This window comes from Typha angustifolia, chromosome 4, assembly GCF_048772165.1.
Source record: "Typha angustifolia cultivar Huaian chromosome 4, ASM4877216v1, whole genome shotgun sequence".
Lineage (NCBI taxonomy): Eukaryota > Viridiplantae > Streptophyta > Magnoliopsida > Poales > Typhaceae > Typha > Typha angustifolia.
In genome coordinates this window covers 8,292,105-8,364,193 of record NC_133242.1, presented here as the reverse complement: position 1 = coordinate 8,364,193, position 72,089 = coordinate 8,292,105, and the positions used below count along the sequence as shown (strand labels likewise).

Below are 72,089 nucleotides of genomic sequence, written 5' to 3'. Positions count from 1 at the left end.
CGGGAGTGAAGAAGACGAAGGAGGCAAGGCAAAACTCAATCTCAATATTCAATAATCAATCCTCACTTTGGTTGCCATCCACATCCTTTTAAAGGCTAACCAACAACTCAAAATTAACCCTAAAACTACAATTTTAGTCGACCGCGTTTGAACTCGCCCGACCGCGATCGAACGCACCGAGTTCTCTCCTCTGGATTTGTGAACGCGATGCAGGCGTTCGCACGCGCGATCGAACGCCCCTCTCGGTATTTGCAAACGCGATGCAGGCGTTCACAGTGCGTTCAAACACACCGCGTTCGAACGCATAGTGCACTCTCTTCACCCACGTTCACAACCCCGTTCACAAACCGCGTTCGAACTCACTCCACCCGCGTTCGAACACGACTTACATAAAACTTACTTTAATGGAAATTAAACACTAAAACATGAAATAAAAACACTCCTAAAGTGAATCCATGCTCAAGACGACGTCGGTGAAGTCCAAATCGTATCAATCGCGTTCGAACGCGCCTAATTGCGTTCGAACGCACCCAAAAAGCTCCATCTTTGTCTGTGCGAACGCGGTGCAGGCATTCGAATGCGGGCGTTCGAACTCGCTCGACCGCGTTCGAACGCATAATCTACGTTCTCTGTATTTGCGAACCTGATGCAAGCGTTACCCCTCCTACGTTCGAACACGACCTCCAGGAATTAATGAAAATAAATACCTAATGCAATAAGAAAAGATCCTAACTAAGTGTATCAACCCACCACGCCTTTCCCACCTTGCCCTCAAGGTGAAAAGTCGGGGAAACGCTCTAAGATATCAGTCTCCAACTCCCATGTCGCCTCATCAGATAGCTTGCCAAGCCACTCAACAAGGATCTCTATCTCCAATCTGGTACCATGTCATCGTTGGCGTTTAACAAGTACTCGAACTAGCTCTATGATCTCTATCTCCTCTAATGGCTCAAGTAAAACCGATCCAATAATCTCATGATCTTCAATGCGCCCTCTCAACAATGAAATATGAAAGATAGGATGCACTCTAGACCCATCCGACACCTCCAAACGATATGCAACCAGACCAATACGCTCCAACACTCGAAACGGACCAAAGTAGCGATGTACTAACTTTTGGTTTCGCATCGGACATAAGGTCACATGTCGATACAGTTGCACCCTCACAAACACCCAACTACCTATGTCAAACTCCTGCTCCCTATGGCTACGATCATAAACTTGCTTCATGTAGTTTTGAGCAAGTTTAAGATGAGCACGCAACCTCCTCAATATGGCATCTCTATCCATCAACGCTAAGTCCACCTCCGTCTGGTCTACAGATACCATTAGAACATAAGCGTGTAATGTCGGAGTCGTGCGTCCATATACCACCTCAAATGGAGTTATGCCAATGCTTCTATGGTAGGCGGTGTTATAAGACCACTCCGCCCACGATAAGAACTCCAACCATCATCTCGGTATCTCTCCAACAAAGTGTCTCAAATACTCCTCAATGCCTCGATTGACCACCTCGATTTGGCCGTCTATCTATGGATAGTAGATCAAACTGAAGTTCAATCGAGAACCCTGCAATATGAGAAACTCAGTTCGAAAGGTCATAAATACAAAATCATGATCTAAGACAATCGTGTGTGGAATGCCATGTAACCGAGCAACATCTCTAACAAAAATTTCAGCCACCGACTTAGCTGAAAACGGATGTGATAATGCCGAAAAGTGCGCATACTTGTTTAATCTGTCAACTACCACAAAGATAATGGAATAATCACGTACCAACGAAAGACCCTCTATGAAATTTATAGAAATATCTTTCTAAACACGGTTCGATATAGGTAAAGGTTGTAGTTACCTGGTCAGTTTCAATGTGGTTGCTTTAGCCCTTTGACAGACTTCGCAAGTACAGACAAAACTCCTCACGTCCCGCCTTATTCCTGGCCATGTACAACTCTGAGATATCCTCCTATAAGTCCTCAAGACACTCTCATGACCAGCCTCTAGAGTTTGGTGGAAGTGCTCCAATAATTTCTGCCACAATCCATCATTTGCGGCACTCAAATGCATCCACGGTCTAGTAGCAAACCGCCTCGATTCTCCAACTTTGGATGGTGCTCCAGATCATCCATCACCTCCTACAACAATCTCAAAATATCTGGGTCAGATGTACGTACATACCTCAGCTCGTCAAGGAAGGAAAAGATAGGAGAAGAATTGGTTGCAAGCTCGGCGGTATCGGGTTGACGTGATAGTACATCTGTCGCTCTATTTTCAATTTCCTTCTTGTATTGGATTTCATAATCATACCCTAGTAATTTTGTGACCTATCTTTACTGTGTCGGAGTGTGTATACGCTATCCCATAAAGTATGGAAGGCTCCTTTGATATGTTCGGGTAATAAATCATCTACCGATCAAATAAGGCCTCCACTTTGTTACCGCATGCAGAATTGCCAACATTTCACTCTCATAAGTCGATAATTGCTGAGATTTTTTTGACAAAGCCCTACTAAGAAAAGCTATGGGACGTCCTCCTTGCATTAGTACAGTTCCTATGCCAACAACCGATGCATCATATTCCACAATGAAATCTTTGGTGAAGTCCGATAGCGCTAAAACGAGCGCCGTCGTCATTGCTGTTTTTAGTTTTTCAAAGGTTGTAGTGGCTTCATCCGTCCATCTAAAAGAGTCCTTTTTCAATAAAGAGTGATAGAGGAGCAGCAATCTTGCCATATCCAATGATGAATCAACGATAATATCCGGTTAACCCCAAAAATCCTCTCAATCCGGTGGTAGTAGGAATAGGCCAAGCGGTCATGCATACAACCTTTTGTGGATCTGCCGCTATACCATTCGCTGAAATGATGTGGCCTAAGTAGTCCACTTGTGGTACTCCCCATAAGCACTTGGATTTCTTGATCTTCAATTGATTTTGAGTCAACAAATTCAGCACGTCCTCCAAATACCGCCAACCCAATTCAGTCCTGCTATACATCAAAATGTCGTAAAAAAATATCAAGACATACCTTCACAAGAGAAGCCGAAATATATTATTCATGAGGCTTTAAAAGGTAGCTAGAGCATTGGTGAGACCAAAAGGCATCACTCGGAACTCGTAATGCATGTCCGAAGTCTGAAATGCAGTTTTGTGCACATCCGCCGAGTGAACTCTAATTTGATGATACCCGGCCCTCAAGTCAAGCTTACTAAATATAGTCGCCCCGGCAAGCTCGTCTCGCAACTCCTTAATAACCGGAATGGGTTACCGGTCCTTGATGGTAATAGCATTTAGTACTCGATAGTCGACACAAAAACATTATGTCCCATTCTTTTTTTGCACCAAAAGCTTGTATGAGGCCTTACTCTAACATCTCGGCTACCATCTTTAAGATAACTTCTTTTTGCACATGTGGATACCGATATGGCCTCACGTTCGTCGGTGCAGCTCTGAGTACAATTTCTATGCGATGGTATGTCGCTCTCCTCAGCGGCAACTCCTGCGGCTCCTCAAATAGTCCAGAAAAGTTATCTAATAAATTAGACAATACAATGGTAGTACCTGAACTCGTTTGAGGCTCATCTCTTGCTGGTCCTAATTGAAGAAGATAGGCTAAATCGCACGCATAAAGCAGCCCCATCGTAGGCTGCATCACAGGAATCGGTGAAAACCGAACACCATCAAGCCGCACATCTTTATTTTCTTGTTTAAATTTCATCCACATGCTCCAGAAATCAAATGTGACGGGTCCCAAACTCTGTAACCACTGATCACCAAGGACAATATCTGGTCCTCGTAGAGCCAACGGATACAAGTCTACAATGATGTCGTGTCCTTGCACCCGTATATTGACCCGACGACACAAGCTCTCCACCTTAAGCTTCGTGCCGTCTCCAATAGCAACATTAAATCCCATGGTCAATTTGGCATCCAAACCCAATCTCCTCAGTAACCTCTTGTCTAGAAAGTTGTGTATACTTTCCGAATCGATGAGGATGTGCACACAATGCTTTCTAACGAGTCCGTCTACCCGTAACATCCTCAGCGCAAAAGTACCCGAATACTCATACATCGATATTTCAGCTTGGATATCTTCCTCTACGCCCTCCTCAACGATCTCCTCATGGACCTCCTCTAGACACTCTCCACCATCAACAACCTCATCATCCCCCTCAAGACCGTCGATAAGCATCACACTCTTGATCGGTTTAGAACACCGATGACCGGAGGTGAAACGCTCATCACATCGAAAGCAAAGGCCCTTCGCTCTTTGCTCCTCCACCTAGGCAGGTGTGAGAGTTCGAACGGGGGGTCTTGTGTCTCCTTTAACATCGGAACAAGGTCTCAAAGGTGGTTGTGGTCTAGTACTCACAGCCGCTGTTTTCGAAACTATAAAATTTTCAGCCGACGTTCTAGGTGCAAATCGCCCATCTCGGTTGCCCCAATTGGTTTTCGCTGCCATCTTTAAAGCACTATACTTTTGTTCCATCCTCATGGCCTTCTCAAAGACCTCCTCAAGAGTAGTAGCACATAGAGCATGAACATCCGCTTGTATCTCCTCTCGTAGCCCCGAAATAAATGTGCTCATCAATGTCTGTTCGGGCCGACGTGGCTCACATCGACTACTAACTCTTTCAAATTCAGCTTGGTACTCCAATACAGTCGTCCTCTGAACCATCTTGCTTAATGTGGTAGCAAAATCTTCATATACTGCTGTCTCAAATCTGCGTGTAATCCTCTTACAAAAATCAGCCTATCCGATAAATCCACCACCATGAATAATCGATCTATACCAATGCAATGCTCTTCCTTGGAGGTGAAACTTGCCATTTAGACCTCTGCATCTTCCGCTATACCTTGACAATCAAAATATTATTCAATTTGAAACACCTAATCTGTTGGATCACCGCCTTAGAATTTTGAAAAGTCCAAGCATGCGGTTCTCCCCCGAATAGCATTGTCAGGTTCATGAAAGATTCTTAGTTCAGGTCTAAACCTTTGTGCTTGTTGATCACCTTCTCTAAATCCTCGAGCACGTCTATCACCATCTCCATAGGGATCAACCTCATCCTCATAGTGCCAATCCTCCTCATCGACGAAGCACACCGGTACCGCACGCCTCTCGGGTTCCCCCACCGTCAGTCTTAGGTTTTGTAACGGAGGTGGGGGATGATGTGAAGGCATAGGTAAGAGGGGATCATTGACACTCATATGGCGCACCTGGACCTATGGGGTATCGGCTCGATGAGGTCCTATTGCTGGTCCTTTTTGAAACTCCGTTCGTCATCAAGGAAATGATGAACCTAATCGTTTCACGACATATTCCTTGAATTCATTATGCTCCTTTTGTATACCGTCAACTCTATGCAACAATGTTTGGAAGATGCTCCTAAGTTCTTCCATATTCGAACCCATGGACGTTGGTTGACTCGGTCCTACCGTGGTCGCTCCAAAATTGACCTCACAATTAGGGTCATCGTGGATTGAGTCTTCCCTTATCGGTGTGCTCTCCAGGGGTCTCCTTGTTGATGTCATCTTCCTTGTTTCAACTATTAATGGAAGTCTGACATTCGCCTACTGTGATACCAATTTGATATGCTTTGAAACCAATTGTTAAGCTCTGATACCAAATTGATAAGATCTGGAACCAAAGATAGGCTACGCTACAATTCCTTCAAGATCTGAATATATTATAGGAATCAGTCCGCGCAATCGTGAAAAAATATTTGTCAGATATTCTTTGGTAGTCATAAAATTATAAAACTAATTAGGTTAGGTCTGTAACTTCCTGATCTACAATTTTTATATTTACTCCCTTCGCAGATTCGAATTATAGCAGGGACGAAAACATGGAATAACATGGATGATAGTGGTGGTGACGGGTGAAGTAGATGTTAGGGTTATAGATGGGTATGGAGATGAGGGTGGATTATGGATGTGATTAAGGGAAGTAGACAAAGGGAACGAAGGGAATGAAGTGGTCGAGATCCCAAAGAAGAGGGGTGGCTCAATAATTGAGAAAGATTAGAACTTAGGAGAAACCTTACCAACTATAGAGATGGAAGGATGGTGAAGAGGGAGGAGGGAGAAGTCAAAAGAAAAGATAGGAGGCAAGAAATTAGTAATCTAATAGCATAATAAAATTGGCTGCCATCCACATATTTATAGAGGCAAGCCAATAAGTCTTAAAATAATATGAAACCCTAATTCTAGAGGATTCTTGTCGATCGCGTTCGAACGCACTCAAAAAGATCCTGATGCAGACGTTCACAAGGGCGTTCGAATGCGACCCCTCCTGCGTTCGAACACAACCTATAGAAATTTATTTTAATGAAAATAAACACCTAATGCAATAAGAAAATATCCTAACTAAGTGTATCATTGTGCCAATATGTGTAATAGGAACAATTTCACCTATAGGCAGTCGAATAAGATATGATCTATTGACAGAATAGAGCGGTCAAAATATGAGAACTGAGAAGACATGTGGTCCGAAGCACTACTATCAATAACCCAGTCCAAAGAGGTAGAATTACAAAAGGAAGAAGATACGCTACCGGCGAAGTTAGCTATCAGTGGAGAAAGTAGTTCCATTAGTTGGTAGTATTGCTTCGTCAATAAACCTAGAAATACACTATCAGATTGAGAAGAATTAGGACTATTAGATACTTGATGTGTTGCAGATTGAGAGCTTAAATGATTGTTTATTTGTCGCGAACTAGAACGTCGATTCTTTATTAGCTGCATAACCATGAAGCTTGTAATAGTTGTCTTTCCAATGACCATCTCTGCCACAACGATCACACTTTGGATTACCACAACCTCGACCTCTTCTATCAAAAGGTTGATCGGAACTATTGCGATTTGCAACCATGGCAACCACATCAGTTTGAGTCGACGAAAGTCAAAGAAGTCTTTATGTTTCTTCTTGATGAATAATAGAGAACACCTTGATAATAGTTGGAAGAGAAAACATGGCGAGGATTCGGCTACAGATGGAGGAATAAGAATCATTAAGGCCCATTAAAAATTGAAAAACATGTTCAATATCCTACATGATAGATAGCTCCTTCAATGCACCACAAGTACAGCTTGGCAAGGAACACAAAACAGTCAACTCATTATATTATTATACTATCTTTTTCTCTCAAAGTCACATCAAGTGTATCCTCATCCATCTCAAAAATCATAGTATTATATTTTGTTTTTCTCAAATATTGCATTAAGTGTACTCTCAATATATCCGCATTGTCTATATAATTCTGCATTATTTTTAAATATGTAAAAAAATTTATCCCCCATGCAAAATAATGTTTGCATTGTATAGTGGAAAATCCAATTTTAAATATGTAAAAATAATGTTTTCTCAAGATTTTAATGTGGAAAACCCAAACGGAAAAAAAACCACGGATCCAAACTCGGATTAAAACCAATCACTATGATAGTAGCAGTTACGAGACTGACTCACAAAACAACCCGTCGATCCAAACGACTTTGTTCCTCTCAGTCTTGATCGCTAGAACCCACGATTCACTGCTTCTTGTGATTGAAGTCCAATCTCAGTAGCCCTCGAGATTGATCTTTCGTCTAGATAGCCCTTAAGACGAAAGATTAAGATTTGTAGATGCGATGTAGCCTCCAAAAAGTCTCCTTGAATAATCTTCTTCAACTCCCCTAGGTTAGGGCAACACTATCCTTATATATGATCTCCAAGATAGAGCCAAATCCAAGTCATATTCGTACTCACGAAAATCCAATAAATTGCAAACTTCATAGGTGCGTTCGAACGCGGCCCGAGTGCGTTCGAACGGCCTAACTTAATCTCAGGTGCGTTCGAACGGGCCCAAGTGCGTTCGAACGCGACAGCTTGAATTCTTCAGGTTGCGTTCGAACGCGTTTGTGAACGCTGCTCTCGGTCTGTGTGAACGCAGTACCCGCGTTCGAACGCGTTTGTGAACGCGGCTCTCTGTTTGTGTGAACGCAGTGCCCGCGTTCGAACGCGCTTGTGAACGCGGCTCTCTATCTGTGTGAACGCAGTGCCCGCGTTCGAACGCGCTTGTGAACGCGGTGAGAACGCGACGGCTTTTCTCCAATGATCTTGAAATTCTTCACACCAGTGATATTCTAGACTTGTGTAAAGCTCAAATACATGAAAAAATACACTTAGAATATTTTATATAAAATTGCTAACAAATAAAAAAACTAACCCCTTTGGCAATTTGTGACAAAACACCTAGGTTACAAGATATTACAATGACTTCAAACTGAGCAATCAACAAGTCTAGAATATTTTGCACATCAATCCCTGCAAGGAAACATATACCAATCCAAGATCAAGTGAAAATAACTTGAAATAAAAAAATCAAAACACAAGTTATCACAAGAACAAAAATTTAAACAGACAAAGATTAAACACACGTTATCACAATTACTTCAAGTTAAGTTTCAAATGCCAATGACACTAAGACAAAGCAAAGTTCAACTATCAAGTAAACTCCACTAAACTCCCCCTATGCCCATACTCCCCCTACACACCTAGACACTTAAACACTGAGACACTCTCCCCCTTTTTGGCACAAATGCCAAAGACTAGGAACTCGGAGGAAACTGACGATGAAGAATCGTCAACAGGGAATCAAGTACAGTTCCCTGACGGACTTGCCCAGTACGTAGATCATTCACCGCGGAATGGAGATCCTGCACTTGAGTACTAAGTTGATCGAACCGGTCCGAGTACTATGGTAACTCCCCCTCAGTGGGAGATGAGTCATCGGCAGAGCTATCATCAGAACTGTCGAGATGCGATGACCGACCAGCGGCGGAAGAGGATGGTTTGAGAGGAGACGTCTAGTCGTGAGCTTGACTCCGCTTCAGAGTAATCCGATCCAATGGTTTCTGCGAAGTAAGAAAAGGTTCCGAAGCATCTACTCGCACCCCACTCTGAGTGCACAAATTGGTAAGAAAAATGCCAAAAGGTAATCCCTCACGAGGTGCTTCTTTCTGTGCAGTTGAGAGAATGGAATCATAGATCACTGCAGCTAAGTCAATAGAGACTCCCGATAACATGGCATGAAGAAGGAACGCACGATCCAGACTAATGCTGGAATGTCGAGTCTTGGGGGTGACATTGTACAGACAAAAGAGGTGAAGCATGCGAGCCACAGATGTCAGCCGTGCATGCGGCATCATGTTACCTTTCCAACGTTCCCCTTTGATCAGGACTGTATCGGCATAGTCATTTATATCAGGGAGTGGAGCAAACGTCGGATACTGAAACTCACCATCAGGTAGACTCAGTTCAGCACGAATAACATCGGAATCCAGGTATATAGATACACCATGAACAGTAGAACGTATACAGTGATCGAAAATCGTGGCATTACTAAAGAATTCACGAACAACTTCCACATAAGCTGTCCCGCTCATCCGACACACTGATAACCATCCTCGTTCAGTAAAGATCTGTTCAATCCCCAACTCAGAAAAATCAGATATAACCACGGGTCTTTCACAGATAACAGACTGAGTGCCAAAATTATGCTTGTAACGACCTGCAGCCGTTGTTGAAGAAAACTTGGGAGCCGAGGATGGCGAGGAAGGCGGCCTTGGTTTCTTGGTCACCGTCGTTTTCTTAGGCATTCTTGAAAAGAAAACACGTTTCAATATTCAATACATGCCGAAAGCAACCAAAAAATAGCAAGAAATCCAAAAAAAATGGTAGAAACCATGAAGCCCCAAAAGGAAAAATATCTTGCACTTGAAAAACGCTAAGATATCACGTTCAATCTCACAAGAACCATCAAGAGTTGAACATTAACGTGATCAAAAGTTGAGAACGCACAAATCACTCAAGATCAAGCATGTTTATTGAAAAAAAAAACTAAGAAAATAATGGATGATCATACCTTGCAAATGAGGGGAGAAACTCAAAATTTTGGTTGAAAGACACTAGATCCGGAGGAGATCTACCCCCAAAAAAGATTTGAAGTGAAAAATTCGATGAAAAAACACCAAGAGCTTGAAGATTTGAGAAGGGAAAAATGAAGGGTTTTTAGGGTTTGAAGAATGGAAGATAAAACCCTTGGGTTCGGACGTAATATTTAAAGAACCCACGCGTGCGTTCGAACGCACCAGTCCGCGCGTTCGAACGCGCCGCGTTCGAACTCAAGAATCCTCGTTCGAACGCCCATTTTTTATTATTTTTTTTTAACTAAAAACAAGGTAAAAATCTTTTTGGAGATGCACTTCTAGAATTCCAAAATATAATCAAGACATAGAATATGACAATCAAATGAAATAAGTCATACAAGATCAATCAAATCATCAAAAGCATATTATAATCAATTCGAATGCATCACTCAAAATTACATTAATCTTGATTGATCATAACGATATGCATAAGCAAGATGAGCATAGATAACATGAACCAATCTTCTTAAACAAACTTTACTATATAAACAATGATGCAATACAGTAGTCAAACCGACTTAGTATAGAAATTTTGCACTTTTCGACTTATTCTCCATAATACAGCAGGAATTTTTCCTGTATTTTTTTTTATTGAAACATATATGTGCAATGATGACTTTCACACATGAGTAGGTAGCCCTTTTCTTGTAGTACAAATCAAACGATGTGCAAGAAGAAATTCACATATATCATTTTTTTTTTAAATTTGCAAATAATGTACTGAGTCAAACTGGACTCGAGACAAGACGACTTTCACACTAACTCATTGTAGCTCTTTTCATTGATCTTTTATAAAAATATATTTTATAACTAAGCATGAGGTCAAACTGTGCAAATCAAAGTTAATAGAGAGCTATTTAAAAAAAAAATTCATGATATCATGCTCACTCAAGAATACACATACGTTATGAGGCATTAAAAATTTATTATTATAGAAGTCGAGGGAGTGACAAAATCAAAATTGAAACAATATACTACAAGATGACAAAATTGACTATAATAACTCATAATCAAGAGAAAAATCATATTTTTATGTCAAGAGTATATTATTGAATCTAGGAGTGCATCAATTTTTTTTTTATGACAAAAACTCTCGATAAATCTGAAACTAAAACCAAAGAAAATTTCAGAGTAAATGATAACCTAAAAAAAAACGAAACAAAAGAAACTCGCAAACTAAAAAGAACACAAATCCCAATAAAATCAGTCCAAAGCACAAATCCCTAAAGAAGTACGAAGATACTCAAATCTCTGTAAATCCAAAGGTTTTGTAAACAAGTCACCCAACTGTTTCTCCGTCTCAACATGTTCTAGTGCTATTGTTTTGTCTTCAACTAACTCGCGTATAAAATGATGTCGGATATCAATATGTTTTGTACGCGAGTGTTGAACAGGATTTTTCGATATATTAATAGCACTCATGTTGTCACAATAAAGCACCATAGTATCTTGTTCAATGCCATAATCCTTGATCATCTGTTTCATCCATAGTAACTAAGAACAACAACTTCCTGCTGCAATGTACTCGGCCTCCGTAGTAGATAAAGATATCGAGTTTTGTTTCTTACTGTGCCAAGCAACCAGATTGTTTCCAACATAAAAACATCCACCTGAAGTACTTTTTCTATCATCACATGAACCTGCCCAATCAGAATCCGTGTATGCCGATATGATAGCACCCGAGTCATAAGTAAACCAGATACCTAAATCAACTGTGCCACTGACATATTTTATGATACGTTTCACAACAAACAAATGTGACTCCTTAGGTTCAGACTGAAACCTAGCACACACACCGACACTAAATGCAATGTCAGGTCTACTAGCCGTTAAGTACAAAAGGCTACCGATCATGCTCCTATATACTGTCTGATCAACACTTTTTCCTGACATGTCCTTACCTAGTTTGGTAGTTGTACTCATAGGAGTTCTAACATGTTTTGCATTTTCTAAACCAAATTTAGTCACAAGATCCTTAGCATACTTGGTTTGAGCGATAAAAATCCCTCTCTCCAATTGAGTAATTTGAAGCCCTAAAAAGAACTTCAACTCACCCATCATACTCATCTCAAAATGACTGTGCATGAGATCAGCAAACTCCTTAGCTAATAATTGACTCGTCGCCCCGAAGACAATGTCATCCACATATATTTGTGCCACAACTAAACTCTTATTTTCTCGTCTAATAAATAATGTCTTGTCCACTCCCCCTCGAGTGAACCCCGCATCCACTAAAAAGGTGGTCAACTTCTCATACCAAGCTCTTGGAGCTTGTTTTAGCCCGTAAAGAGCCTTTTTCAATTTAAAAACATGAGAAGGAAATTTTTGATCTTCGAAACCCTTAGGTTGTTCCACATAAACATCTTCATTCAGGATACCATTTAAGAAAGCACTTTTAACATCCATTTGAAATAATTTAAATTTTAAATGACAAGCAATGGCAAGCAGTATACGAATAGACTCTAATCTAGCAACAGGAGCAAATGTCTCATCAAAATCTATACCCTCAACCTGAGTGTATCCCTGTGCTACTAGTCTGGCTTTATTTCGAACTATATTGCCATGTTCATCACTTTTATTTTTGTAAATCCATTTTGTTCCAATAACGTTCACATTCTTAGGTCTAGGAACTAAATACCAAACATCATTCCTAGAAAATTGCTCTAATTCCTCATGCATAGCATTTACCCAAGAATCGTCTAACAATGCTTCCTTCACATTTTTAGGTTCAAAAGAAGATGTATAACAAGTAAATGATACCTCACTTTGGATTTGTCGTCTTGTCTTAATTGGTCCATTCACGTCTCCGATCACTTGTGACAGTGGATGATTTGATTTCACTCTAGCAGATGGTTCCGGTACGTTGCAGTCATTTTTGTTCATTTCAACTTTGTCCTCGTCCTAATTCTCAATTTCCAGATCAAGCTCCTTTCCTATTTCTTCGTAATATGTATCTGCAGAAACAGAAATAGAAGTAGCTTTAGTTAAGTCAGTCGAGGATTCATCTATCATAACATTAGCAGATTCCATAACAGTAGAAGTTTCAAGGTTAAATACTCTGTAGGCTCTACTATTATTCGAGTACCCCAAGAAGATGCCTTCGCTACTTCTAGTGTCAAATTTAGTCAAATATTTTTGATCACGCAAGATATAACATTTACTACCAAAAACTCGAAAATATTTAACTCTAGGTTTCTTACCTTTCTAGATTTCATAAGCAGTCATATTTGTACCTGGTCTTAGATAAACACGATTTATTACATGTACCGCTGTATTGACCGCCTCTACCCAAAACCTTTGAGTAACCTTTTTAGCATGAAGCATAACCCTAGCCATTTCCTGCACAACTCGATTTTTTCTTTCAACAATCCCGTTCTGTTGTGGAGTTATAGGAGCTGAAAACTCATGTTGAATACCAAGTGAATCGCAAAATATAGAAAAATTTTCATTTTCAAATTCTCTACCATGATCAGAACGAATCCTAACTAGGATTGTAGATTTTTCATTCTGCAATTTTAAGCATAGTGATTTAAAAACTTCAAAGGTTTCAGACTTCTCATGTAGAAAGGCAACCCAGGTATATCTGGAGTAATCATCGACCATTAAGAATATATAGCGTTTACCTCCAAGACTTTCAGTTTTTGTTGGACCCATCAAGTCCATTTGAACTAATTGTAGCACACGGTCAGTGGTAGCTGTATTTACCTTCTTGTGTGAGATACGAATTTGTTTTCCAATTTGACACGAACCGCACACTCTTTTTGACATTTCTTTTATCTTAGGTATTCCTCTTACCACTTCATGTTTGGACAGAGTAAATAATTCCTTGTGATTCACATGTCCAAGACGTTGATGCCAAAGATCTGCAATGTCGAAAGACGCACTGTTACATTTCAGTTTATGTGAAGTTCCAACGACATAGCAATTATCAAATGTTCTAGATCCATAACATATAACATTACCATCATGATCTAGAACAGTACAATCATTTTTGGAGAATTTTACCTCATAATCTTCATCACAAAATTGACTGATGCTTAATAGATTTGCTTTCAAGCCCTTAACATAAAGAACATTTTCGAGACTAGGAATCCCTAGAGTACTTACCTTTCCTTTACCTATTACCTTTGATGAATTATCATCTCCGAATGTCACAACTCCCCCTTCATGTTTTTCAAGATTAGAAAATAACGACTTGTCACCCGACATATGTCTTGAACAGCCACTGTCTAAATACCATAAATTAGAATTTAAAGCTTTCAAGGCTGTATGCACAACATAACATTTCAAATCACTTTTCTTGACCCATATGGTTTTTGTTTTCATCCCATAAATGAAAGCAGTTCTAGGTTTTTGCAAAAATTTACAATGAGGTCGAATATGCCCTAGAATGCTGCAATGATAGCATGTCGGAACAAACCCTTTTCTACTCACCTTTTGTCGAGGAGTGTGACTAAAGTTTACCTTTGGTGCCGTCAAAGATCCACCAGTTTGTAGATTCAACTTCAATTTTGAAGGATTCATCCAGGATTGCTTTGAAAATACGATTGATGGCTTCAGGTATTCTTCCTTTTGTATACCTGCAGAAACAAAAACAGTTTTATTATTATTTGAATTACCAGTATATCCAACACTATACCTGTCTTTTCCAGAGATCTGAGCTTTTAGAATCTCATCCAGTTTGTTCTTCCCTTTTAGAAATGTAACTTCCTTATGCAATCGCTCTAGTTCAATTTCATCAGCCTTCATTTTATTTTTCGCATTGTCAAGTTGTTCAGAAAGGTCTTTGACACGTTCAAGCTCCAATTTGTACTTCTCCTCAAATTGAATTCTTTCTGGTTCAATTTCCTTGAGTCGTTGAAGTAGTCTAAGATTGCTTTTTTTGAGTTTAAACGACTTCAGGTACAAGTCATTATATGCCTTTTGAATTTCAGATTCATCTTCCTCAGCCGGTAGCATATCAAGATCATCTGTACTATCAGTATCATCAACAGAGTCAGTATTAAGCAGAGAAGAGGCAAAGGCTACAAAGTTTTCTTCGTCTTTATCAGAATCATCATTAGATTCATCTGAATCATCCCAAGTAACTTTCATAACTTTGCCCTTTCTCTTAAGACGATTAGGGCATTCTTGTGCGATGTGTCCAAAACCAGAACATTCAAAACATTGAACTTTATTTTCAGAATTCTTATTTTTCTGTTTGACATTGTTGTTGCTACCACCTGTATTCGAAGTCACAGTATTCTTCTTTTTCACAAAAGTTTTGTTTTTTTCAAACTTTTCAATATTCAACTTGTTTGGCTTCCGAAAGAATTTATTGAACTTTTTGACAAACATAGCCAACATCTCAACATCTAAATCACCTTCATCTTCAGACTCCTCTAAATTTTGTTCAACAGTGGATAGAGCTATCCCTTTGGACTTCCTCGGTTTTGAAAGACTGGACTCAAATGTTTGTAGATTTCCTACCAATTGTTCAACTTTCATAGAGTCAATGTCCTTATTTTCCTCAATAGCTGTAACTTTCGCCTGAAACCTTTCTGAAAGAGACCTAAGGATCTTACGGACAATTCTATTTTCAGGAATTTTCTCTCTTAGGTTGAAACTGGAGTTGACTATATCACTTAACTTTGCATAGAACTCATCAAATGTTTCATTCTCCTCCATACGTAGGGTTTCAAAATTAGTAGTCAACCTCTGAAGTTTTGAAAGTTTTACAGCCATGGTACCTTCATGAGTTGTTTCTAAGATCATCCAGGCTTGTTTTGCTATTTCACAAGTAGATATTCTTCTAAATTCTTCCGAGAAAACACAACTAAAAATTGCATTTATTGCTTTGCTATTCCAGCCAACTTTTTCATAATCTGTTTTATCCCATGACTCAATCGGTTTTTCAACTAACTCATCATTCACCATGTACATTGGTGGACTCCAACCGTTCATAATGGCCATCCAAACTTTCTCATCCATAGACTTCAAATAAGCTCTCATCCTAGCTTTCCAATATCCATAATTTGATCCATCTAGAATAGGAGGTCTAATAGATGAGGGTCCATCTCTATGAAAATCCATGCCTATTTGATCTCTCTCAAAGGGTGAGAGAACCTGCTCTGATACCAATTGAAAAATCCCTAGACACACGTATGTATCTAACCTCTAGGCAATGATATTTCTCGTTCGCTTAAGTAAAAGTCGGAAGAAATATTAAAAACGAAAGTAGAGATGAACGCCAAGATTTTAACGTGGAAAACCCAAACGGGAAAAAAACCACGGATCCAAACTCGGATCAAAACCAATCACTATGATAGTAACAGTTACAAGACTGACTCACAAAACAACCCGTCGATCCAAACGACTTTGTTCCTCTCAGTCTTGATCGCTAGAACCCACGATTCACTGCTTCTTGTGATTGAAGTCCAATCTCAGTAGCCTTCGAGATTGATCTTTCATCTAGATAGCCCTTAAGACGAAAGATTAAGATTTGTAGATGCGAAGGGCCTTGTTTGTTGAAGAACCGATGTAGCTTCCAAAAAGTCTCCTTGAATAATCTTCTTCAACTCCCCTAGGTTAGGGCAACACTATCCTTATATATGATCTCCAAGATAGAGCCAAATCCAAGTCATATTCGTACTCACGAAAATCCAATAAATTGCAAACTTCATAGGTGCGTTCGAACGGCCTAACTTAATCTCAGGTGCGTTTGAACGGGCCCAAGTGCGTTCGAACGCGACAGCTTGAATTCTTCAGGTTGCGTTCGAACGCGTTTGTGAACGCTGCTCTCGGTCTGTGTGAACGCAGTACCCGCGTTCGAACGCGTTTGTGAACGCGGCTCTCTGTCTGTGTGAACGCAGTGCCCGCGTTCGAACGCGTTTATGAACGCGGCTCTCTGTCTGTGTGAACGCAGTGCCCGCGTTCGAACGCGCTTGTGAACGCGGTGAGAACGCGACGGCTTTTCTCCAATGATCTTGAAATTCTTCACACCAGTGATATTCTAGACTTGTATAAAGCTCAAATACATGAAAAAATACACTTATAAAATTTTGTACAACATTGCTAACAAATAAAAAAACTAACATAGTAAACAACAAAAGTTATAAAATCTTGATGCAAATTAGAGATATCACACTTTAACTTAAAAATACGTGGATTGGTATTGTGGGAACATCTCCCTTCAAGATTTAGCCATACTTTCGTGGTATGCTGCAATAAATAAGACCGTTGGTGAGAGATTTGTCTATTGAATTCAACAACCATGAGAGAACCATGTCATTGCATCTCTTTCATAATTGAACAACAGCTATATCATTAGTCAGTTTTGGGAGAGAGCCATCAATAAACCCAAGTTTATTTTTGGCATTTAATGCCATCTTCATGGCACATTTCCATGTGGAATAATTTTCTCCATTAAGTGGGGCGGAGTCAAGTATGCCCCCCGGGATGATCTGTAGAATGAAGAAAATACGACGATGAGACATGACTTATTGATCATGATGTTGGATTCGTCATTGGATTGATAACTGAAGACTGATCACCAGAATTTTGAGAGTCTACAAGGGAAGACATCCTTGCTTTGATACTATGTTAAAAATTAAAGTACACGAGTTAAAAGAAGACTAAAAGGGATTACTCTCTTTAATATATTATCATAGCTATGGTTATATGTTATATATAACTACATGGAAAACCAAAATAAGAAAACAAAATCTGTGGTATCAAAAAGAGAATATTGTCTAATTAGTAAATCATAATCTTGACCAAATGATAACTTTCATATGGTAAGCTATCAATCTTCAAGGTATTATAATAAATCGTAATAAATGTCAACACTAGTACAACATTGGGGCTAATTGCAACCAGGCCTTCACCAAATTTGTGGGTCTTTGATCTTGATATTTCCCTTTTAGTTTTCTTTTATTATTTTCCATCTGTCTCCTGGATTCGTGGAAAAGAAGATTTCTTGAAATTGATATTATAGATCGAAGGATTCCTGAAGTCTAATGTTTTGTGTATATGGTTTTGCTTTTCCCCTACAACTTGAACCCCTTAAGAAGTCCAATCTACTATAACAACACCCACTCCCATAGAAAACATTATCACCACCACTAAGATCATGGCAATCTAGGGGATGATGTACCGGGGTCTATGTTTAGAGTTAGATTTTGGGAGAAAGAGGAGGCTAAGGGATTGAAGAAGAGGTAAAACAAGAGGGGTTTAGAGTCCCATGGTGGTGAGATTTATTTTGGTGTTTAGGATTTGGATAAAAGAGTGGGAGTACAAGGGGTCGAAGAAGAGGGCATTTTAATATATAATTTAGTCATATGCTAGGCACGTGACAATTTTCTTTTAGAAACCTTAATGACAAACTAAAAGCACTTATTTGATAATTTTGTAGCTGCAGAGTGGGAGAAGAAAAAATTATTATACTAGTATTGATATGAGTTATTATTTACTTGCTATTCTAGTATCATAGATTAAGCATTCTTTCACTTGTGGAATAAGAATTAGCTTCTTTTAGAATAAGCCTCTTCATACTGATATAATAACTAAACAAATACTTAGACTTATACTGATATAGTAATTTCCTATTTCTCTTTCCTCTCACTTTAAAACTACCGAATTATTCTTTAAAAAATTTATATTTTTGTCCTGTCATTATATTATTATACTATCTTTTTCTCTCAAAGTCACATCAAGTGTATCCTCATCCATCTCAAAAATCATAGTATTATATTTTGTTTTTCTCAAATATTGCATTAAGTGTACTCTCAATATATCCGCATTGTCTATATAATTCTGCATTATTTTTAAATATGTAAAAAAATTTATCCCCCATGCAAAATAATGTTTGCATTGTATAGTAAAAAGCTTGCACAACCTATATAAATATAATGCATATTTATATATGTAAAAATATTTGTCCACAATGCAAGTAAATATATCTGCACTATATGGTAAAAAGCCTGAATTATCTACATAATTCTACATTATATTTAAATATGCAAAAAAAAATTTCACAGTGCAAGAAAATTAGTAACACTGCATGGTAAAAATTTCGCTCTGTCTAAGCTTGCATTACAAATAAATATGCAAAAAGAAAAAAAAAATTGTCCCCTGTGCAATAAAAAACATATCCATGCTGTTCCGCACTATCTATATAAATCTACATTACATTTAAATATACAAAAGATTATCCACAGTACAAAATAATGTCTACATTATATAGTAAAATTGCATGGTAAATAACCCGCACTTTTTTCATAATAACTTACACAAGTAAACATTAATTAAATTATTATTTATGTATTAGTACTTCTTTCTATCCACTGAGTATAATGGTCAGTATAAAACATCACCAATTTGTAGTACAATTTCACTATTCTTTTTTACTGTAATTTTAATTATATATCACATCAAATATAATTATTACTCTTTATACTAATATACAACTAAATATTAGAATATTTCTACCTATATTAGCTCTCTATCTTCTAGTATAAAAAATTAAAATAGTTCTTCTAGAATTGGCGTTAAGTGAAAGCAGCCTAAGGACAGGATGCATTATTCAGGATTAATTTGACAGAAGCTTCTTCACAAGAAAATGTCAAAACCATGTTAAAGACAGTAAAATAAAAGCTTATCATCTAGCACAAATTTTTAAACAAAGAAATATTCTGTACAGATATTTCTGCTGATTTTACAGTTACATAAAGTAAATGCCTTTTATGCTGCTTAAATTTCTAAGTTTGATACAAAATTTACAACTACTGAAATACATAACAAGGAGGAACAATAAATCTCCTGCCATAAATGTCAACTCCTTGGCCGATGCCTAAACTTTTAAAACCCACTGATCTTGCAACGGTGCATTAGGAATGCAGCATATAGCGGTCCTTGAATGAGACAGAAAATGCATTTTGATGCGTGATCAGCAGCCACATGCTTCAAAGTACTATATATCCATCCTTGAAAGATGCATTCTTTAATGCATTATTATGAAGTCAGTGATTGCACAACTGTTATCATATAGGTAAACATAAAGCTAATCGAGTTTACATGTAGACAGGAAACCTTGCATCAGTGTGATCCTTCCTTGGGTTTCAGTTCTCAAGACATCTCAAATGGTCACGTTCACCATTGCCTTTTGGCTATAGTAATATTAGGCTCACCGTTATCTATTTAACAAGGAATGCCAGCCTCTATGACTTTTTCATTGGTGAGAAATAGTGAATGATACTAGAACCTCGTCTATTTGTGCTTGTCTGCTTGGATGCATGAAACCAACCATGTACTTCTTTTTGAATCTCCAATGGCAGCTCATCAATTACGGATGCATCAATATCCGCAATACTGAAAGTCCATTGATCACATTGTTCTGAAGCTCGATGCTGAGCGTTACCGTCTGAAGGAGTCCCTTCTTGCTCCATTGAATTCACTTTTGAAACTTCGTCACATCCTGAATTAGTGTTTCTCATAAGTCGTATCAGAAGTAATAAAAACACTAGATCAACAGAGATGGTAGAGAACCATTCTAACCTGAATGAACTTGACCAAGACTATCAAATGATCTTTTTCTGGTCGAGAAAGAGGAGTCCCTAGAAGGAAAGAACTTCAAAATGGAATAAGGTTCCTACAAAACAAATTATAACAGTTAGATGAAGCAACATAGAGATCGAACAATATATGTCTTAGAGAGGCAAATGCTAGCAAGTAAAAATTAAAAACTAAATGTGTCTCACGAGTACTGTGAATTCCAAGTAGAGATGTTTACAAACCACAGAGCTAGACAATACCTGTAAACACAATTCTACACTGCTTGCTTAGTTCTACTTAATCCTTTTATATGTTTGATGGTAAGGTGTCGAGTTTCCTTCTGTTAAAATCCCATTAAGAGAATGGAAAACCAAAAGACAGAAAGGCTGAGAACAAATTACATATGCATGTCAAATAGGCCATCAATCGACCAAACAAAAGCTTTTAATTATGACAAACAGATACCTGTTAATGGCACCCAAATTATGGGTATATTATGGCCTAAAAGGTGGATAATTGAGTGAAGATTAACGGTTATTATATACAAGAAAATAATATATCTTATTGATCGCTGCATCTACTCTTTTAGCCAGCAAACTGAAAAGGAGCAGTCAAGCTCCTTCTGTCTTTATGACACTTTGGCAGAAGATAAACCACTATTAATGACAGGCATACAGGAGATATGCACCACCGAAACATGTTAGGAGAACACACATAGAAGTCCAACTATTTTCATACAACAATGTAGTCCACTAGGTCTTTTGAACCTATATTATTTTGCCACTACATGGAATTTTCCATTTAAAAAGAAGTGGCAATTTTGCTTACTGTATTGGGCTATGCTTTGATATGAGTCTACTTTGGCTAGAAAGGGGACCCGGCCTTCACTCTCCAACAGAATAGGGTCCAAACAGATGCATCTGATAGAAAATGGTGCAAACATGATAAATTAATTGCAATTGGTCACTGGGTGAGTTCTATATAAGCTAAAGCATATCAGAACCTACTGTTTGAAGTGGACAGTAGAAATATTTCAAAGGGCTTAAAAGTGATGTTATTCTCCAGGATTGACTAAAGCTGCATTATAGCAAAGACAGATAAACTACTATTGTGAAAATAGATAGCAATCAGAAAACCTTTAGAAGAGGCCAGTCATAAGATCTATGAGTACATCTGAAAGCAGGGTGCAAAAGTGATGAAAGAAAAGAAAGAATATAAACGGAAAGTTGCAACCAGCCCAGAAGATGCCCATACTGGCTTAAGCAGACAGTGGGAAAGAAGAGAGGAAACATGCTAACGAACAATATTATTCCAGCTTACTGAATAACCAGGCTGCTAGGTGTATTGCAGCTCAGTCTTCAAAAGTATCAACAAATATGTGGCGACAAACCAGAAAGTGCAAGTCACCTGTCCTCTTCCTTCAAGTGCACAAGTCGCATCACCCATATCAACATTTTCAGTATTTTCTAAATCAAATCCATTTTCAACTCTCCATTCAGATATAAACATCCATACATAAGAAACTGATGAAAGTAAGCAGGAAAATGGTGACTTAAAGTCCTGAGTGTATGAGAAAGAAATAAAAGCTAGGAAAAGCATCATGGAATACGACACTTGTCGATAAAATGCATGTTGATGAAGGAAAACCTTATTTCTCATTTTTCCTTGTGATGCTCCACTTATGTTAATGTCAGTGGATATTCCTTGATCAGCAATGGTTTTGTGATCTTCGACCACTTTCTCTTCAGACGCAATTGGACAGCCTTTCCCGTTTTGAGTTGATGTCATGTAGCCATCATTTTCTAAATGAGCATCTGACATGAAATCAGTCAGAAAATGTAGTAGCATAAGGTACGGAAAAGTAAGATAAGAGTACCATTTCCTGTAGTTAGAGGAATGTCGTTTAGTACGAGTGAGTCGTACTTGTAACCTTCTGATGAAGTGGATGGCGAATCGTTACAACGAAGAAATCTTAAAATAGAGCTTCTTCCCTACAATACATAATGTAAACCATATAAAAGATGTCATGAAGTTCAATCACGACCTTACAAGTATAAAAATGTCTATTCCAAAGTTTAAGAATACACAATGGGAGAAATTAAATGAAGAATGATTGACACACAGAAAATAATACTTTAAAAGAAGCATATTAGAGAACTACATAGTGTAAGGAAGGATCTGGCACCATATTTAAACAAAATAATTAGCACTTTATCCAGAAGTGCTCAGAAATTAGAGAAGACATGAAAATACAGCTGCATGCAATTTGCCAAGTGATAAAAAATTTCTAAGATAATGATTTTAAGTGAAGTGCAGCACTACATGTGCCATGTGTCGCATACCATCTTGACAGCTTGATATCATTGCCATTGGGATAGATGAGCGAATAATTTGTAATTCAATGTGCCTCTGAATACATGAGAATGGATGGCATTTCATTGATTTACAGAGCCACACAAGATATGTTGCCCAAAGCAGCACATGGGGCAGATTGTTCTAAACTTCTCATGTGTCTTTTAGTCTTATAAGGTCACCAGACATGTGTTCCTGAAAGATAGGAAACCTGTCACCTGATCTGCACTGCATGTCCCTTGTAGTGTTCCTTATATGGAAATCAGAGACCATGTAGTTATTACATATGAATGGCCATTCTTATATGCATATGGCAATTATGTCTGTTCGCGTTGAGTCCTGCACATTTCTTGAAACTGTGAGACAAGTAGAGCACTCAGGAAAGATGTCAATTGACTGTTAAATAGAAATGTCCTCAGATCTTCAGTGATACTCAAAGCAGGCTTTCAAACCATTCCACCAATTTCCTGATATGAAACAACCATGAGGGCGAACCCAATTCTAACTAAGTTCGGCACATAGAGGTGGTTCGGCACATAGAGGTGGTCAGGGGCATTTGCGACTTTTTGTTGGCTGGTTATCTAGTTATATTTTACTTTCCTTTGCTTATTAGTTTGCTTTGGCAGATTAGTTATTACGTTTGCGGGTGATGTGGACTGTATTTGCTTATGTGGATTAGTCTGATTGAGCTTGTTCGATCTGGCTAATCAAGTCAGGTTCAGGTTTAATTATTTATTAGAGTTGTAATCAATTAGGCCTTAGAGTTTAATCTTTGATTGATGTATTAGGGCTGGTTTGAATCAGTTGAATCTAAGTCGAAGTTGACTAGGACGACCAAGTCGATTGGGGAGCCACTATATGAGAATTATTGAATGAATTGAGTCCTTGCCCTAATTTTCTCCCTCTCTCTCTCTCTCTCTCTCTCATACATTCTCTTTCCTATTGTCGAGCTCAACCCCGGCCATCGCCACCGCCGCCCTACCCCATCGTCCGACCGCCCTCTCTCAACCCTAAGAGTTAGTCTCCACCCCCTTCGTCTAGCTCACACACTATCTCACATCCATCTCAGTCACTCAGTCATCTTACCATCTTCCTAGCCCTAACCCTAGTCATATATCCTTTTTCCATCAACCACGTCTATTTTGGTCATTGTATCAGCCATAACTTTTAATATAGCCATCCAAACGACAAGATCTTGGGTGTGTTAGATTCCTTACTTCCAGAGGAATAACATATTCAAATTTTAAGTCATTTCAATGGGTAGATCGACCAACATTACCTTCACAAACTTTGTCTTCAGTTTTGTCTAGAACTACCTTTCAGATCGGTTCAATCATCTCTGAGAGTAATCATAACATCTTTGGTATCTAAACAGGCCGAACCTTGGACCACACATAGAAATGAAAACCACCTGATCCATGGCTTCAAGGCGTGTGATAAAGGAGAAAGATGTACTGGGGACATCATGATACATTTAGTTAGAGTCTTTTCTTATTCCATTAGTTGTTTATTTTTATTAAAATAAAATTCCTTTAAGTTGCGTTCGAACGCGGAAAGGGTCGCGTTCGAACGCGGAAGGGGTCGCGTTCGAACACCCTTTCAAACAACTGCATCAAGTTCACAAAAACAGAGAACGCAAAATGTGTGTTCGAAAGCGATCGAGTGCGTTCGAACGCCTGCATCGCGTTCGCACATACAGAGAACCCCTTTCATGCGTTTGAACGCGATTGGACGTATTCAAATACGATGGGTAGGATTCCACTAGGATTAGGGTTAATTATTGTTATTAGGGCTTATTGGCTAGCCTCTATAAAGGTATGGATGGCAGCTAAATTTATTATGCTATTAGATTATTAATTTTTTGCCTTCTATCTTCTCTCTATTCTCGCTACCCTAATCTCCCTCCTCCCTCTTCACCAACCTACCACTTCTCTTGTTGGCAAGCTCTCCTAACTTCTAATCTACCTTGTCTGTCGAGTCCTTCCTTTTCTTTAGGATCTCGACCATTTCTTCCACTTCAACCCATGATAACCCTAACCGTGAAGTCAATTCCTTTGGAGTGACCACGGTAGGATAAAGTCAACCAACGTCGATAGGTATGAATATGGGCTTGGCAGATAAACTTAGGGGCATGTTCCAAACATTACTGCATAAAGTAGACACAATGCAAAATGATCATAATACTTTAAAGGAGAATATGTCATGAACCGATCGGCTTCGTCATCTCCTCGACGAAGATCGGTGCCTCAAGAAAGACCAGCGGTGGGACAACACCAAACCGATACCCCACGGGTCCAAGTGCGACATGTTAGTGTCAATGATCCTCTTTTACCTATACCTACACATTATCCCCCACCATTACAAAACCCAAGACCGGCGGTGGTGGAACCCGAGAGGCAAGCGGCACCAGTGCGAACGGCACGCTTTGACTTTAAGGATGAGGTTGATCCCTTCGGAGATGGTGATGGACGTGTAGAGAAGGAGATCAACATGTATAAAAGTTTAGACTTGAATCAAGAATCTTTTGCAAACCCGACAATGCTATTCGAGTGAGAACCGCACGCTTTAACTTTCCAAAATTCCAAAACGGTGATCCAACGGATTGGCTGTTTCAAATGGAGAAATACTTTGACTGTCAAGGGACAGCAGAGGACACAAAGGTCCAGATGGCAAGCTTTTACCTCCAAGGAACGGCATTGCATTGGTATCGATCGGTATTCGTGGTAGAGGATTTATCAGTTGGGTTGACTTTGGTAAAAGAATTACACATAAATTTTGAACAGCGTTATATGAAGATTTTGCTGCCACATTAAGCACGATGGTTCAAAGGACGACCGTATTGAAGTATTAAGTTGAATTTGAAAGAGTTAGTAGTCGTTGTGAGCCACCTTGGCCCGGACCGACATTGATGAGCACATTCATTTTAGGGCTGCGGGATGAGATACAGGTTGATGTTCGTGCTCTTTGCCCTACCACTCTTGAGGAGGCCTTGGCGAAGGCCGTGAGGATGGAGCAAAAGCATAAGGCTCTCAAGATGGCAACGAAAATAAATTGGCACAACGTGATAGACAATTTGCGCCTAGAACACCAGTTGGAAATTCTACGAGTACAAAAACAACAGCTACGAGTACTAGACCACGACCACCTTTGAGATCTTCCGATGTTAGAGGAGACACTAGACCCCTCTCGCTCAAACTCTCACATCTGCTCAGGTGGAGGAGCGTAGAGCGAAGGGCCTTTACTTTCGATGCGATAAACGTTTCATCCCCGGCCATCGATGTTCCAAACCGATCGAGAGTGTGATGCTCATCAACGATCTCAATGAGGATAATGAGGTTGTTGGTGATGGAGAGTGTTTAGAGGAGGTCCATGAGGAGGCCGTTAAGGAAGGCGCGAAGGAAGATATCCAAGCTGAAATATCGATGCATGCATATTCAGGTACTTTCGCGTCGAGGATGTTACGGGTAGACGGACTCGTTAGAAAGCATTGTGTGCACATTCTCATCGATTCCGGGAGTACACAACTTTCTAGACGAGAGGTTAGTGAGATTGGGCTTGGATGCTAAATAGACCACGGGGTTTGATGTTGCTATTAGAGACGGTACAAAGTTTAAGGCGGAGAGCTTGTGTAACTTGGGTCAATATTCGGGTGTAAAGAAATGACATCAGTGGACTCATACCCGTTGGCGCTGTGAGGAGCGGACATTATTATTGGCACTCAGAGCTTACAAAGCTTAGAACCCGTCATTTTTTATTTCTAGAGCATGTGGATGAAATTTAAGCAAGGAAACAAAGATGTGCGGCTTGATGGCGTTCGATCTCCGTAGATCCCTATGATGCAGCCGATGGTGCGGCTGCCATATGCGAGTGATTTGGCCTATATTCTACAGTTAGGACCAGCAAGAGACGAGCCTCAAATGAGTCCAGATACTACCATTGAGTTGTCTAATTTATTAGATAAATTTTCTAGACTGTTTGAGGAACAAAAGGAGTTGCCACCAAGGAGAACGGCAAACCACCGCATAGAGATTGTGCCCGGGGCTGCACAAGCGAATGTGAGGCCATATCGGTATCCACATATGCAAAAGAAAGTTATCTCCAAGATGGTAGTCGAGATGTTGGAGCAACGCTTTATTCAACTAAGCCATAGCTCATACTCATCGCCTGTGCTATTGGTGCGAAAAAAAGATAGGACACGGCGTTTTTGTGTCGACTATCGGGCACTAAACGCTATTACCGTCAAGAACCGGTACCCTATTCTGGTTATAGAGGAGCTGTTGGACGAGCTTGCAGGGGCGACTATATTCAGCAAACTTGACTTGAAGGCCGAGTATCATCAAATTAGAGTTCACCCAGCGGATGTGCACAAGACTGCATTTCAAACTTCGGACAAGCATTACGAGTTCCGGGTGATACCTTTTGGTCTCACTCACTAATGCTCTAGCTATTTTTCAAGACCTCATGAATGATATATTTTGACCTCTATTGCGAAGGTATGTTTTGGTATTTTTTGATGATATTTTTATAGTAAGACTAAATTGAAGCATTGGCGGCATTTGGAGGATGTACTGAATTTGTTGAAGCAAAACCAGCTGAATATCAAGAAGTCCAAGTGCCTATGGGGAGTACCACAAATGGAGTATTTATGCCACATTATCTCAGCGGAAGGTGTAGCGGCGGATCCTAAAAAGATGGCATGCATGACCGCTTGGTCTAAATATTTTTGGAGTATTTATGCCATATTATCATCGCCAGGTATGGCAAGATCGCTGCTCCTCACTTTTTTGTTGAAGGATTCTTTTAAATGGACGAATGAAGCTACTACAACCTCTGAAAAACTAAAGACAGCAATGACGACGGCGCTCGTTTTAGTGCTACCGGACTTCACTCAAGAGTTCATTGTGAAATGTGATGCGTCGGGAGTTGGCATAAGAGCTGTACTAATATAAGGAAGATGTTCCATAGTGATGCAAATCTAGTATGAATACAATGTTTTGGAGAACAATCAACCCAAACAAGTAACTAAAGTAAAATATAGTAAGCAATAACTGATAAGAAGTTAATTGATTAAAAGGAACACTACTAGATGGAAGGAGAGAAAACTATTCAGATAAGGCAGTAGCTTCCTCAACTCTCAAATAGGTACGTTGATAGTAGAAAGGCCTAAAATATGGTGTAAGGAAAGACTTTAGAGTTTAGGTTTACCAATAAATGGAATAGTAGTGCTTTTACTTTGAAACCAAGTCCTCTTCACGTCCGGGCATCCAAAGATTCTCTTTCACTACTGGAATCTTCTAAACAGTAGCAGTAACCAACGAAAAAAGTAGAGATTGAAGAGGAAGAGAGGTTTAGAGCGGAAGTAGAAGAGATTAGAGAAGAATCTTAAGACAGAGTAGGAGAAAGGGAGAGAAAGAAAGAGAGAGAGAGAAGAAGACCGTAGGAGAGAAAATGAGAGATTTCAAATAATTCTTATTCCAACTTGTCCTTGTTTCTCATGCAATAATCCTTAAATAAGTTAACAACTTTGATTCTAGCTGATTCTAATAGAAACTTATTTCCTAATAGGACTCTAATTGATCATTACCTAAATTAACTAACCCAATTTAGGTAATAAATCAATGTGGACATCCCCCACATACAAGCTTACCATAACTATCAATTGAGATTCTAATAGGAATTTATTTCCTAATAGGATCCTAATTGATTAAGTCTTACCTAAATTGACCAACCCAATTTAGGTAATAACTCAATGCGGACATCCCCCGCATATAAGCTACCATATCTATCAATTGACTAATTCAATTGATTATTTGAATTAAAAATTAACAATTAGACCAAAATTGGACTCAAGCAATTCTATTTTGGTCAAATTGAAGATGGTGCCCACATCAATTCCCTATGGGTGGGAAAATTCTCGACTCTAACGAGATAGACTCCATATACTTCTGATGTAGATCTTCTTGTAGTCTCCTTAATTCATCTTCCGCAATCCAGTTAGTGTCAGAAATGTAGCGATCTTTCCATCGAGCCAGACATCGTCGATGTGTACCCAGTTGTATTTTGGTCTCACGCACATCAAGTATAACAATCTAGTTAGTGGATGTCGACTGCTCAAAAGGTAGTGAGCTAACATCTGTTAGTTGCATTGGGCCTCCATGATATGTAAACAAATCAGCAACACTGAAGATCGGTGAAATAGACATCTCAGGTGGAAATTTTAACAAATAAGCATTACTTCCCAACTTGGCAAAATCTTTCTACTTGCGGTGTTGGTTTGCTGCTTTTTTATATTTATTTGTAGATACCTGCAGCTTTTCAAGAATCTCTTGGTGCACTTGGTGAATTATTTGAACAAAGGTTTCAACATCAGCACTATTTCTTCTATTATATGGTATAGTTCTATCAAGGTAGTGGGAAATAGGATAGCCATATATACTCTCAAAGGGTGATTTTTCAATGGATCTATTGATAAAACTATTGTAAGCAAATTCAGCTTGAGAAAGAACTAGATCCCACTGAGAGGGTTTCTCTTCAACTAAACACCTCAATAGATTACCCAATGATCGATTAACTACTTCAGTTTGACCATTTGTTTGAAAATGATATGCACTACTATATTGTAATTTAGTGCCCCGTTTAGACCATAAAGTTCTCCAAAAATGACTAAAAATTTTTGTACCCTATTTGAAGTAAATGATTTTAAAAAACCATGCATACGAACTACTTCTTTAAAAGACAAATATGCTATATGAGATGCATCATATGATTTTTGACATGCAATGAAATATGCCATTTTAATGAATCTATCAACAACTACAAGAACTGAATCAATTTTACTCATTAAAGCATATACTAAGGGTAATTTAGTCATGTCATGTTGGAATTTACTTTTTTCAAGAATTAACATGGTTTTATTGTCAAGGCTTACATGGTCTTTTGTCTCTTGTTTTCTAGGATATGGTGCATCCCTTTGTGGATGTAAAGTTACTTGTACATTGTCCTTAATAAAAGTGTATGTATTTTTCTCCCCATTATACATTATCTTCCTATCATATTGCCAAGGTCGACCTAACAAGACATGACATACATCCATAGGTACTACGTCACACCAAACTTCATCCTTACATGATTTACCAATTGAAAATTTAATTAGGCATCTAGTTGTAATAGGAACTTCACCCCCACCTTTAAACCAAGCAATCTTAAAAGGTTTATGCAACTTATTAGTTTTCAGATAAGCTTATCGATCATTTCCTGAGCAACAAAATTATCTATGCTTCCACTGTCTATGATGACTGAACATAATTTTCCATTCGATGTGCAAATAGTGCGAAAGAGACTTCGCCGGAGCCACATATCCTCATGTGGAGCCCTTGGCGTTAGCATTACATGATGCATGACAAGTAAATGACCCTCAGTATCACCAATTGCTTCATCTTTAGAGATGTCATCTTCTAATTCATTCTCATGTTCATTTTGACCGTCATCATCAGTTAATTCATCTTCTTCTTGCTCAATTAAATTAGATTGATGTGTAAACTTTCTTAGAGGACAATAAGAAGAACGATGACCAGGTTGCCTACATTTGAAACAAGTTAAGGGTGTAGGTCCTAATATACCTTTACTCTTAGCAAGTACATCAGAATTAGATTGAGGAAAGACTGTTTGTGTTGATTTTGGTGGTTCCTTCTTGACAACTTGCATCCTAGTTGTGTCTTTATTTGAATCAATTTTACGAAACCCTTGTCTTCTAAGTTTAGCTTCAGCCTTTGTGGCTTTGCTATAGGCTATGTCAAGGCACAAGGCATCACACATGATTAATTCATCTTAGATTTGAGGTCGCAACCCATTAGTGTAACGGGCAACCTTTTGCTCTTCACTTTCTTGTAGTTCATTTCGCGCAAGTAAAGAATAAAATTCTTTAGTGTATTCTTGTACAGTTTTGGATCCTTGTCGCAAATTTTAAAGTTTTTGGAAAAGTGTTTGTGTATAATCAATAGGTAAAAACTTCCCCCTTAAACTTTTCTTTCATATGGGTCCAGGAATTGATTTTATCTTTTCCTTTTTTGATCAATCATTTTGGATTTGTTTCCACCAAATTAACGCATGACCTTTCAATTTGAGGCTAACAAATTTTACTTTTTTGTCTTCTGGGATTTCTTTCCATTCAAAAAATTGGTCTATATGATCGATCCAATCCAAAATTCATCAGGTAATAATTGCCCTTCAAATTCGCTAACATCAATCTTAATTCCCTGATCCCACCTATCAACAGACCTATGTCTCATGTGATGTGCATAATAATTCCTATCATCATCATTCCCTATATCTTGGACAAAAGTGTTGCCTTGTCTAGATGCTCTAGGAATATTCTCTGGTTGTGGATTGACTCGGATGTTACCTAAGTGTTGTAAAATTTGATCCATTCCTTGTTGTAGTTGTAGAATTTGATATTGTAGTTGGGTGACATTTCTCTAATATCAGTTGTGTTAAAATTTGTATTTGACATAATTCCAAAATAAGCTAGACAAATAAAGAACCTTCTTTTTTTATAGAAAAGATGCTGAACTATATCTATATGCAAGCAAACCCAAGAAAAAGAAAACTTGCTCTAATACCAAATGATGCAAATCTAGTATAAATGCAATGTTTTGGAGAACAATCAATCCAAACAAGTAACTAAAGTAAAATATAGTAAGCAATAACTGATAAGAAGTTAATTGATTAAAAGGAACACTACTAGATGGAAGGAGAGAAAACCACTCAGATAAGACAGTAGCTTCCTCAACTCTCAAATAGATACGTTGATAGTAGAAAGGCCTAAAATATGGTGTAAGGAAAGACTTTAGAGTTTAGGTTTACCAATAAATAGAATAGTAGTGCTTTTACTTTGAAACCAAGTCCTCTTCACGTCCGGGCACCCAAAGATTCTCTTTCACTACTGGAATCTTCTGGACAGCAGCAGTAACCAACGAAAATAGTAGAGATTGAAGAAGAAGAGAGGTTTAGAGCAGAAGTAGAAGAGATTAGAGAAGAATCTTAAAACAGAGTAGGAGAAAGGGAGAGAAAGAAAGAGAGAGAGAGAGAAGAAGACCGCAGAAGAGAAAATGAGAGATTTCAAATAATTCTTATTCCAACTTATCATTGTTTCTCATGCAATAATCCTTAAATAGGTTAACAACTTTGATTCTAGCTGATTCTAATAGAAACTTATTTCCTAATAGGACTCTAGTTGATCATCTTACCTAAATTGACTAACCCAATTTAGGTAATAAATCAATGTGGACATCCCCCACATAAAAGCTTATCATAACTATCAATTGAGATTCTAATAGGAATTTATTTCCTAATAGAATCCTAATTGATTAAGTCTTACCTAAATTGACTAACCCAATTTAGATAATAACTCAATGCAGATATCCCCCGCATATAGCCATATCTATAAATGACTAATTCAATTGATTATTTGAATTAAAAGTTAACAATTAGACCAAAATTGGACTCAAGTAATTCTATTTTGGTCAAATTGAAGATGGTGCCCACATCAATAGATTTTCTTAATAAGGCTTTTTTACAAAAATCTTAACAATTATCGACTTACGAGAGAGAGATGTTGGCAATTCTGCATGCAGTGACAAAGTAGAGGCCTTATTTGATCAGTAGGCTTTCCCCTCCCTGTGACCCTCCCCTTCCTTGATGAGACAATTCATTATCCGAACCGATCAAAGGAGTCCCATACTTTATGGGACAACATATTCACACTCCGGCACAGCAGAGATAAGTCACAAAATTGATGAGGTATGATTATGAAATTCAATACAAGAAAGGAACGGAAAATAGAGCGGCGGATGCACTAACCAACCCGACCCCGCCGAGCTTGCAGCCTATTCTTCTCCCACTTTTGCTTTTCTTGATGAGCTGAGGTATACATATACATCTGACCCAGATGTTTTAGATTGTTATAAGAGGTGTTAGATGATCCAAAGCGCTATCCAGAGTTAGAGAATCGAGGTGGTTTGCTGCTGGACCGCAGATGCATTCGTGTGCCCGCAAATGATGGATTGCGGCAGAAATTGTTGGAACACTTTCACCAAACTCCAGAGGCTGGTCATGAGGATGTCTTGAGGACTTATAAGAGGATATCTCAGAGTTGCACGTGGCTAGGATTAAGGCGGGATTACTACAGCCTTTACCTATACCGAACTGTGTTTAGGAAGACCTTTTTATGGACTTCATAGAGGGTCTTCCGCTGGTACGTGGTTATTCTGTTATCTTTGTGGTGGTTGACAAATTGAGCAAGTATACGTACTTTTCGGCATTGTCACATCCTTTTTCAGTCAAGTCGGTGGCTGAAATTTTTGTGAGAGATGTTACTCAGTTAAATGGCATGCCACGAACGATTGTCTCAAATCGTGATCGTATAATTATGAGCGATTTTTGGATAGAGTTTTTCAGATTATAGGGGATTCGATTGAACTTTAATTCGACCTACCATCCATCCACAGATGGACGGCCAAACTGGGGTGGCCAATCGAAGCATTGAGCAATACTTGAGATGCTTTGTTGGAGAGATACCGAGACGATGATTGGAGTTCTTTTATGGGCGGAGTAGTCTTATAACATTGCCTACCATAGCAGCATTGGCATGACTCCATTTGAGGTGGTGTATGGACGCACGACTCCGACATTACGCGCTTATGACCCAATGGCATCTGCAGATCGGACGGAGGTAGACTTAAGCTTTGATGGATAGAGACACCACATTGAGTAGGTTGCGTGTCCATCTTAAACTTGCTCAAAACTACATGAAGCAAATTTATGATCGCAGCCATAGGGAGTAAGGGTTCGACAACGACATTTAGGTGTTTGTGAGGGTGCAACCATATCGACAGGTGACCTTGCGTCCAATGCGAAACTATAAGTTAGCACATCGCTACTTCAGTCCGTTTCAAGTGTTAGAGCGTATTAGTCCGATTGCATATCGTTTAAAGCTGCTAGAGGGGTTGAGAGTGCATCCTGTCTTCCATGTTTTATTGCTGAAAGAGCGGATTAGAGATCATAAGATCGTTGGATCAGTTCTACCGAAGACATTGGAGGAGACAGATCGTAGAGCCAGTTCGTGTACTTGCTAGGTGCCGATGATGATATGGTACCAAATTAGAGATGGAGATTCTAGTCGAGTGGCTTAGCAAGCCATCTGATGAGGCGATATAAGAGTTGGAGACTGATATTTTGGAGTGTTTCCCCGACTTTTCACCTTGAGGATAAGGTGGAAAAGCATGGTGGGCTGATATATTTAGTTAGGGTCTTTTTTTATTCCATTAGTTAGGGTCTTTTCTTATTTCATTAGTTGTTTATTTTTATTAAAATAAAATTCCTGTAGGTCACGTTCGAAACGAAAGGAGTCGCGTTCAAACGCCTTTGCAAACGCCTATATCAGGTTCACAAAAACAAAGAACGTAAAATGTACGTTCAAATGCGGTCGGGCGTGTTCGAACGCATGCATCGCGTTTGCACATACAGAGAACGCCTTTTGTGCGTCCGAGCACGATCGGGCGCGTTAAAATGCGATCGACGGGATTCCACTAGGATTAGGGTTAATTATTGTTATTAGGGCTTGTTGGCTAGCTTCTATAAAAGTGTGGATGGTAGCCAAATTCATTATTAAATTATTGATTTCTTGCCTCTTATCTTCTCTCTATTCTCTCTACCCTAATCTCCCTTCTCCCTCTTCACCAACCTACCACCTCTACCATTGGCAAGGTCTCTCCTAACTTCTAATCTATCTCGTCTGTTGAGTCCTCCCTTTTCTTTAGGATCTCGACCACTTCTTTCCCTTCGTCTTTATCCTTAACAACATCCACCATCCACCCTTATCTCCATTATCATCCATAACCCTAACATCCACTCCACCCGTCACCACCACCGTTATCTGCACTATATCGCGTTTTCGTCCCAGTTGCAGTTCGAATCTGTGAAGGGCGTAAATATGAAAATCGTAGATTAGAGAGTTACGTATCGATTCCACTTGATTTTGTAATTTTCTGAATACAAGGGAATATTTGGTGAATATTTTCCCTCGATTGCCCAAACTAGTTCCTACAATAAATTCAGATCTTGAAGGAATCGTTCCATACCCTATCACATCGGTGCACGGTGAGGAGCAAGGGGTACTTGCCCTCAAAACTCTTCAACTCGCAGGAGCACAGTCGAGTCCAGATCTGCCCACGTCTGTTATAGACCAGATCTGGAATGATTTGAATGTAAGAAAATTGTGTAAGTTTATATGGAGGTAACCTTGGAAGTTAGCATTCTAATGGATCTAGTTTCACAAGAATCCAATATTTGGATGAAAAGTTATAAATGAAGCAATGAAGGAAGGTCGAAATAGGGCAGAATAGTAAATATTCGACGTTACGACGATCGTCGAAGGGTTGTGGTGGACGACCGTAAGGTATGATGGTTGCGGGAAGAGGTGGCTAGGGTTTGGATGCTTGAAAGGGTTCTACGATTATAATCTACTCCTGTGAAAATAAAGACGATCTAATGGCTACGATAATATGGTAAATGCAAAATAAATAAACTTACCTTAACTCAATATTCATTCAACACTTTTATTCAATGATAATCAATTAGTGCTACACTCCACATATTTATAGAGGCTAATCCTAGACCGACTTTCATTAAGATTTGCCTTATTAGCTTATATTAAAGATAAACATAACCTAGATATAAATATGATTTACCTAAATCAGCCTTTCTTATCTTTTTCGAAATGTTTTTTCGTTCTGCCACAAATAGATTTCTAATATAGAGAAACCTTGAATACGAAAGTTATAGATTAGAATATCGTCGATCTTTTCCAAGTGGTTCCATAATATTTGGACGACTTCTGAATATTTGCAGAATATTTTTTTAAAACTGCGCAGAAGTTAATTGAACTAAACTTAGCTAATTAAATAAACTCTAATCTACTTAGACTCTAACTAAACTACATAAGAAGAATAAATAAGATAACTAGGCTTGATCCTTCGAACCGAATATCCCTAGATGTGAGCCGATCTGACCCAGATCGCATCAACGTCCATGGAGACTTAATGCTAAAAATGATGAGGGCCATGAACCGACATCATGAACTCGTCTAGCTTCTCACCCCATTGGCCGCTGCTTGGGCAGAGACGACCAACCTAAACCATGCCCAAATGCCACAACCAAGGCCTTCAACATTGGTTCCGACCGTTCTAGCCCCACCGTCGGCCCCACAAGCTCCTTTCATTCCTCCCTACCAGAATATGGAGCCCTTGCTGCCCTATCCAGGAGTGGCTAGAGCAGCAAACTCAACCTTCCAAGAACCAACCAATGACAGGCACGAGAATCGGTTCAGTTTGGAGAACTTTGATAAATATGATGATTAGCCAGAGGAGCAAGACCAAGAACCACGTGAGGTAAAAATGAAGAGAAATTATTAAAGAATGGGGCAGCATCCCACCCCGGCCAGACCTAGGCGGGAGTTTGATTCGAACGGCAATCATGGGATCCAAAGCCGAACGGTTTGGCTAGATTTTCCGAACAGTGGAGATTCAGTTGATTGGTTATATCAAGCAGAGCAATTCTTTGCTTTTCAGAGGACGTTGAAGGGTCAAAAATTGATGTTAGCAAGTTTTCATTTGGAAGGATCAGCCCGTCATTGATACCAAGCTGCCATCACGCACCGAAACTTGGATTGGTGGGCGACATTTAATGTCAGCCTTACTAAATGGTTTGGAGCAGCAGGTTATGAGGACTTTGATGCTCTTCTCACTAAGACGGTTCAGCGAATTATTGTACTTGCATATCAAGAAGATTCCGATCGAATCAACACTCCACACTTCCACCTTAGTCGAATGTACTTTTGAAAAGTACTTTCATATCGAGGCTGCGGAGAGAAATCCAAGCGAATGTCCAAGCGCTTCGACTACGGACTTTGATAGAGGCCTATGAAGATGTCATACTCATAGAGAAGAAGCATAGGGGCCTCTGAAGTCAGATGAGGACTGCTGGACTCAGTTGAGATGAGAGGTACCTGGTTCGGCCAAACCCGACGGCAGAAAACTTTTCTACTGGATTGAAGATGGCTACTATTAGTTTTGGACTGAGGCCACCCCTTTTGACCTCAGCTGATATAAAATAAGGGGCTAGACCTACTGTTCAACACCTGCCTAGGTAGAGTAGAGATGAACCGAAGATCTATGTTTTAGTTGTGATGAATGCTTTACACCCGGACACTGGTATGCGAAAGTGATGGGAAGCATAATATTGGTTGCTACGTATGAAGAGGTAGAGGAGAATGTTGTTACTGCTGAGGAAGAAGAGTTCAGATGAGACAATGGAAGAGTACGTGGTAGAAGAAGTGCAAGCCGAAATTTCTATGCACGCGTAGTCGGGAGCAATTGCACCAAAGACACTTCAAGTGACGGGCTGATCAAGAAGCATTGTTTACACACCCTTATCGATTCAGGGAGTACGCATAACTTCTTGGATGAGAGGTTAGTGAAGAAAATTAGGTCAAAGGTGGAACCTACTACTGAGATCGAAGTGGCTAGCAGTGATGACACAAGGTTAAAGACGAACAGATTATGCTGTAGGGTAGAGATTCTTGTCCAAGGTAATGTACAAAACCAGATTACAAATGAGGCGGTCAAACAAGGCATCAAAGGAAGAGCTAGAGGAAGAAATAGGCGAAACATTTAGTCATTGGTGTAAGGACCGACGAAGGCATGTAGGAGCTACAATTGGGTTATGGTTAGCCTTCACGACTTCGCACCTTGAGGTGAGGGAAGCGTGGTGGTATGTCACAAACCAGCCATGGGGGCGAACCTAACTCTAATTGAGTTTGGCACATAGAGATGGTCAGGGGCATTTGCATCTTTTCCACTAGCTAATTATCGACTTCGCCCTTTTTCCCACATCCATCTCAGCCATCTTACCATGTTCCATAACCCTAACGCTAGCCATATATCTATTTTCCATCAACCACGTCCATCCAGCATTTCCTAACCTTTGGTCATTGTATTAACCCATAACTTTTGATCTAGCCTCCAAACGACGAGATCTCGGGTGCGTTGGATTCCTTACTTCCAAAGGAACAACATATCTAAATCTTAGGTCATTTCAACAAATAGATTGACCACAATTGCCTTCGCAAACTCCATCTTCAGTTCTATCCAGAATTGCCTTTCGGAAAGTTCGATCATCTCTGAGGGTAATTGTAACATTTCCTTTGAGATTCAAAGAAGAGAGTGACATGATCCTGTGGCCCAAATGACATAGAACAACACCTCATGTCGGCCAGCATGTTCCCATGCTGACAATATTTAAAACCTTGGCTAGGATAAAGCAATAGTTTACATGGAACAATGGAAGATTAACATCTGACAACAAAAGCATGCAATTTGATTTTCCTACAAAGCACTATCCTAACCTATAGAGATGCAGCATTTAGTTGCATTTTTGAAAGAGTTTTCCACCTATCAGGACACTTTCATTCTCAGGCAAAGTCAATGCCCACCTAACGTGGTTAAAGTTCGGTCTAGTTCTTGATTTGGTTGTAAAGAACCTCTCCTATAACTAAATTGTTTAAGAACATATTCTTAATCCTTCTGGTACAAAGCTCCCATTCAGGCTCAAAAAGTGGTGCCTTCCAAAATCCTCACTGCCGAGCAAAAGCTTAAATACAAAATTTGCTTTAACTAATTGCACCTACAAATTGGCTTAACAAATACCTTATACTATCGCAATGAGCAAGCAATCGCTGGAGACAACCTTTCGAAGGTTGCTAGTGGTTCGTGTCCACCATCCACAAATCTATTGGTTAAACTGACATAATCCTTAGGATGGAGAACAGTAGCTACTATCAGTGAGCAATAATAGCTCGATAATGTAAGCTTTATTACAAACTTTTGGGTTTTCAAGTTTACTTATATACCCCTAAATCCCAAAAGAAATGAAAAAACTAAGTCTAGGAATTCAGAAATCTGGATCCATCCATTTCTGCTTGAAGGAAGGTATTCGTGTAACCCAGTATGGTCCTCTTTGTTCCTTCTTGAATATCTATGAACATATGTATACAGGTCTCAATCAAGCTTCAAAGAATTAGAATCGGGATCGACCTCCTAAAAAAATGACATGTATTGGCCACATCGGCCAAATTGGATCAAATCAGACTATTTTTAATTACATAAAATTCTAAATATTATTTAAAAATGCATCACAATTTCTTAAAAAAATTTAAAAAAATAATAATTACTCACATATGAAGCCTAAAAACTAAATAAATACTTACTCAAAACTGCTGCAAAAAAGAAGAGAGAAAATGGAAGAAACAAAAAGAAAAAACAGTGAAAGAGAGGAAAAAAATTACAAGGAAGAAATAAGAGAAGAAATAACCATGGTAGAGAGAGAGAGAGAGAGAAATAGTGAAAGCAAGATACAAAGAAAGAAAAATAGTGAAAGAGATAAAGAGAGAAATAGTGAAAGAGAGGAGGAAATCTAGATTGGGATCGGGATCGGGATTAGGATCGGCCTATCCTTCGAACCATGGTCTCAATCTTCCTAGTGAAGAACAATAAAAAAAATCTTAACAAAAGAGCCAAAATACGAATTTAATCTACAGCATTGAAAAAGCAATAAAAATCCAAATGTAATGTATCATAAAGCCTTGTAATCAGAAGAAGCCTTATGTGGTTTAGAAAGCATCCTTATCAGCTAAATTTTCATTTATATATGTTAACAGTTCCATTTAAATTTTGATGTGGATTAATCCCCTCATAATATAAGGTTGAAGATTGAAAACTCGAGTTCAATCAAAAGCAACCAAAGGAAAAAAAAAAAAGGTCTTAAATCTTTAAGCAACCTAATTGAAATTAACTCATTGGGCCAAAAACAAGAGGAGATTCTGAACCTTCAAGCTAAATTAGTCAAAGCTATACTCATTGAGAAAAATTACCGACATATATGAATTGTATTATATTATCAGTTATAATTACTTGGTTTGTGTCCCAATATTTAAGAATTGACTCCTAACTTCAAATAACATGATGTAGTAAAATGATGTGGCACAATGCCAGCTTCTAAGCATTTGCATTATTGTATATAGCTTACTAACTAGATCTAAACAAAGAAAAACTGTCATATTCATGAGAAGACCTATTAACGTTATAATACTTAAATGTTAAGCATGTCTTTCAAGATTTAATGATAATTAGTTCATTAGTAATTGCCATATGATGTAGGACCATAGCTCCTGTAACAAACTAATGTAGGATTATATAGCTTGCACTAATATTTGTCCAAGGTGAATGGCAAAATCACCAATGTGGTGATTGCAATATTGCATAATGCAAACCAATGCAAAATTTTATTTTGAAAAATGTATATTGAAACTAGATAAAAACAACCTTGATTTTTGATACCATCTTAAACCACATTTTAAATCTTCATCCATTGTGTTAGTGCAATTATTTTGTAATGCCAAATTCGTGGACAAAAACACTTGCACTTGAGGTGTACCTATGAAAGCATGGATACGAATATGACACGATACGAATATGCTGATACCAAGGTTCGAAAAATCATAATAAGGATCGGTCTTACGAAAAAAAGATATGTATCGATCGAATCAACCGGATCAGCCATATCAGTCACCTAAATCGGATCAGACTTTTTAATTATGTAAAATTCTAAATATTTATTTAAAAATGCAAGAAAACTTCTAAAAATTTAGAAAAAAAATTTACCAAAAAGAAAAATAAAAAAAGAAAGAAAGACTATGGTGTAATGAAAACTAAAAAGAAGAGATTAGAAAGAGAGTAACCGGAAGAAAACCAAGCAAAAGAAAAAAAAACCATAGTGCAGTGAAGAAGAAAAAAACTAAGAAAAAGATAAAAAAATAATAAATTAAAAAATTATATACCGGAATTCATTGGAGTTTACCGGAGTTTACCAAAGCTAGATTTTTCCGTAAGAGAAACAATGGTTATATAATAAGGAGAGAAAAAGAGAGTAAGAAGAAAGAGTGGAAGAGAGAGAGAGAGTTCGAATTGGGCCTGGATCGGGATCAGTTGATCCGGTGAACCATGGATGATATAATAAATCTTGAAAATTAAAGATACAATACGCGTAAGTTATGTGGCTCATAAAAGTATATTTTTATGTCTGCACATATATATTAGTGTACTTGAACTTGTATTTTTTTTAAAATGAGAATTTATAAATTATTGTCAACGTGTGATAGTTTATATTACTTAGATAATCAATTTATCAATTAAAAAGAACCACCATTCATACAAAAGGCCTTGTAGATTACAAAGTATATTACCATCTAAGATATAAGATAAAAAAAGAATTTCAATTTATAGATCATAATAAATTAAAACTATAACACACTTTCCAAATTAGGCCTCCTAGAAATGCATAAATCATGCCTCTTATTAAAAATAAAACCTTCTAGATATGATAATTCTCCTTAACTTGGGCTCACATTAGTTGGAATCATGAAAGTCTCAAAGAAGTGCCTACAAAGTATTGAGAAGTATTAGCAACATTTGTTTTATTTTAAAAAAATTGGGATACTTTATAAAGTATGTGATACGTATTCGAGTATCGTATCTAAGGTATCAGATACAGATACAGATATGTCAAGATGACGAAAGTATCCATAGTTCTTAAGGTTGTACTAATTAGCAAGATTTGAAAAATCAAGATCGGGATCAGCATTCCGAAAAAACAATACATATCGACCGGATACAGCCGTATCGATTGCCTGAATTGAATCGGACTTTTTAATTACGTAAAATTTCAAATATTATCTAAAAATGTTGGAAAACTTCTAAAAATTTAGAAAAAATTTACCAAAAATAAGAAAATAAAGAAAAACTATAAAGCAATGAAAACTAAAAAAAAGAGGAGATTATAGAGAGAGTGAGTGGAAGAAAATCAACTAAAAAAAACGAAAACCATGGTGCAATGAAGAAGAAAAGAGAAGAAAAAGAGAGAGAGTGAAAGAAATGAAAAAAATTAAGAGAGAAATAAAGAAATAAATTAAAAAATTATATATGGGAGTCATCAAAGTTCGCCAGAGGTAGATCTGCATCACTAGAGGTCTCTGTAAGAAAAACAACGATTATATGGTAAGGAGAGAAAAACAAAAAGGAAGAGTGGAAGAGAGAAAGAGAGAGAGAGTGAAAAGAATGAGTAAAAGAGAAAAAAGAAGAGTTCAGATTAGGCCTAGATCGAGATTGGCCGATCCGGCGAACCATGCTAATTAGTACATAATATATGGTCAAGACATCCTATAAAAGATCAAATGGTGCAAAGAAGTAGAAATTCAAAGTGAAAAGAAAACAAATTAAGCAGCTACTTTAGACTTGGTTATAAGCACAAAGGATATGTTCGAACTGCCTCACAGATTTGGCGAGAGTCACTTATAGTATATAAATTGGGCTCGAGCTGCTCACAGAACTGAAACAGGAAAGTCATTCCGACTCAAACAGAAGTTCCCTTCAGGGGATTCACCTGGTACAAAGCAGAGATGTTCCTCACACTCTATATAAGAAACTCATTGGTATTCACAAGATATCCATTGATCCATCTAGTCCAAGAGTTCTCAGATAACTCAAGGAGCTTACTTTCTACCAAAAGTGAGGAGTTGATTTTCTTCCAAGTATGAGTGCTTCTCCACTTCCACGTATATCTTGAAGCACTTCGGAGGAGCTGAACTATCATCAATCACACATCTTTAACATCCCAAGGGACTGAGAAGTAATCCACATCAGGGTGAAATCAACGGAGGCAATCTATTGTCACAGGATAGATTATTGTGACGATTGCAAGAAAATAGACATTTTAATACTTAGTCATCAGTGTGTCTAGAGGGACTTGTAAGTCAATCTTGTTTCTACAACTTAAGTGAAATAGATTGGTCCATGTGTGGCCTTATCTGTGGTTTTCTCCTCTCTTCAGTGAGTGAGGTTATTACACTTCAGAAAAATTCATGGTCTTATTATTGTGTTGTTTTGTGTATCTTTCAGACCTACTAGTTGTGCTTTCTCTTTCAACCCCAGAATTTAATTGTATCAGAGCTTCATGCCATGGATTCAGGATTTTTCACGTTGGATAAGAATTGAAGTTGGATTTGTTGATTGGCCTTGTGGTGTTTCCCTTAGAGAGGGCTTACAATATAAATCTTGTGTCTTCTCTTTTCATCTCTTCTTTGCTTTGTTATTATCATGCAATATCTGACCGCGCACAACAAGAACAAATGTGTAACTAGCATCTTGACAAGCATTCACGTTGAATCCTTTTTAATATTTCCTTCATTTTCTGGCCTTTACTTGTCTTTGACATCTTTCATTCTTGTAGATATGCCCAGTGCATACTTGGTTGGCAAATAGTTAGCTTTTCTCTTTTTCTTTTTTTTTTCTTTTTTTTTTTTTTTTTTTGTCTCATTTCTTCTCTGTTCTTAATTAGCTTCTTGTCTTCTTCTCCTCTATGTTCAATAAGTATGTGATAGCATTGGATTGGTTTTGAGGAAGAGATGGAAAATGTCCATGTGGTGAAAATGAATAATCTCCAATATTCCCAAATATATTTGACAGGTGTATGCTAAATATAACTACCACTGTTGGAATAATTTAACTAGTACCAGTGATACAGTTTAATAGTATTTATGTTATTCTTTCTAGGATGACTGTATTTAAGTTATTAAATGGCTACAGTACTGCATGCAGCACATGGCAAATGTGAAACTACTAATTAGTTGTTAATACCATATGCCATTTGATAACCGCTAAGGTACCAAATTAATTAGTACCTGCATCAGGATTTGATTTGAGGTAAATTAGAAATTTGTTTCGGAAAATACCGCTAGTGTGAGTTTGCATAAAATTAAATTTAAAAGAAATATATTCTATTATGCATTTGCAGGTCAGTCCCTTGAAGGATCTTTGGTAGAGCTCTCAGTTGTATCTTGGTGTGCGCACACTTGGGAGTCTGCTTGTAGTATCTTGGAGAAAGTACTTCTTTGAACTCTTAAATGGAGAGGGAAAATAATTGTCTTAAAAGGGCAATTGGTTCGCCACACATTGTAAGAAAGGATATGACTAAGACAGTTCATAATGGACTAATAAGTGTATTGTAGACAAGAGTTGATGTAGACCCTAGGGCACTCATCTAATGGCTTAAGGTTATGGGCTGGATTGGGTTTCATGGTTGTATCATACTCCCCTTCACTAGAATTAGAACTCCCTTGTCTCCCCAAAAAATATTTTGCTAGAAAAAGCTTAACAAAAGGCTTTCACGTTTTCATATGACAATGACCCAAATAGTACCGGTATTGATAATTCATAAAATCATCTCAATAGTACAATGCAAACAAATGAAGATGACATGATCATAGAATCAACTACTAGTGAAGATAAAATTTGTAATCAAATAAGAGACCATATGAAATTAAAATTCAAACTAAGCTACTAATCTTTTGAACTAAACTTATTCCAACGTGGAGACCTACAACGAGGGGCAAACATGCTAAGGTTAAGTGCAAGGCGCTGAAGAATAAGACAAAACTATATGAATTAAATTTTTCTGCTGAAAGAAGCAACTTCATGAAGAAAGAACATAGTATACTATAAGCTGAGTGAACTAAAACATACATTTGGTATATCTGATATTTTACTTGCTGTAACTGAAAGAGATGTAATGCCCCATGAAATATTTTGTGAACCCAAAAAATCGTGAAGGCCAGAATCAAATAGTTTTGTTGCATCTTCTTGAATTTTTAAAGTACCATAGCGCAATGGACAAGACTTTGAAGGGAACTTCCAATGAAAGTCTATGACATTTTCCTGCAAAAGGAAAAAAGGATGTCGGACACAACTTTTTAATTATTTATATAGTGAGATATCTGCATCGCAAACAAGAACACCCAAAGCACATGCAAATGAACATGTATTTAAGAATTAATCTTCTCGTCAAAAGCTACAGGAACGATTTATATAAACAACCAAGTAACTGATTAAGTACCTTAAATGCGCTAGCATGAAGGGTCAGTGTATGAGCAACCCGCTTGTTCTGGTTCAAGTCAACCTGGAGACGTTCACTCAGTTCTTCACATAGTTGATTTAGCCAATTTCTAACCTACAGCACCCAAATAGCATGCCTTATCAGAAAAGCACAAGAAACCTATTAAGTAATGAGCTAAATAATCAAATATATATATAGATGTATGTGCAAACTATGTCACATTTCTCTTGCTGATAAAAAAAAGCCGAACATATGCTTGTAGAACTAATCATAAAAAAGTTAGGGGCGTTAATTATATGACATATGGCTTTGCTGTAAAATCAATATATTCTCACTTTTTACACAAGATAGATTACAACCTGTTAATTCAAATGCAAGAAATTAACAATTGGAAAAGGAAAAACAAAAAAAGAAAAATCAATTTTCACATCATCTTGTTCATTATTTCAGCTAGGAATCACCAAAAATCATATATCAATATATTTGCCTTATCACCTAGAGAAATTCCTAATTCATTACATTAAAGCTAAATAAGGCCATATTTGGTTGATAGAAATTGTAGGAAGAAAGTTTGGAAGTTTAAGTTTCTAGAAAAGTCACATCTAAGAACTAGTTATGACTTATTAGTGTATAGAAATTGGAGGAAGAAAGTTTGGAAATTTAAGTTTCTAGAAAAGTCACTTCTACGAACTAGTTATGACTTATTATTAGTGTCTGGCAAAAATTGGAGGCGGTTCAGCAGAATGAGAAATTCTTGTAATTATTGTCAGATGCAATATATGGGGTTGGGAAGTGTCACTCTCTCTACTTATAATGAAAGTGCAATGAGTCAAAAATAAGAAAGTTTTGGGGAAGTAGACAATCATTTCTCAATCCAAACCAACCATGCTGACGGGTACTTATTGTGCCGACGATATGTCAACACGGGGGGGGGGGGGCGGCAGAGTTAGAGAAGGATAGGGCTGCAGTAGGAGACCTGTCGGAACCAGAGAAAAAAAAAAAGTTAATTAGGGGTTGAGAGAGGAGGGTGCACGTGCAACCCCTCCCCTCTCCCTTTCTGGCATGCGACGAGGCGCAGAAAAAGGGGGATTTCATCTAATCCGAATCGGATTAGATTTGATTCTCTTCTAATCTATAAATTAAACCCTAATCCTCTCTCTCCTCAACCCCCTCCCCTCTCCCCCTTCCCCCCTCCCAGCCTTCTCCTCCTTCGTTTTCTTTCTTTTCTCATCGTCGGAGTCGCTGTGGAATCGGATCGCCGGAGCATCGCCGGAGGAATTTGGGACCACCACACTCTTCCCCGGTGAGCCTTCTCTCATCCCTCTAGTTTAATTTAAATTTAAAAAGGTAAATCGAAAATACCTAAATTGGGGATTTCGACTTCGCCGGCAACTCTCGTCGGCCGGCGGCTTCGGGCTGCTGCTGCTCGTGCTCGAGAGCTCCAAGTCGTTAGCCTTGCGCCATGGATGCTTTCTGGTAGAGCCCTCGTGGCTCCTATTGACGTCGGCCTCGGCGTCGACCGTCGGTGGCGAGTCCTCCTCCACCTTGTGAGGACGACACAGAGAGAGAAAGAGAGAGAGAGAAAGAGACGAGTGGTGGAGAGTGGTCGTGAACCGCCGTCGGCGGTCACTCTCCCCCCCCTCGATTCTTCTCTTTCTCGCGTCGGTCGCGAGAGGAAAGAAAGGGGTTGGCTAGGTTCGGGTTAAACCCGAGCCAACCCCTTTTTCCTTTTAAGTTCGTGTTCGATTCGGGTTTGGATTTCGGATCCATAAAACCGACCCGAACCGAACTACTTAAGTGGGTGGGCTGCGGGTTAGCCCGTAGCCCAGTCCACTTAGTTTTGGGCTGGACCTCGACCCAACCCGATTAATTAAATTTCCTTTTTTTTTTAATAGGCCGGGCCAGTAGTAGCCCAGCCCAATCCAATGGGTGGGTTAAACCCATTTTAGTTTTTTTTAGTTTTAAAATTTTAGAAATATTGATATTATTCAAATTAAAATTTTTATTATTATTTATTATTTAAGGTGGTGATTTTTAATATGTGAGCTAGAGATTCGGTTGTCTTGCCTAGACTCAGGTGAGTAGGTTCACTCATATATTTATTTTATATATTTCATACCTTTGTCAGACTATGTAAATTTTCTATGTGCAAATTATTTATTTCACCCTTACGTGCAAAAAAAAAATTTAATTGTTACAATTTCTATGTGCAAATCTAGTTATTTCATCCATACGTGCGGAAATTTAATTGTTATATTTTCTGTGTGCATTTAATTATTATACTCAGTGCATCACCATACTTCGTGCAAATATTGAAATTTGTGAAAAGAAAAATGAGACTAGTATTGGTACGACTTAGAGAACAATCCCGGTATAAATCGCTTACGATTTTTCGTGGTGACTTAAGTCTATCTAGAAGTTCAGGAGAAAATCCTAAATTAAATCACTGCGGTGACTTTCTTAGGTGACTCTAGCGGAGTTAGGGAACAGTCCTAGGATGAATGAGAAAATTTCCTAGGTGACTTTAACTTCTCTCAACGGTTAGAGGAAAAGACAGAGTGTGTTGATCACAGGGTGATACTATCTGATGACCCTAACCGGATCAACTATGAAGAAAAGTCCCGAACGTCATCTCGAGGTGACTTCTAGTTGATGTCGATTTACAGGGTTTAGACCCATTGAGGCATATGACAGTATAAATATTGCAAAAATGTTAATATCTTGAAAACGTGCAAGGTTACAAATTGTGACTCTCTATTGTTATCATTGTTATTATTTAGAGAGCATGCCTATTGCATATTGTTATGGATATTGTTGCTTTTAATTTAATCTATTTCAGCATTAATATAATGTAGAATTTATTTGATTTTCGAGTGGATTCCACTCACTGAGCTATAGTTGTTGGCTCATGAATTCTATGTTTTGTATTTATTTTATCCATTTCAGGTAATAGTCAGTAGGGCAACTGAGCGAGATGTACCCGTACTCCACCTCCACTTAGGATTCATCTATTTACTTTTCCGCTCTTTTAGATTTTATGCTTTAGATTATATGTTTTATTTATTTAGTTTAGAGACTCAAAAACATTAACATTGTTTTATGTTTATTGCAATTAGTTTTAAAATTTAATAAAATAGATTTTCATTTTATTTATTTATTTTGTCATCGTACATGTAGAGAGTATTAATAAAGCTTCGTGTATCTCAAGTATATTGAGATGCATGGCTGGTCATGATTCCTATTTTAGGTCGTGACAAGACTAGGATTGTGAGTTGCTGCCCTTGCAATCATTACATCAAGTAGGCCATCAAAGAAAACGCTCTCTCTAAGCAGATCACAAAATAACTCATGTCTTCGGGCACCAATGCAAAGGAGAGGTGAGAGAGATATAGATGTGGAGAGAGAGAATGAGCAATTGTAGAGAGAGAGTAGTGAGAGAGAGAGAGAATGAAACTCATCCAAAAGAAATAATGTTGAAAAGAGAAGAGTAAGAAAGTCATCGGAGAGAGCGATGGGAAATGGAAGAAACCAAAAAAAAAGAGAAGAAAGAAAATAGCCTTACTTGAGGTCGCCAAAGAGTGATGTCATTGGATCACTGTTGGAGGAGCTTGTCGAATGTCAACTTCCCCAAATTTGTGCCAGAGGACCTCGCCAGGGAGGAGTTCGAGAAAGAGAGAGAGAAAGAGATGAAGGTGCAAGAGAGGGAGACTGGGGACTCCTCCCCCTTCTTCCAATCTATCTATCACCTTGCCCTAACCCCTACCATCACCCATAAACCTTCCACCTCCACGTATTCACCGATGCCACCCCATTACCGCCGGTTTACCACCAACCATCATCACCTAGGATCTCATGCCTCCATCTACAATCTATAGACGGACTCTCTGATGTTCGTCTACTTCTCGGGCGATATCTCAAGATCCCACCGTCCGATTTGCTTGAAACTAGATTTGTTGAAAAGCTCTTTTTCGAGGCTACCACATATCAAAATTTCACATCGATCCGACGGCTGCATCTTTCGAGATCTATTTTCAAAATTCTATGTCAGATCCTATCCAAATCTAAAAACGGAATAGATCGAGCACTGGCCTAAAGGGAGATTGTATCAAGTTGGTATCAGAGTCACCGTTTCTCGGACACGCGCTTCCTATGACAACAACCATATCCATGGCTGCACAGCGAGATGAAGAAGAGATTTACCCAATAGAGGAGAGGGAAACGGTTGTGGAGATTTCCAGCCACGAAACCGCTCGACCAAATCTGAATACAGAAGAGCCTAGTGTTCAAGTCATATTTGGGTCTCTTTCCGAACAAATGGCCATCAACAACTAGATGATGATAGAGATGATGCGAGAATTACGAGCGACAAGGAAAGCCATGGCTAATGGAAATGTACCACCTACCCCACGACGCGAGTCCACCCTCATGAACCCGTCGCCACTGATTCAGAATTTGCACCCACAAGAGCCGCTACTGCCACCACCCTATGGATAGAGACAAGTAAGGATGGTTCCACAAGGCCCAGTTGCAAGTGAGCCCATCTGATGAGCGAACCACTATGGAGATCGCCTTGGAGATCTAGATCCGTGGGCGGGGCAATACGAACCGAAACCACGCCGAGTTAACTAAAATCGAAGGAGGGATCATCAACCATTTATGGTGCATCCTCCTCCGGTTAGACAAGGACTTGGATATGATCCGGATTGAGACAACGGTATCTGTGGGCAAATCGTATATCTCGAATTCCCCAAGTTCAAAGATGGCGATCCGATCGATTGGCTGTATAGGGCGAAACAATTCTTCGTGTACCAGGGTATAGTAGAAGAATATAAGGTGACGCTTGCGAGCTTCCACCTTGAAGATGCAGCGCTTTACTAGTTTCGAGCAGCCAATGCCCATGAGACGATTAAAACTTGGGCCAACTTTTGCGTCGATATCACGTGATAATTTAGAGCATCGGGGTACGAAAACTTCGATACTTTCCTCTCAAAGATGGTGCAAAGGACCACGGTTGGGGCATACCAAGAAGAATTTGAGAGGATAAGTAGTCAAAGACAACCCCCATGAACGGATCAACATCTTCGCAGCACTTTCATCTCTGGGCTGTGAGGAGATATACAAGCCAACGTGTGGGCTTTAAAGCCTAGAACCTTAAAGGAGGCCTTTGGAGATACAATACTCATGGAAGACAAACATTGAGCCATGAAGTTACACCTCAAACAGAACTGGGCGAGCCAAGGAAGCCGCAATCCAGCTCAATTAACCATAGCGGCAAGAAATATTACCGGCGTACCAAGGACCGCTGCTGCAATGGTGCCTCCTCAAGCACCCCTGAAGCCCTTCCAAAATGTGAAGTACACACCTAAAGGTCCGGAACGAGCACTCACACCTACTCAAGTGGAGGAACGAAAAGCTAAAGGCCTATGCTTTCATTGTGATGAGAAATTTATACCCGAACATTACTACACTAAACCGATGGGATTGGTGATGCTAATAGACGGATTGGAGGAGGTAGAGGAAGAAATTGCAGCTGAAGATGAAGGTGTGGCTGGACAGCAAGGAGTAGCTGAGGAGTAACCCGTGGAAGACATGATAGCCGAAATCTCCCTCTACGCATATTTAGGGACAACCGCGCCAAAGACTTTGCGGGTGAACGGTGTAGTCAAGAAAACTACAATGAGAATCTTGATCGACACAAGGTCCACCAACAACTTCATTGGTAAGAGGCTTCTTAGGAAGATTGAGCTCGAGTTGGAACCCACGGACGGGTTCAATGTGACGATTGGAGATGGCACCACATTGCAAGTAGATTTTATTTATGGAGGTGTGGAATTGAATATGCAAGCCCAAACTTTCACATTGGATCTTTATCCGTTGGCCAGGTGCCGACATTGTCTTGAGGACCCAATGGCTTTAAAGCTTGGGACCCGTAACATTTGATTTTTCAAACATCACACTTACATATCAAAGGAATGGTCGAAGAGTGCTGTTAGATGGAAACCAACCACGACAAGGGCCGATGTTGCAACCACTTTTGGGACTTCCATGTGCAGGGAACCGAGCTCTACTATTGCAAATGGCTATTGCTAAACCAAAACATCCACCATCAAGGGAATACCCGCTGACATGCAAGAGCTGCTACAGGAATTCAAGGATCTCTTCGAGGAACCCCGAGGACTACCGTTGACCCATCGGCACGACCATCACATCCAGATCATTCTAGGGGCTAAACTAGCAAATGTTCAGCCCTATTGGTACCCGCATATCCAGAAGGAGGAGATCAGTAAATTGGTGGTGAAAATGCTAGAGCAAGGGATTATTCAACCGAGTAGAAGTGCCTACTCATCGCCAGTGTTGCTGGTTCGAAAGAAAAATGGGAGTTGGCGGTTTTGCGTCTACTACCGAGCCTTGAATACGATCATCGTCAAATACCGATCCCTAATACCAGTGATCGAGGAGTTACTGGACGAACTTACAGGGTCGGCTTACTTCAGCAAACTTGACTAAAAAGCGGGGTACCATCAAATCCACGTTGACCCGGAAGATGTGCACAAAACGACGTTTTGAACTCACGATGGCCACTATGAGTTCCAAGTCGTGCTGTTTGGGCTCACCAATGCACTGGCTACCTTTCAAGGCCTAATGAATGACCTTTTTCGCCCACTCTTGCGTCGGTATGTGCTCGTCTTTTTTGACGATATTCTAGTGTATAGCAAGAATTGAAGCGAGCACTTGCGACATGTGCGTGAGGTGTTGAACATCTTGCAACAAAACCAGTTAAAAGTCAAGATAAGTAAGTGCCTATGGGGTGAGCAATGAAGTACTCGGGTCATATAATCTTAGCGAGAAGAGTGGAAGTCAATCCAAGCAAGATCAAAAATATGGTAGACCAGCCGATTCCCACTAATCAGCGAGAATTGAGAGGATTCCTTAGGTTGACGGGTACTATCGACGATTTGTTGCCAACTACGGTAAGATTGTTGCCCCGCTGACCTCCTTACTCAGGAAAGGAGGGTTTCAATGGACGAGCAAGGCGACGAAGGCTTTTGAAGCATTAAAGACAGCAATGTCTACCACACCGGCTTTGGCTCTACCGAATTTCAGCAAGCCCTTCGTGGTGAAATGCGACGCTTCACGTGAGGCATTGGAAGTGTATTGATGCAAGAGGGCAGGTCCGTGGCTTATATGAGCAAGGCATTGTCGAACCAGTCGCAATAGCTATCCAACGACGAGCGCGAAATGCTAGCAATTCTACACGCCGTCACCAAATGGTGACCTTACTTGATTGGCCAACAGTTTACTATCCGCACGGACCAGCGTAGCTTACCTTACTTTATAGAGCAACGTGTGCACACCACAGCACAACAAAGGTGGGTCACGAAACTCCTTGGGTATGACTATTAGCTAGTCTAGAAAAAGGGAATCGAGAACCGAGCAGCCGATGCCCTTTCTCGCCAACCAGACACAAGTGAGCTCGCATCCTTTTCAACACCAACCCTTCCTCTATTTGCAAATATGTGGGGAACCAGTGCAGAGGATTAAGTCATGAAGAAGCTTGAGTCAAAGTTCAATGATTGCTTCCCTAATTCCACACCTTGAGGATAAGGTTGCGAAAGTGTGACGGATTGATAGGATTCGGACTTCACCGATGTCGTCTCAAGCATGGATACACTTTAGGAATATCCTTTATTCTTATTTTAGTGTTTAATTCATAAAAAAAATAAGTTTTCTGTATGTCGCATTTGAACGCGGGTGGAGTGCGTTCGAACGAGGGTGGAGTGCGTTCGAACGCGCTTGTGAACGCCTACATCAGGTTCGCACATACAGAGAGTGTGAAATGTGCGTTCAAACGCCACGTTCGAATGCACGTGCGAACGCCTACATTGCGTTCGCACATACAAAAAACGTTAAATGTGCGTTCGAACGCGATCGGGCACGTTCGAACGTGGTAAGCGAAAATCTACTATTTTAAGGTTAATAATTGTCATTTTTGAATTATTTGGTTAGCCTCTAAAGGTGTGGATGGCAACTATGAAATTATGATGGAATGAATTAAGTTTTGCCCTAGTCTCCATCTTCTCTCTCGTTCTCTCATTCCCCGGCGTTGTCGCTTCTAACCTCCTTTGACCGGCTAATAACCCTAGTCCCTTAAGGGCGGCCCACTCCTCCCCCTTCTTCTAATCTATCTATCACCTTGCCCTAATCCCTACCATCACCCATAACCCTTCCACCTTCACGTATTCACCGATGCCACCTTATTACCGCCGGTTTACTATCAACCATCATTACATAAGATCTCGTGTATCTATCCACGGATCCATAGACAAACTCTCTAACGTTCATCTACTTCTCGGGCGATATCTCGAGATCCCGCCGTCCAATTCGCCTGAAACTAGATTTGTTGGAAAGCTCTTTTCCGGGGCTACCGCATATCAAAATTTCATGTTGATCAGACGGCTACATTTTTCGGGATCTATTTTTAAAGTTCCGTGTCAGATCCTGTCCAAATCTAAAAACGGAATCGATCAAGCACTAGCCTAAGGGGAGATCGTATCACGAAGCCTTCCCTTTCACAGCTTCGAGCAGTAACCGACAAAGCGGCATGTTAGGACTGTTTTGTTCGCAATGTCGATCCTATTATATTTTTCGCTTTCTGAGTATGTAAATGGGGTGCCAACCCCATGTCTTTTGCATGTTTTTGAGTATCTTTTGGTTTCCTTCAAGAGCTCCTTGCGAAGCAGCCTTAGGATCGCAATATTAGTGTCGTTGCAATACTAGTTTGGGATTTTCCCCGCACATGCCTATAAAACTCATGGGCCAAAACCCAAATGGGGCTTACTTTCAAAAGGTAATGCCCCACAAACCTTTGAACCCCCCAGGTTGCAGAATTAAGGATGCTCATACTTAATAGTATAGGAGAACTATCGAAAAGCATTAAGTGAGCCAGCTTTGCAACCGAAGTGCCACTAGTTCAATGGTGTTCATTTTGCCCTCGATGGCTATCCTGCCCCTTTAAATTTTTTGTCGTTGGCATATCTTGTAACTTCTTTTCCAATCAATAGAGAATTGCAAACTTGTTTGCCAAACATTGTATTTTACTTATCTTTGCTTTGTCGCAATCCAAAATAGGTGCATCGCTTGTGAAGTGAACGGCTGACTTAACTTTGCTACTTGAAAGTTGAGTGCCGTGCAGTCTTTATCTATCTCAAAGACTTAGTCCGTAATAGGCAACTCTGAGGTATCCCTTTAGATGATCCTTCCCCGTCGAGATTTTTTTTTCTTCTTCCTTTTCTCCTTCTCTCTCCCTTTCGCTGCCAGCTTTGCTTTCTATGTTCTTCACTGCTACAGTACTTCACACTTAATTACTGATTTACCATAGCAGCGAAAGGGTTTGATTAATTAACTAAAGAAGCAGAGTTTGATTAATTAACACTTAATTACTGAATCTAAAATAGAAGACAAAACCAATTTAATATCTACCAATTTTCCTCAAAATATGGTGATCATGATGACCACAATTTAGCACCAATAAAGAAAGACTTAATAATAGGAAATTTACAATGGTCTAAGGGAAGGTTCCAAGTATCAAAATCGAAATCGAGATCGGCTGTCCAATGAAACGATATATATCAACAGTATATGAAGTCCGTATCAGCCTGTATTTTAAAAAAATTTAGAAAAAAAAATAAAAGATATAAATATAAATTATTCATATATAATGTTTAAAAGCTAAAAAATAAATATTATTTTCTCAATGTCTTACTCTCATTTTCTACCGATCACATTCCCTCCCTCACACACAAATTAAAAAACATTTATTACCCCCTCTCTTACTAACTCTCTCCCCCACTACCTCTCTCTCCCACTAACTCTCTCGTATCAAACTCTCTCTCCCACTATCTCTCCAATTTAAAAACACTCTCCCTCTCCCTCTCCCTCTCCAACCCCCTCCTCTCTCCCTCTCTAATTCCCTCCACTCTCTCTCTCTAGCACAATTACTCTTCCTAATGTGATCCAAGTCTAACTAGATTGAATCATGAAGATATTGGGCTCAATTGATCGAGTCTATTTATTTTTTAACTAATTCATGATGTAAATCTTTAAAGCAAGTCTGATTAAGTCAAGTAAGTCTTTAAAGAAGGTCTAATTAAGTCATGTAAGCCTTTAAGGCAATCTTAATTTAAATCGTATAAGCCTTTAAGGCTAATCCTAGTAGAAATTATTGTACCCCACCTATATATATATATATATATATATATATATATATATATATATGTGGGATGAACTTTTTTGTTAAATCATTCAAGCATTGAGAAATTATTTTAACCTTGAATTTATCTTTAGGAATAAGAGTAAATTAATCTCCCTTCATCACCACCATCGCCCATCATCTTTCTCACCATCACCACCACCATCATCCCTCCTTTCATCCTCTCCATCTACCATCATCAACTCGAATCGAAGCCTACACTCCCTTGTTGTGAATCAACTCTAATCGGTCTGTAACAATTTGGCATTAGAACCATTGTTATCCTTCTACCAGATGACAACCACACGAGGGATAGCTACAAGAGTAACTGTGGAGACTTCTACGTCTAGGAGTCCACCACCGGCAACGACTAGCCCATTACTTGATAACACAATTCCACCACCAGAATCGCCGACCCCACCACCATCATCCCTTCTTTCATCCTCTCCATCTACCATCATTGACTCGAATTGAAGCCTACACTCCTTTGTTGTGAATCAACTCTAGTCGATCCGTAATAATTTGGTATTAGAACCATTGTTATCCTTGTACTAGATGACAATCACATGAGGGATAGCTGCAAGAGTAATTGTGAGGACTTTTACTTCTAGGAGTCCACCACCGGTGACGACTAGCCCACTACTCGATAACACAATTCCACCGCTAGAATCGCCGACCCCACCACCATTGACAACTCAGCTAGAGGCGTTGCAAATTTTGCAATCAATACAAGCATTCATGGCAGAGATGGTGTCCACTACTTGCGAACTCTGTGATGAACAGACTCCACAAGCATAAATAGAAAGGGGCACTGTAGCTCGCGGGTCGATGAGCACTGAACCGGTTGAAGAGCATGATACCCTAGGATTTGGGGTGAACCCATCCTTTGAGCGTGCACACCAATGGCCAACCCCACTAGGTTTAGGTGCACAAGAAAGAGTTCGACGCACTAAAACCAAGGTTCATTGGATCAATCAATCTCGATCAGGATCGGCCAATCTAGATCCCAATCAAATGGCAGGGATCAGCCAAGATTAGCCAATTTTGATTAAACTATGCTAAATTCATTAAGGATTTGACCCGGATCCACCTCGGGGACATCAATTATTGATGTCCCCAAGCTAGAACACTCTTTTTCTTTTACTCTTTTCTTCTCACTCTCTCTTTCACTCCTTTCTTCTTTTTCTTTCACTCTCTCTCTCTTTCTAACAAAGAGATCTAGCTTCGACGAACTTAGACAAACTCCGACAAATTCCAATATATAATTTTTTAATTTTATTAAATTTTTTCTCCAAGTTTTTTAATTTCATTAAATTTTTTCTCTAAGTTTTTTAACTTCTTTTACTCTCTCTTCTCCTTCACTACATAATTTTTCACCTCTTTTTTGTTTTCTTTCACTCTCTCTCTCTAATCTCTTCTTCTTTTTGGTAAAAGTCAAGAAATTTTTTTTCTTCTGATTTCTTCTCTCTAATCTCTTCTTTTTCTTCTGTTTAATGATTTTTTTTCCATATAATAACTCTCCAAAATCCAAATTTTTCTTTTCTGAATTTACTAAAATTGTGAGTAAATATTTGTTGAATTATTTAATTTGCTAAAATTATGATTAAATATTTGCTAAATTATTTAATTTGCTGAAATTGAAATTAAATATCTGCTGAATTATTTAATTTGCTAAAATTGAGATTACATATTTGTTGAATTTTTTAATTTGCTGAAATTGTATTTTATTTTTTCTAAATTATTTAATTTGCTAATTTTAATTTTCTGAATTATAATTTATATTTTAAATTTGATATTTGTTTAGGTTTACATTAAAATTAAAATGGCTCCAAAATAAAAGTCACAAGATACCGATATTAGCTGTGAACATTGCATTGCTCTGCCCAAACAAAAAGCGTATCAAATACAATTAGTGTGGAAATAAAATAAGTGACGATGTCAACCGTCTGAAAAAACATTTAGCTGGAAAATAAAAAATACAGTAGCTTGTACTCAAATTAGTTTGGAAATCAAAAGATAAATATTGGCTTATCTACTAGGCAAAAAGGAGAAATGCATAAAGAAAAGAGTCAAAGATTTGTCAAAAATTAATGCATGAAGAGGAGAAATAGAGGAGGAAGACAATGAAAGAAAACAGTAATATACAAAGAGATGAAGAAATAAGAAACAGTAGTGGACCTAATGGTATTTTTCAAAAGATCTAGATCAATTCATATGCAGTGAGAAAGAGAATATAGAAGTAGGTGAAGGTGAAGGTGTAAGTGCGCACGTGCCCCGCCCTCTTTTATATTTGGGGTTGTTACAGACTCTGGTCGGTCCATTATTTTTTGGTGAAATCTTTCGACGCAGATCTGACTCCATTGACCTGTAACTTTAGATACACTATTTTTTTCCTTTATTCTTTCTCGAATGAGATCTCTACCCTCTCTTTCTGTCTCTTACTCTCCTCTCTTTCTGTCTTTCTTTCTTACTATCCTCCCTCCCTTTCTCCCTTTCTCTCTCCCAATTTGTTTAGCTGATACAGCCAATCCCAAGCCACAACCAATCATTGGACTAGTTTCAACCCTAGATCGGGATGGCCATTTTGACCAATCCTACAAAGGATCAACCGAAACTAGCTTCCATGATCTGAACCAAATCTGACTGTAATAAAGATTATCATAGTTGTAAACTCTTGAAAACCAAATAGATTATAGTGCCATGAATTTATATCTAATATCATATTCTCCAGCACACCACAAAGAATGGCTTATGCAGGCATACTAACTTAGACTATATCTTTAGTCGTGTACTACATTAAAAATTGAGTTAACCCAATTGAAAATGTAACAAAAAATATAGACACTTATACGATGAGCATGAATGCTGCCCTAACTAAGCAAGCATGTTTCAATTATGAACTAGGACGAAGCAGGAGTACAATTATCAACATGAATTTTAAATGCTAGAGTCAGTTGACTTCCAAATTAACAATAGCTTCAATATCATTTAAGTGGCACATAACTATGCTTTACTAGCAAATTGTAAAGGCTTGCCACAATATTTAAAAGAAAAGACCGTACAGAAACTGTTGTCCTCAATGCTTGTGGTCCTGGAAATGTCTTTCCACAGCCATGGCTCTTAGGTAGAAGACGATCTTTGACTTCTTCACCACAAAAACCTCTTGCAATCTTCCATAACCATGTGCTAAAATGGAAAATAGAGGATCAACTCTATGGTAGATTCACCATCTTCAAAGTACATTGTATAGATCATTACCAACTAGATGACATCATAGTCACTTCAATTCCTATAGAACTTTGTAAAAACCTGATGACTAAGCAAAATGAAAGTTGGTTTTTACTCAGCTATCACCAAGATGTAGAAAACAAAAACAACACATAGTAATTGCAAGGAAATTGATATTTTCTTTTTAGAAAAGCTCATTAAGGTAAAAGAAAAAAAAATTAGTTAATCAAAAGGCATATAAAAAGAGATTCATCCTATTGTTGAGCGGAACGTAAAAGAGGAGCATGCATCAAAATGAGGCCCCCTAGAGAGGAAATGAAATAACAGATTTTTGATAGTCTCTACCGTCAGCTTGACTTCACACCAACTCTCCTCTTCCCTTGTTCTAACAGTCACTAAAGCAAGGTTGTGCAATAAAATAATGCACAAGAATATAGCTTTGATACTAAACTAATAAAGGACCATACTCCAAAATCAAATTTGACCTAGAATAGATATCAAGAAGACTTGGACCACAAAGGAAAATGCACAGAGGATAGCAAATAGAGATAAAAATATTGTCCAGAATGTTACTGCAGCAGATTTTATTTTTCTCAATAGGTGTTTAGCTGGCAAAAAAATTAGGTTGGCTGTTCTGGGCTTTTTGATGCATGTTCTGATCCCCAGGCATAATACACTCTTAGTCCAATAGATGGAGTTCAACTATGGTTTGGATCACGGGGCAATATTATACATGTCCAGTTGGCCTTAATGCAGGAGGTTGCAGACAATGGATTTGTAAGATCTAATCTAACATTTGGTAACTATATTAGAAATTAGGGTTTTGAAGCTATAGGTTTAAGTTTTAGTGTCTTAAAGATATCCAGATGCCATATCCAACATGCTTCACAGAGGTTCACAGAGATCTCAATATTTGCAATAAGGTTGATCAGATAGAGAAATATAAGCCAGACTGTATCTACTGGATATACAAGCAATGAAGGTAATAGGCCCAGTTGACAAACTGTGCTAGAATGAGAAAGTCTTCTTGCATGTTCCCGAATAAATTAAATCATACATGTTCTTCATGCTCATAAAAAGAACATATAGAACAATATTCTCATTTGATTGTTATTTTCATAAGAATTACCAAAACTCTACCATATGCAGAAAGATTGCTATTCAAACTCTGCTCTCCTTCAACTTAACCTTTAAGAAATTGCAGATTCCCCAACCATGAATATTAGATAATTTTCCATGACTATAGGCACAACTATCTAGTCTGATAACTTCATGGAAAGTAGTGGTAAATGATAGATGATACCATACCCTGTATTTATGCCATAATACTCTTGTAACTTTGGTTCAGTGAAGTTCAATAAATCACCGACTGTGTTCACTCTAAGGTCAGTTTGCAAAGAGCTGCCAAGCTTCCCTCCAAGTTGTTTCCTGGAAATTTTGGGTCAGCTGGTGATTGGAAAACCATTATAAGAGGACAGACACCGCATAAGATCATTAAAATATGTAAAACTGATAGACTTTTCTACTCAAACTTTTGAATAACATTAGTGCTGCAACTTAGAAAGTCAGAATCTGACTGGTTTCTGTAAGTGACACAAAGAAATACACCATATAGAATGCAACAGGTTGGTGTATTACATTTTCCTTACTGGCAAGGAAGCTAATAGATCCTTTACTGATGAGGATGGAACAACTGTTTGTTGAGCTGGTTTATGCATGGAACTTGCAAGCTTGGCTAACATCTGCCAGAGTAACATTAATAAACTCAATGAATATTGAATAAACAGATGCTGAAAGGCAAGCAACTGGTTAGAAAGATACTGAGTGAGAGAGAGAGATGTTCTCTAGAATATTTGATTTGAAGCAGACCTAGGAAACTAATTAAGCGATATGCTGCCAAACCTCAATATGTCATCACCTCATTATCAAACAAATCAGAAGTTAAGAAGATATACTTTAGAATACATCTTTGGAGGCATTTACAGGATATCTAGAGAAAAACATTAAAAAGAAAAATGTCTTCACTCTCTATCTTTTTTTTTTTGACTACCTTGTTGTGAGCAATACCAGCAGAGCATGTGAATTTGGTCTCTTCCAAAACTTTGGCCCGTAGCTGAGCAACAATAATAGCTCCACAGGCCAATAACTTTTCCTGATGATCAGCATCAGTTCGACAGAACCACTCTATCAGACTCCTTTCCCTGTTATTGCTATCCTAAAGATGACCAAAATCTATGATCACCATTCCAAATAGAAGAAACATGAAAAAGCCAAACAATAATAAAATTTTGTATCAAATGGGGTAGCAATAAACTAGATTGGTATCTTACACTACTAAGGCCCAGTATATTTGACTTCAGAGCCTCTTCAGTAATTGATTCCAGCATCCCTGAGGGAATTTCTAGGAGCATAGACTTAGCTGCATCAGTAAGGTCAAGATAAACTTCATCGATTGATGCACGCTCACATTTTCCTCTCATTGCTAGGATTTCAATAACCTGGTTAGGGTAGAGTCAAATTATAAGTTCACTTTAACATTAAAAGCCTTCTAAGATAATCGAACACTAATCAAAACTTTAAATCATTAAAAGGTGAATTTAATCTTATTTGTCTCTAACAAACCTCAGATCCAGCAGCTCGATAAATATTTAAATCAGCTTTGCCATGAGCAACTGGAACTTGAACCAACTGGATACTTGGACAGATCTTTTTGGCCTCATCTCCCCGCATAGATCTAAGTAAACCTCAGTTGGTAACAACAATCTTGAAAGCTAAATATAGTGGAATTAATTGATTAATCATCCCAAGATGACAAGAGTATGGACAAACCGCTTGACACCGAATTTTCGAGCTTCATAACTGACAGCAATCAAACCACCACCTTTCCAGGAATTATACTGTACCACAGCAGTTGGCAAGCCCCTCAGTTCAGGATTTCTGCGCTGCTCCACTGCAAGAAACTATATAGTTAAGAGACAAACGAGAGTGACCTACACATCATTATGCAAAAGGAATTAATAGGCTTTGTTCCATGTACTTAATCAGACTCAATATTACGTTGAAGTAAAGGATCTCCATAGAGCACCTTCGAAAATAATGATGACATGAGTAAGAGAACTGATAATGGAGTGTTTATTAATTGTTCTTAATGTCCTATTGTGTATCTTTCAGTTATTGTCCTGTATCTTGTTTGATAAAATGCACAAGGATCTTCATAAACATTACTTCAAAACAGAAGATATGAGAAATTCCAAATGTACTTTTCTAGCATAAACCATATTTTATCAATACTTTGCCATAACAAATGTCTACAATAGAATCACTTTCTGCTTCTGTTTAGGAAGGTCATCAGCCAGAAAGCCATATGGCCTAGCTACTTATTTACTGTGTATACAAATGATCTGATAAATACCAAAGAAGCACAGAAAAGAAACATCTTTTCAATACCAACACTAGGTAAGATTTTAAACCAATTGGTAAGATTTTAAAATAGACATCCCAAGTCAAAGTCAAAAGTCAATAAAACAAATCCGAATTGGTTTAGACAAACCAAATCTCAGTAGGTCTTTTATCATGACGACAAAAAAAACCTCTCTCGCATAGAGAAAATTACAAACACGTTCAAAGTTGATCGTCTTATTTCACCAAGCAATAGAAATAAAACTTACTTACAACCCCTTCCGATACTCCAACACCGTAGTCTTACGTAATCCCTGGAATAAAAACTATATAATTATGGCTCAAAGTTGATCAATCTTATTTCACCAAGCAATAGAAATAAAACTTACTTACAACCCCTTCCAATACTCTAACACCGTAGTCTTACGTAATCCCTTGAATAAAAACTATATAATTAACTACTCTTGCAAAAAAAATTGCCCCCTTTTGGTAAAACCCGAGCAAAGAGTCAATCCTCAAAACAGCGTGTGTTGAAGTTGTTTGATATCGACGAGCATTTCATCTCTTTGCAATGCTACTGGATCATCATCAGACGTAGCTCAAGCAATTGGACAATTGTGAAAGTCTCCTCCTCTAAATATAGTACATAACCTCTAAGAGGAAACTAGAAAACTCCTCTAAGATAAGAGTAGAATTCCTAGAGTTCTCCATCCAATCTATTACCTAACCTCTGGCTTTCAGCTTCTTAAATAGAGGTTAGGAACATCCTTAATTCATGTTAGGATAAGCCACAAAAAGGAATCCTCAAATTTGTTTCTAATTCAGAACCTTCTTTTGTTGTCCTGCACATGTCGTCTAGGCATCACTTTTCTCATCCAAATACCACTTAAGTTTTTTTAAGTGAATCATTCCGACCGTTTGGGTGCCCTTGTTCCCATCCGGATGAGATCCTAAAAATTGAAGCTTAAATTCTCTTTTCTTTTTCTTTTAACTAGATTTCTTTGCACGATCTGATTTTTCATATGCGACTTGAAGTCTAGGAGTCTAGCAAGGATTTCTATTCTAGGCCACATGCTAATGTAGGTAAAAACTGGCACTTCATGTTGTATCTCTATCATAATTTGACTAGCACTACTTGATAATGATTTCTTGAGTTCTTTGTTCCAAAAGAGTTATATTCTAATTGATCTTCATATGCTTTCCATTATCTAATATAAATCAATGAAAGTGCTTCACTTTGTGAATAAAAGCATCGGAAAAGAATCTGGATTCATCTTCACAATGCATAGAAATGGTCAGCTTGTCCTACAGATCAGGGTTTTGTAGTTGGAAGTCACATTCAATAAAAAGTAAGTTGGAAGCTTTCATCCTATAAAGCATGGATACTTCATTTGCCCCTCCATACCAGTATCTCATATGTATTAAATACCGAATATGGCCCACTACGTATCGAATGTGACTAGAGGAGTATCCAAATTTAAAAAAAAAGTTCCAATACGCTCTGATACGACAGGATACGGCTCTGATATACTTCTTGATCATCAAATCATTTTTCTTTTATTCTTTTGTGCATAAAACATATATTTTATATATACATACGATTATCTAATCCTTCATGATATTTTGAGGCTTTGTTTATTTGATAATAATTTAAATATATAACTTGAAAGCCATCTAATATCCAAACTAATTGTCGATTAATAGTTGAATTAGATTTCAATATTTCACTAACATTTTGTGTTTCATATCAGTAGTTTTTATAATACCATTCTAAAGTTTTAGGCATATAGATACTAAATATGTAGCTTTCTTTTCTTTTTATCTTATCATTTCTAGGATAATCATTTTTTACTATATGATTGATAACAGATTAAAAATTTATCTATTTATTTATTTATTGGCATATCCATACTGTATTCGTATCCTACTTTTAAGAATTTGTCGTATCCCCATACCATATCTCTATATCCCCATATCCCGAATCCATATTCGTGCTTCATAGCTTACATCCAACTAGTTGGCAAGATATTTGCAAGCAGTGATGGCCGTGCCAGTGGCACATGCCGTGCCGTGCCACCATCGGCACGGCACATACCGAGCGGCATGCCCCTGTGCCACTGGCACGCCCCCTATAATATTTTTAATAAATTTTTTAGGATATTTAGAGATGTTTTTGGGTCTTTGGTATGTTAATCTTTAATTTTTTTGTCTAAATATATATATTAAAATTTAAAATCTACATTATAATGTTTTATCTTTAGATTATTTTTGTAAATAACCTATTTTATTAAAGATAAAACAACAGTTGAATATAAATATTATTCAAGACATAATATGATTGAATACATTCATTAAAATTAATATTAATGATTAAACACTTCATAATATGATTGAAAACTCCATAATATACTTGAACACATAATAACATTCAATACATAATTAATAATAGTTTAATAATTAAAACTAATATCTAATTGAACGTAGAATGACAAGGAGGATCAAAGACTTCATTTGCTAGCACAAGAATAACATGAGAATGTTGCGTTAAATACTGTCGATATTCTTTAAAACTTATCCACTGATAATATTGCTCGTTATAACATCTCACATAGTCTTCATAGAAATAAGAATTTTATAATTCTTCGATGATATGATATGGATATTGAATATACACGGGAACAACCGACACAGGCACAGACACACCATAAGCATATGCAAATTGTGGATATGGAATATAATAAGGATGTTGTGGCTCTGGTGAGTGTGATCGATATGATGGTAATAATGATGAACTCATATCATCCTGTGGGCGCACCTCTCCTGATGTCCTACTACCTATAGATTCAAGTCCTTCCCTCATCTGACTATAATCATATTGAGCTTGAGATAGTCCCTTTCTTTTCTTCTGTCTCTGATAAATTCAGCTTTGTAGTTGTCTAGGTCTAGCAAATAAATTGCAATTCCAATTTTAAAAAATGACAAATAAGTTATCATTTTAAAAATGACAAATGACAAAAGTTAATTGATGGAAATAAGAAAAAGTTAAAAAAAATGGGTTCTACATGAAAGTTAATTGATGGAAATAAGAAAAAGTTAAAAAAAATGGGTTCTACATGTCATATCATGTTTGTTAACAAAATAAGTAAAGTTAATTTGATAAAGATTGATGAAAATAGAAAAATTTTAAAAAAAAATCTCTACATTGGCACATGGCTGGCACAAGGCTGTGCCGGACGGCACGGATCGGCATGGCACGCGTGCCGGTCGGCATGCCCCCGTGCCGATCGGCACGGCTCGGCACGGGGGTGGCCACTAGCACACCCCGTGCCAAGTGCCGTGCCTTTACTGGCATGACAAGTGCCGATCGACACGGCCATCCTTGTTTGCAAGTACTTACTTTTGTTTTTAATGACCAGGAGAAATATTTGGATCATCAAATGCTCATTACCTAAACTAAATTTCTAATGTACATATCATGTTTCTATGTCCTTACAAACTTCCTAAAAGAAAAATGAATAGAACTACAAATCATTTAAATGGAAATCGAAAGCCCTTAGAGTCCTGCGACTTAGTTTGGCCTCCCAAGTCTCAAGAGTTTTGCGGTACTTGGTTAACTAAACCAAATTTCCATTTATTTTAAATATATTTACTGAGAAATGTAATGAAATCATAACATCCTACAACTCTGATATTAAAGAAAGGGCTTTTTGCATAACACCACCTGAAATTGTCTTACTACAAAAAAAAGTTTTAAAAAGAATAAGTTGTTTTATGAGACAATTGCAAATCGACTCTGCATCATAACGAAAACTTTTGTAGAAAAACTCCAACTATCTCTCTCTCTCCCTCACCCTATCTCCAAAACCTCCTTGGAAGGTAGCACAGAAGCCACCATGGCCGTCTTTGAACGGAGGCCAAATTGATCACTGCACCACCTCTAGCAGAAAGATTCGAACAGGAGAGAGGTACAGATGAGAAGAATAATACATGAAGATTCTGTGCACGCTTTATAAATGCCCAATTTTTACACTTTCTTCTCAACATAACTAATGAATTACGAGGTTTTAAGATTACTTCTATCCTTCTATTATTTCTATACCAAAACATTCTTCAAAACCAGAAAAAGGAAGAGGAGAGAGAGAGAGAAAAGATACAAATGAAAACCAATTAAATGAAAAATGACCAAAAGGATAAAACGAAGATAATTCTTGCAGAAACTTTTGTTTATTATTGAACTGATAGCAGAAAAGAGACTCGTCCCAAGAATGGGACAGAAACGAAGGAACACTACTAGATTTGCTACTTCAGATTTTAAGATTTCGAAAACAAACAGGGATTCCAGTCATCTTCAGAAGCTAACATTTCGGAGCGCGGTAAATATACAAAGAATTGGTGAAATTACGACTAGCATCGAGATTTAAGAAGAAAATAGAACAGATTGGGAGCGCATCGGGGTCGTACCTTGGACATAGAAGCAGTCCATGTCAACGTGAGCGATCACACGGGGTTCTTGCGGCTCCGGCCGAGCGATCGGCATCTCGCACTAGCGCTCGCTTTCTCGATCTCCTTGCGTCGAAAACCCTTACACTACCGTTCGGAGTCTTACTTGGGAAGCGCATGGACCGGCTTCAGACCCAATTCGCGCGCCAAATACCCAAATGGTTGCATGGCAGGCGTAATTGGGAATTCTACTTAAGGAAACATACATTTATTTTATCACAATGTTTTCTTTTATATATATATAGCCCTCTTCATCAAAATTAGAATATTTATATTTCAATTCATCAAAATGTTATATCATATGCTAATCTAGTTATCAATTTACTCTTAGATATCTATCTCATCAATCTATTTTATATCAAATTAAAAGATGTTTATCATAATTTTATAAAAAAAATAGACTTTTGTAGTAAAAAAACCCCTCTATTATGGAATTGACAAAAATAAGCCCCACATTATCCAATTGCAATTTCGGATCTTTTTTATTGATTTACCCCTAATAAATTCTAAAGGACTGTCGTGTCCTAAAACAACAAAACTAATACCCGTCAAATTACCTCATTTACTAATTTAGGCCTAACAAACTAAACTTCAGTGTCCTCCTTAGCATGATTTTCTAGATACCTATTTCCCGTCTCTTTCTTTTTCCATCTTGTTGCTTTCATTTTTCTATCATTTTCTTCCTCTCATTCTTCTTCTCTCATTTTTCTTTCATCTTTTACTTTTATCAATAACAATTTAAATACTATTTATTCTCTAAAATAATCTTATTTGATAATCTTACAAGATAATTTCTTCATTCAACATCTCTCTCATTTTGTTCACTGTTCATCTTTATCATCTTTATCATCTTGTTCTTCAATGATTGAAGTATTTGAAAAACAATCTAGAAATTCGATGCAATGTAAGCACATAATGTAATAACCCAGAAAAATAATAATAATAATAATAATAATAATAATAATAAATAATATAATAACCTAGAAAAAATAAATAAATAATAATAATAATAATAATGTATAAAATAAATAAATAAATAAGAGACAAAAAGAAAGAAATAATAATAATAATAATAATAATTTAAAAGTTTTTGGGCACGACGTGACCGGCCACACTATGGCCGGCCTCGTTCCCATGCAAGCTGCTCATGCAGCTTGCGTGGTGGGGCGCCACGCGCCCACTGCCGCTGCCGCTGCCGCAGCCAACCGGCTGTGGCCAGCTGGCCGCGATGGGCCCCAGCGCCGCCGCAGCCACCGCCAACCCCCACCGCCTCTCTTTCTCCCTCTATATTCTCTCTTTCTCTCGATCTCTCTCTCTCTCAGTCTCTCTCTCTCTCTCTCTCTCTCTCTCTCTCTCTCTCTCACTGAGGCCGGCCTATCGTCGCCGTTGCCGTCCTTGGAAACCACCGCTGCCACCTCCGCGAGCTTTGGTGAGCTCCTTTCTCTCCCTCCCTCTCTCTCTCTCTCTCTCTCTCTCTCACTCACACCCGAGCTCAGGCCCATCGGAACCGAGATGCCGGCGAGAGGCCGGCCGCTGGCTGGCCAGCAGCAGCCGGTGCCCTCCCCGCTGGCCCGGTTCCGCACTTACCTCCCCTCCTCCCTTCTTCTTCTTCTTTTTCTCCTTCTTCTTCTTCTTCTCTCTTTCTTTCTTTCTTTTTCCCTTCCTCAGCTTCTACTTCTTCTTTTTCTGCACAATTGTTTTAATTATTTATTTATTTGATGTTATTTATTTAGGTTTTTCCTTCTTAATTAATGCAAATAGATTATTTAGACATTAATTATTTTAATAATAATATATATTCTTCAATATGATTAGTATTAATTGTAATTTGTATAATCAATGATTAATTAGGTATAAATATAAGTAATACTCATATTTATTTAATTATATCTCTATTATATTAATATATAGATTTGTAAATTATAATTATCAAATTTATATATTAATATTTTTATGAGATACATTTTAAATAATTCTAATAATTTATTATACATTATTATTTTGTAACAAATAAGATAATCGGCTTATGTATTTATTTATTATTTTATAAAGTAATGACTACATAGTCCCTAATTAATCAAGATATAATTTAATTATAATTAGGTTTTTATCTATATTTATATTTTATTTATAATTAAAAATCTAGCCAATTCTAAAAATAAGTAGAAATTCTAAAATCTAATAAATCATCATATTTTACTTGAACGGATTATAATGGAATAAACAACTAACTTTATGTTACTTAAACATTTTCAGATCCCGAACCCCTTATTTGAGACCTCGTGGACCTTGCTAGCGAGAAGTGTCACACGATTGATGGGCGGATGTAAAGGATACGTGATTTGTATCTTCTGATCAGTGTGAGTAGTTTTATCCCCTAGACGCCTTTCTCAAATTAGGATATATTATATATTATGTACATGCATGTTTTGACCTCCGGCATAATTATATGACTTTATCTAGAGATGATTTCAGTCAAGCATATTTTATCATGCATTTGGTTAGATTGATCTAGGATATGAATACATTGGTGATATATAGATTTTATACCGAGATGATCTCTAGCATAAGTGTGCATGTGATAGACTAGCAGGAGTATGCATATGTCAGATACATGGTTGAGACTACATTGCATCATTTTTTTTCTCTTGATTCCTATTCCAACTAAATTCTTGTTATGCATTGACTTTGTTATCGTACTGGATATATGCATATGATCTGTCATTTAGAAGGAAAGCATGAAATGTGATTGATAGGATAGTTGATAGAAAGCATGAGGATATTCGAGTGAGCGCGTGGGTTAGGACGCGCTTGGTGGATGATTGATCGCTCGACATAGTCGCGATACTATTGGCCTTATGTCCAAGGTCGTTAGTCTGTGTGCGTAGTAGACATTCGGACACATGTCGTTCGCTAGGGTATATGTGGCGAGTTATCCTCACGAGATTTCTATCAACTAGAAGGGTGCTTAGTCTGGATGGATATTGATACCCTAGCAGGTGGCGGGGTATAGTTATATTAGAGATACTCTTGCGGGTGGCGGAATATGCTTTGAGCCTTCGGACACGATGTTGAGATCGGGTACCGGGTGTTGACTATGCACAGTGGTCTAGTATGATGATGACATATAGAGATGACATTGATGACTAAGATGTTGAGAAATACATATAATTTTATTATCATTTGATTACCTGATTATCGAGTTGTCAATATACATCATATATGGTTGCATTTGATATCATAGCATGGTCATGGTCGGCATGCATCATATGTTATAGTTGATAGAAAGTTATGATGATCATATGACATGGAAATTTGTTTATTCATTGTCGAGGATTATATACTTTTATTAGTATGACATGTTATCTATTTTTCATTTATGTATTATTGAGGATACATTCATATACTCATTCATGACATGATGCTCTTTCTGATTTATATTATCCAGTACATAATTTACTTTCTGTTTGGCATCACTGATTCGGGGTAAGGTCTATTCACTGAGTCTTTTGCTCATGACTCTTTTTATTTCTTTTCTAACCCCCCTCAGATATGTGGTACGTGATAGCGACTTGAGATATCTTGAAGAGATATTATAAAGCGAGGATGAGATGAGCTATAGATGTGAGATGATATAGAAGATAGTTTAACTAGATATTAAGTTGTACCAGTCTTTAATATTTGTACTCTTTTGTATTAGACGATGATTTGTATAATACAGGTCGAATCATAATGTAGTCTCGTATGAGTTGTTTTAGTTGTATCTTGATAGTTTGTTATGGCCTGTGTGAGTCCTACCAGATTAGATAGTGGCCTGGTGTATATTATTGTGGACGTGGATATTCAGATGTTAACAGATTTATTTGGTTGATAATATAATTTGTTTGGTGTTGGATTATGTGGGTATAGATATGTCAACAGATATTATTTGATTACGTCATGATTACTTGTGCACAGTAGTGTATCTGTGCGCGACGGGCCCCGCCCGACTTGTCACGTGCGCCGCACGTGCCGTGTGGGCGCATGGGCGTGCATGTACGCGTGCCGGGCGGGGGCGTTACACATAAATTATAGAGGTCTTTGATGTATATTTATCAAAATATGCATAGATTATAAAGATAGATGGATGCAAATATATAATTTTTAGACATTTTTGCTAAACAGCAAGGAGATAAGACTACAATAGATGAGTATACATCTAAACTTAATAAAAATTATGCACATCACCTATATAAAATATTTCCAAAGAGTATACAAAATATAGGCAGAAATTTTAGCCAAAGTAAGCATCAAAACCTAAATAAAGAAACCATTAGGTTTTTATTAAGAAATAAAAAATTAATAATAAAAAAATTAAAATGATATTAAATAGAAATAGAAGCAAATCATTTTGATAAATTAACAATCACAAATTTTAATACACAAATATATAGGATATGTAAATTACAAGCATCACCTATGTAATTTATATGCATCATTTTGACTATGGAAAATATACGCTGTAATTTTAAACAAGGTACGCATTTAGATTTTTTTTTTAAAAAGTCACACATAACTTATATAATTTATACGCATCTGATAAGCTCTAATACCACTTGATAGGCTCTGATACCAAATTAATATGCTTTGATACCAATTGATAGGATCTAAAACCAAAGATAGGTTACGCTAAGATTCCTCTAAGTTCTTAATGTATTATATGAATCAATCCATGCAACCGTGGGAAAATATTCGTCAGATATTCTTCGGTGGTCAAAAAATTATGAAACCAATTGGGTTGGATTCGTAACTTCCTGATCTACAACTTTCACATTTATGCCCTTCGTAGTTTCATATTGTAGCATGGACGAAAATATATAATAACGTGGGTGATGGTGGTGGTGACGAATAAAGTGGATATTAGGATTATGGATGAGTATGGAGATGAGGTTGGACTACGGATGTGAATAAGGGAAGTAGACGAAGGGAACGAAGTGGTCAAGGTCTCAAAGAAGAGGGATGGCTTAACAAACGAGGGAGATTAGAAACGTGGAGAAACCTTGCCAATAGTAAATGTGGAAGGATGGTGAAGAGGGAGGAGGGAGAAGTCTAGAGAGAATATAGGAGACAAGAAATCAATAATCCAATAGCATAATAAAATTAACTACCATCCACATATTTATAGAGGCTAGCCAACAAGTCCTAAAATAATATGAAACCCTAATTCTAGAGGATTCCCGTCGATCGCGTTTGAACGCACTCAAAAAGCCCTATCTCTAGACGCGGGCATTCGAACGCGGGCGTTCAAACATGCCCGACCGCGTTCGAACGCACAATATGCATTCTCTGTATTTGCAAACCTGATGCAAGCATTCACAAGGGCGTTCAAACACGACCTCTCTTGCATTCGAACGCAACCTACAGGAATTTTATTTTAATAAAAATAAACACCTAATGTAATAAGAAAAGATCCTAACTAAGTGTAATGGTGGATTGTGGAGGGCCGGTGTTGATGGGGTGGCACCGGTGTAAAAGTGATGGTGGAAGGGTTATGGATGATGGAAAGGTTAGGGATAGCGATGGATAATTTGGAAGAAGGGGGAGAAGAGGGCCACTCCTAAGGGGCTAGGGTGATTGGCCTGTCGAGGGAGATTAGAAGCGGCGTCGCCGGGGAGATTGAGGGAACGAGAGCGAAGAAGATGAAGGAGGCAAGGCAAACTCAATTCTCAATATTCAATCCTAATTTTGGTTGCCCTACACATACTTTTATAGGCTAACCAACAAATCGCCTCGATTCTCCAACTCTGGCGCTCCAGATCATCCATCACCT

At 38.1% G+C, this 72,089-nt stretch overlaps 1 protein-coding gene across 3 annotated transcripts; it reads right to left on the bottom strand.

Moving 5' to 3' along the window:
• Nucleotides 1–19,590: 19,590 nt before the first annotated feature.
• Nucleotides 19,591–66,426, bottom strand: LOC140759692 (DNA polymerase eta). Of its 3 annotated transcripts, XR_012104257.1 has the most exons (15): nucleotides 66,242–66,426; nucleotides 61,211–61,331; nucleotides 61,004–61,115; nucleotides 60,712–60,879; nucleotides 60,432–60,596; nucleotides 60,020–60,123; nucleotides 59,690–59,809; nucleotides 58,216–58,339; nucleotides 44,905–45,018; nucleotides 44,535–44,726; nucleotides 22,370–22,484; nucleotides 22,141–22,307; nucleotides 21,322–21,413; nucleotides 20,497–20,590; nucleotides 20,371–20,416 (listed from the first exon to the last, which is right to left on the bottom strand). XR_012104257.1 is itself a non-coding variant. In XM_073096322.1 (14 exons), the coding sequence occupies exons 1-14, from the start codon at nucleotides 66,315–66,317 to the stop codon at nucleotides 20,160–20,162; spliced, it is 1,929 nt and encodes a 642-aa protein (XP_072952423.1). In that variant the 5' UTR covers nucleotides 66,318–66,426; the 3' UTR covers nucleotides 19,591–20,159. The 3 variants fall into 3 exon arrangements, 2 of the variants coding, with proteins under 2 accessions (XP_072952423.1, XP_072952425.1); XM_073096322.1 differs by lacking the exon at nucleotides 21,322–21,413 and having other exon boundaries at nucleotides 19,591–20,416; XM_073096324.1 differs by lacking the exon at nucleotides 21,322–21,413 and having other exon boundaries at nucleotides 19,591–20,416; nucleotides 22,141–22,295.
• Between the last annotated feature and the right edge of the window lie 5,663 nt (nucleotides 66,427–72,089).

Bases quoted from the DNA above. Each gene is read 5' to 3' on its own strand.
- LOC140759692 (XM_073096322.1), bottom strand. From the start codon at position 66,317: ATGCCGATCGCTCGGCCGGAGCCGCAAGAACCCCGTGTGATCGCTCAC. The intron at 61,332-66,241 runs GTACGACCCCGA...AGTTTCTTGCAG, and splicing joins GGACTGCTTCTATGTCCAAG to TGGAGCAGCGCAGAAATCCT. The intron at 20,591-22,140 runs GTTTTCCTTCAT...TTTGTTTTGTAG, and splicing joins AAGGAAAAATGAGAAATAAG to GAACCTTATTCCATTTTGAA.